The sequence below is a fragment of the Bombina bombina genome, chromosome 2 (assembly GCF_027579735.1).
Source record: "Bombina bombina isolate aBomBom1 chromosome 2, aBomBom1.pri, whole genome shotgun sequence".
NCBI classification, from domain to species: domain Eukaryota; kingdom Metazoa; phylum Chordata; class Amphibia; order Anura; family Bombinatoridae; genus Bombina; species Bombina bombina.
In genome coordinates, this window is record NC_069500.1 from 909,413,384 (window position 1) to 909,485,472 (window position 72,089).

The window sequence follows — 72,089 nt, forward strand, 5'->3', positions numbered from 1 at the left end:
TTGTGACAGATATTAAATGCAGTGCTTTCATCCTTGCTGTTCTGCATACTACAATATATGCTGACACAGTATTGTCAATTCAAAAGAAAGCATTGGTCACACACAAAAAAAGAGAACTTTGGAAACGAAATCTCATCACAACAGAATTTCTTCACAAAAATGAAAAAATGAAAATAAAACTGCAACCAAAGTAAGTTTCCAAGTGGCTCATTTGCTTGTCACATATTTTGAATATTGCCAATAAAAAACGTGTGGAAATTTGTTCTCTCTCAAAAGTTTAAAGTTATATGGAACCCAATACATTTCTTTTGTGATTCAGACAGAGCATACAATTTTAAAAAGTTTACAATTTACTTTTTTTTATCAAATTGGCTTTGTTCCTATATTTTGCCTAGGTAGGCGTCTGGAGCACAACATAACAGGACACCTTGCTGCCATCTAGTGCTCTTGATAATGTATAGCATGCTTGCAATACTGCTGCCTTATAGTTCTCCTGAGCTTATGTCTCTGCTTTTCAACAAGAGATACGAAGAGAACAAATAAAATGTGTTGCGCTCAATGCATTCCATTTTTTTTAATCCTATGGGTCTTAAAGGGATGTGAAACCCATAAATGTTCTTTTGTGATTTAGACAGGGCATACAACTTTATAAAAAAGTTTCCAATTTACTTTTATTGTCAAATTTGCTTTAATCCAATAGTATTCTTTTATGAAGAGATATCTATATAGGTGTCAGGAGCACTGCGTGGCAGGAAAAAGTGCTGCCATTTAGTGCTCTTGAAAATAAATAACATTCTTGTAAAACTGCTGCCATATAGAGCTCCAGTTCAGATACATGCATGCTCCTGAGATTACATCCCTGCTTTCCAGAAAAAGATAATAGAAAGTTGTTTAAACTATCTGAATCATGAAAATGCAAGAATAATAATAATAATTAAAAAAAAAAAAAGGACATAACAGGTGCCAGATCAGTGTTCTGAGAAAAACTTGGTTCTTGACATTTTTTCAGGTTTCTATAAAAGTTTCTAAAACAGCCAATTTAAAACAATTAAAGGATTTTTGTGTCTTCATTGTGCAAACATATCTAACAATTTGTACAATCCAGAATAATTTACAAATACTATAATTAAAGAAGAAACACACAAAAATAAAAAAGAATAGTAGTAAAGGTTCCTTTAAAGGGACACGAACCACTAAGTAAATTTCATGCACCTCCCACTAATTGTGGCTGCCATAATATTGGAACCTACTTCTAGGTTACACTGCAGTTGCTGCACATTCGCAAACACACGTCAGGACTGGTATGCAGTGAAAGCTAACTTCAACCTGGCAGCACCCATGACTAGAAGAAGGCAGAGTAAAACCTTAAATCTATGCTTATAATCCTATTTAGTTAAAAATATGCAAATATAGCTTGGTAGCCTGGTGGTGTTGCCGGGGTGGAGGGGGAGCAGGGTCACCCCCAGCATAATGGTTGCCCCTATCATCTGGAAAAAATTGTTATGTTTCGGACCGATTCGAATTCGGATACATTCGAATGTATTTGTTTTGGCTTCATTCGGATTCGAATAATTTCAGATGTATTCGTTTTGGATTTGGTTTGTAAATTTGGAAGTTCGGTATGTGTTACACAAATGGAATTATTTCACTGTTCTATCTCACTAAATTAAATTTGTATACTGAATTGTGATGATAAATTTCATTTTTATATTGAATTGTGATTAGTCCATGGCAATTCGAATGTAACGAATAAATCCGAACTAATTCGCATTTATTCGCTACAAATGCATTCAGATTAGTTTAGTTTCGTTGCTAGGGTAATTTGGAAATTCTAAACGATTCGAATCTCCGAATTTGACGAATTTGTCCGAATTTCGATTCGGAACAAAACAAAACGCACATATCTAGAGATCATCCCTCCTAGTACAGTTTTCTTATACCCAGGCACAACTACACCCGTCCCCACCAATAATGTCCTTGATCCTGCCCATGACATACCAGCCCCTGCACATCTTGTTGCAGTCCCAACCACAAAACACTTGTGAGCCTCTGGTGGGTCAGGAACTATTGGGAGTTATATAGGTACCCCCCTTTTATGTGGTGTCTAGAGATGTGGTAGTTTACATTAGAGATACAAATTGTCAGTGACATCATACCCAAAAACATTCCTTTATTATTCAGATAGAGCATGAAATTTTAAACAACTTTCTAATTTACTTCTATTATCCAATTGCCTTTGTTCTCTTGCTGTCTTTTGTTGAAAAGCAATGTTGTAAGCTCAGAAGTGTGCACATGTCTGGCTCACTATACGGCAGCAGTTTTGCAAGAATGTTATCCATTTGCAAGAGCCCTAGATAGCAGCACTATTCTCTGCCATGTTGTGCTGCAGATACCTACCTAGGTATCTCTTTTAAAAATGGTAGCTAAGCAATTTGATAAAGGAAGTAAATTGAAAACTTTTGAAATGGTATAATCTGTCTGAATCACACAAATTGTGGATTTTATACCCCTTTAATGTATAATGTATATAAAAGTGTTAAATACAGTGCAGAATAATTGCCATTTAGGAATGAAAATAGCTTCATAAAAATACTTAAAGGGACAGTCAACACCCGAATTTTTACTGTTTAAAAAGATAGATAATCCCTTTATTACCCATTCCCTAGTTTTGCATAACCAACCCAGTTATATTAATACATTTTTTACCTCTTTGATTAACTTGTATCTAAGCATCTTAGATACAAGTTAATCAGCCCCCTGATCACATGACATTTTATTTATTATCTATTGACTTTTATTGTCTGCCATAATCCACGGGCGTGATCACAATGTTATTGATATGGCTCACATGAATTAGCTCTCCCCTGTTGTGAAAAGCAAATAAAAAAGCATGTGATAAGAGGCGGCCTTCAAGGGCTTAGAAATGATCATATGAGCCTTCCTAGGTTTAGCTTTCAACTAAGAATACCAAGAGAACAAAGCAAAATTGGTGATAAAAGTAAATTGGAAAGTTGTTTAAAATTACATGCCCTAATTGAAACATGAAAGTTTTTTTGGGACTTGGCTGTCCCTTTTATTATTAGGGGACATCACTGCAGGGCACATCTTCAGTCCCTCACCTTACGCTGTTAGAAATCAGTAGAATTATATAGCAGAAATCAAAAGAACTGAGTGGCAGGTTTCTACATAATGCTTTGACCTCCTTGAGTTAAAATGCTGACAATTTTTTTTTCTTTTTGCTGATGTAACGTAAGCTTGCATACAATAGACAATTGATTAGTTGTGCAATTTTATACGTGATGACAGGAAGGGGAAAAAACCCTGTTTTTTTTTAAAAAAAAAAATTCGGTAATTTTGAAAAAAGGAAGATTGTTTGCAAGAGAGATTAAGGAAGTCTGATAAACAACAAAGAACGCTTGGTAGAAAAGCATAACAATATTTATACAAAATACTTAAACGGACATTATAGTAATAAAATTAAATGTCCTAATTTGTGAGCATGTAATTTTATTACTAGCAATGCCAAGTGTTTAAACACACTGTTAAAGTACCCTAGAGCAGGTTTCTTCAAACTTTTTTTTTTTCCCAAGACCCAGTTTAATGATACCACATACATTTGCAACCCAATTTATATTCTTGGGGGTCGATCCGATATAAATCGTCGCCCGCAAAAGCCGGCGACGCCAATATTTACGCTGATTTGGTATCCTATATACGGCGTAACTTAGAAGTTACGCGCGTATATTTCTGCCGTCGCCCGTAGTTTTTTGGGCCATAGGCAGGTATACCAAACCAGCGCAGTTTGGTATCCAATATGCAGCGTAAGGACTTACGTGGCGAAAATGGAGAAAACTTACTCCATTTTCACCTCGCCACAAAAAGCAGCCGTAAGAAGCCTTACGCTGACTATTGGAGCCCCGTAACTCCCTAAACTAACTAGAAAATAAACCTAACACCTAACGCATGCGCAATGTCTATCTACCTGTCAACCGCGATCCCCCCCCCCCGAAATCCCTAATAAAGTTATTAACCCCTAAACCGCCGCTCCCGGACCCCGCCGCCATCTACATAAACTAACCCCCTACTGTGAGCCCCTAAAACCGCCGCCATCTACCTTATCTATCCCCTAATCTGACCCCTTACACCGCCGCCACCTATATAAAAATTATTAACCCCTAATCTAATCCCCCTATACCGCCGCCAGCTATATTAATATTATTAACCCCTAATGTAAGCCCCTTACACCGCCGCCATCTCTATTAAAATGATTAACCCCTAATTTAATCTACCTACCCCGCCGCCAGCTATATTATCTATATTAACCCTAAGTATATTATAGTTAATATAGTTATTACATTATATATATTAACTATATTAACCCTAATTATATTAGGGTTAATATAGTTACTATAGTATTTATATTAACTATATTAACTCTATCTAACCCTAACACCCCTAACTAAATTTATATTAAATTAATCTAATTCATTTTTAAACTAAAATATTCCTATTTAAATCTAAATACTTACCTATAAAATAAACCCTAAGATAGCTACAATATAATTAATAATTACATTGTAGCTATGTTAGGGTTAATATTTATTTTACAGGTAAATTGTTAATTATTTTAACTAGGTATAATAGATATTAAATAGTTATTAACTATTTAATATCTACCTAGTTAAAATAATTACCCAATTACCTGTAAAATAAATCCTAACCTAAGTTACAAATACACCTACACTATCAATAAATTAAATAAACTACTAACATCTATCTAAAAATACAATTAAATTAACTAAACTAAATTACAAAAAAAACAAACACTAAATTACAAAAAATAAAAAAAAGATTACAAGATTTTTAAGCTAATTACACCTATTCTAAGCCCCCTAATAAAATAATAAACCCCCAAAATAAAAAAAAATCCCTGCCCTATTCTAAATTAAACAAATTTCAAAGCTCTTTACCTTACCAGCCCTTAAAAGGGCCTTTTGTGGGGCATGCCCCAAAGAATTCAGCTCTTTTGCATACAACAAATACAATCCCCCCCCCCCCCCATTACAACCCACCACCCACATACCCCTATTCTAAAACCACCCAAACCCCCCTTAAAAAAGCCTAACACTACCCCCCTGAAGATCTCCCTACCTTGTCTTCACCACACCGGGCCGAACTCCTGATCCGATCCGGGCGATGTCTTCCTCCAAGCGGCAAAGAAGAATTCTTCCTCCGGCGATGTCTTCCTCCAAGCGGCAAAGAAGAATTCTTCCTCCGGTGACGTCTTCCTCCAAGCGGCAGCAAAGTCTTCATTCTTCCGGCGGCATCTTCAATCTTCTTTCTTCGCTCCGCCGCCGCGGAGCATCCATCCCGGCCGACTGCTGTACTACGAATGAGGTACCTTTAAATGACGTCATCCAAGATGGCGTCCGCCGAATTCCGATTGGCTGATAGGATTCTATCAGCCAATCGGAATTAAGTTAGAAAAATCTGATTGGCTGATTGAATCAGCCAATCAGATTCAAGTTCAATCCGATTGGCTGATCCAATCAGCCAATCAGATTGAGCTTGCATTCTATTGGCTGTTCCGATCAGCCAATAGAATGCGAGCTCAATCTGATTGGCTGTTCGGATCAGCCAATCGGATTGAACTTGAATCTGATTGGCTGATTCAATCAGCCAATCAGATTTTTCTAACTTAATTCCGATTGGCTGATAGAAAACTATATTAACTATAATATACTTAGGGTTAATATAGATAATATAGCTGGCGGCGGGGTAGGTAGATTAAATTAGGGGTTAATCATTTTAATAGAGATGGCGGCGGTGTAAGGGGCTTACATTAGGGGTTAATAATATGCGCCGCAAACTGCGATCTATATCGGATCGCGCCCTTGTTCTGTAAGTTGATAAAGTAATTTGCAAGATACCAGCAACTTTTGGCCAAGTGACTAAAATGTCTGCGTACTTTAATCCTGATTGTAGTCTAATGTGAAAGTGTTGCAAAAGGTAATAACACACACACTCTCATACAACAAACACACCACACACACTCTCACACACACACTCTCATACAACACACACCACACACACTCTCATACAACAAACACACCACACACACTCTCACACACACACTCTCATACAACACACACCACACACACACACTCTCATACAACAAACACACCACACACACTCTCACACACACAGTCTCATACAACACACACTCTCATACAACAAACACACCACACACACTCTCACACACACACTCTCATACAACACACACTCTCATACAACAAACACACCACACACACTCTCACACAACACACACATCACACACACTCTCATACAACAAACACACCACACACACTCTCACACAACACACACAACACACACACTCTCACACAACACACACAATCTCATACAACACACACACTCTCATACAACACACACCACACACTCTCATACAACACACATCACACACACACACACACACCCTCTCATACAACAAACACACTGTCATACAACACACACACACATCCCACACACTCTCATACAAAACACAACACACACACTCTCATACAACAAAGACACCACACATACTCTCACACAGCACACACACACCACACACTCTCATACAACAAACACACCACTCACTCTCTCACACAACAAACACACACTCTTACACAACAAACACAACTCACACACATCACACACACTCTCATACAACACACACATCACACACTGTCATACAACAAACACACCACACACTGTCATACAACAAACACACCACACACTCTGTCATACAACAAACACATTACACAGACTGTCATACAACAAACACATCACACAGACTGTCATACAACACACACATCACACAGACTGTCATATAACACACACATCACACACACTCCCATACAACACACACGTCACACACACTCCCATACAACACACACTCCCATACAGCACCCACATCACACACACTCCCATACAGCACCCACGTCACACACACTCCCATACAACACACACATCACACACATTGTCATACAACACACACATCACACACACTGTCATACAACAGAAAGAAAGATATGCACAGGGGCAGACTGAGACCAACCAGGGTCCCCGGACAAAAGTGTGGCAGGGCCCCCCACACCATTTCTGTGACACCAACCTTTTCCTTTGCCCCTCCTCCACACTATTGCCCCTCCTCCACACTATTGCCCCTTCCAATATTGCCCATCCCATCTACAGTAAGACAGAGGCGGGGAGACAGATTGACAAAGGGGGGAGATAGAGAGACAGAGGGGTTAGACAGAGAGACCAGGGGGGGGGAGACAGATTGACAGAGGGGGGAGACAGAGAGACCGAGGGGGGAGAAAGAGAGACAGAGGGGGGAGACAGAGAGACAGAGGGGGGTAGACAGAGAGACAGAGGGGGGCAGACAGAGAGACAGAGGGGGGCAGACAGAGAGACGGGGGGAGACAGAGAGACAGAGGGGGAGACAGAGGGGGAGATAGAGAGACAGAGGGGGAGATAGATAGATGGGGATAGAGAGACGGGGGGATAGAGAGACAGAGGGGGAGATAGAGAGACAGAGGGGGAGGACAGAAAGACAGAGGGGGAGGACAGTGAGACAGAGGGAGGGGGAGGACAGTGAGACAGAGGGAGGGGGAGGACAGTGAGACAGAGGGAGGGGGAGACAGTGAGACAGAGGGAGGGGGAGACAAAGAGACAGAGGGGGGAGACAGAGAGACAAAGGGGGGAGACAGAGAGACTGAGGGTGGAAACAGAGAGACAGAGGGGGAGTCAGAGGGGGAGACAGAGAGACTGAGGGTGGAGACAGAGGGGAGACAGAGAGACAGAGGGTGGAGACAGAGAGACAGAGGGTGGAGACAGAGAGTGGAGACAGAGAGACATGGGGGGAGACAGAGAGACATAGGGGTAGACAGAGAGACAGAGGGGGGAGACAGAGGGTGGAGACAGAGAGACAGAGGGTGGAGACAGAGAGACATAGGGGGGACAGAGAGACATAGGGGGAGACAGAGAGACAGAGGGGGAGACAGAAGGGGGAGACAGAGAGACAGTGGGGGGAGACAGAGAAACAGAAGGGGGAAATAGAGATACAGAGGGGGGAATAGAGATACAGAGGGGGGAAGACAGTGAGACAGAGGGGGGCAGTGAGACAGAGGGGGCAGTGAGACAGAGGGAGGGGGAGACAATGAGACAGAGGGAGGGGCAGATAGTGAGACAGAGGGGGGAAGAGAGAGACAAAGGGGAATGAGAGAGACAGAGGGGGGAAGAGAGAGACAGAGGGGGGAAGACAGAGACAGAGGGGGGAAGACAGAGACAGAGGGGAGAAGAGAGAGACAGAGTGGAGAAGAGAGAGATAGAGGGGAGAAGAGAGAGACAGAGGGGAGAAGAGAGAGACAGAGGGGAGAAGAGAGAGACAGAGGGGAGAAGAGAGAGACAGAGGGGAGAAGAGAGAGACAGAGGGGAGAAGAGAGAGACAGAGGGGAGAAGAGAGGGACAGGGGAGAAGAGAGAGACATAAGGGGAAGAGAGAGACAGAGTGGTGTTGGTGATAAACTCACCCTGGACTGAATAACTTCTTCAGACCAAGACAGGTTAAAAAGCGTTTGTTTATTGATTACACACTGCAGTATGGAGAGAAACAATACAAAGTTTTCTCTGAGGAGGTCAGTCCCCTTCCCAGGTATTTATACATTTCACATCTAGGCTATTTACAGTTTATGATTGTCTAGCTAAAGAAAAGCAAGGGTTTTAACAAATATGGTTACAACATAAGTAAATAACAGTTCTGCACGTCAGAATTGTAGGTTTTACTGTGTTTGACCAATAAAAATGTCAAGTGCCCTGTCCCTTTAATTTCAATAAAACATTTCCCCTGCTGATTTTATTAGTCGCTAATCTTTAACACATAGATTCTGCAATTATCACTCCAAGGCAGGTATACACTTTCTTGTTCCCCTCCAGACACATTAAGGAAAACTTTCCCTAGTTTACACAGTAAGTCTTTCCTAATGACATTATTGAACAGTTTTGGAACATGTCATTCTGTTTCAGGACCTACAGTTACACTCAAAGGTTCTGATATGTGCTTATTCCCAACTCCAATAATCATTAAAGCTTTTGGCTATATTTACAAAGGGCTATGTACTTTGTCTATCAAGAACTGACAGTCAGTCAGAGACTGCATTCTCCCCTCCTCCCTTTTCTTATAGCACTGAAGCTCCTATGTTTTTACTGTCTGACTGCTCAAAGTCTTATCTGTGTCACATTTTTTCTATAGTTAAAACATTATATTCCACTTGAAAAATTAAGCAAAAGAAGTTAACCAACCATATACAAACATCTTCATTAAGATTATACCTGGTTTAATTGTATTGATCCACTAAATATTATTTGAACTAAATATTGTCATAATTTGCATAATTATTGCAGCTGGCCAGTTCTGCAAATCAATACAAGACAATATGTATATATATATATATATATATATATATATATATATATATATATATATATATATATATATATATATATATATATATAAATAAAAATTGCGGCATATAATTTACCATCAATAATTCTGTGTAATTTCAGTAGAGAACACAATAAACCTTATACACACAAAAGTTCTAAATACAACATTTACCTTTAACTACACATTGTACACTATTGCTCTGACAAAATCATACAACAGAGACACATTGAACACTGACAATCAACCACTAATTAAAACTTCAAAAATATTCACTCCTAAGGTAGAAAACCCACCATGCAAACTTCTAATATCTCCTTACATACCTCCAGCACCTCTTCAATATTTATACACATTTTCATGAGCATTACATTCTGAACCATCTAACAAAGAAATACATTTCCTCTCAATTATTCCTATTTTTACAAAATTGTGTAATATACAATTACTTTGTCTATGGGTACTCGCTGATAACAAACACTAAAACATGATTTACCCTACTTAAAATGTCACTTAAGGAATATAAAGCACAGTTCTTAAGTTATTACTTAATCTTAAATCATTAAAACACAAACTTTTCTAACACATACTTTTACCAGTTCATCTATCAGTATTCCTATACCCCTCTTACATGCAGCTCTTGTGTCTGTGTTTTTTGTGCTGCTGGAGTGACAAACAATCTTTGCTCATGTGTCCTACCTTTCCACGTTTTAAACATTTTATTCTTTTACCCCTTGCACTCTTTTTCTTATTTTTTTGCTCTTTTTCTTCACTTACTGGGAGATTTAATTTTAAGTTTTTCATTTCTTTTTTTGATAATTATCCTCTAGCGAAGCCCTTAATTTTGAGTTAGTCGGGATCATTTAGTATGATACATATTACAAAAAGGACCATGGTGTTGATTCATATATTCTGCTGGGGAATTCTTTGGCCATTTAAGATTAGTGGAACAGCCTTTAGAGGAACTATGTCCCATTCTAAATTGATTTTTTTACTTTTTACTATTTTTTATTTTTTTTAATGTCACTTGGTATTTTTACTTACGATTAACGCAAATTCTAAAAAAAAACTAAAACAACAAAACCAACAAACAGAACAAAAGAGAATTGTATTGTATCAGGGGAACCTCCACCCCAACCTGGCAACACTACAACACGTGTTTGCCCTCAAAGGAACATTATACACTGATTTTTTCTTTGCATAAATGTTTTGTAGATGATCTATTTATATAGCCCATAAAGTTGTTTTTTTTTTAAAATGTATAGTTTCTTTCATGTAATTAGCAAGAGTCCATGAGCTAGTGACGTATGGGATATACATTCCTACTAGGAGGGGCAAAGTTTCCCAAACCTCAAAATGCCTATAAATACACCCCTCACCACACCCACAATTCAGTTTTACAAACTTTGCCTCCTATGGAGGTGGTGAAGTAAGTTTGTGCTAGATTCTACGTTGATATGCGCTCCGCAGCAAGTTGGAGCCCGGTTTTCCTCTCAGCGTGCAGTGAATGTCAGAGGGATGTGAGGAGAGTATTGCCTATTTGAATGCAGTGATCTCCTTCTACGGGGTCTATTTCATAGGTTCTCTGTTATCGGTCGTAGAGATTCATCTCTTACCTCCCTTTTCAGATCGACGATATACTCTTATATATACCATTACCTCTGCTGATTCTCGTTTCAGTACTGGTTTGGCTTTCTGCTACATGTAGATGAGTGTCCTGGGGTAAGTAAGTCTTATTTTCTGTGACACTCTAAGCTATGGTTGGGCGCTTTTTTATAAAGTTCTAAATATATGTATTCAAACATTTATTTGCCTTGACTCAGGATGTTCAACATTCCTTATTTTCAGACAGTCAGTTTCATATTTGGGATAATGCATTTGAATCAATCATTTTTTCTTACCTTAAAAAATTTGACTTTTTCCCTGTGGGCTGTTAGGCTCGCGGGGGCTGAAAATGCTTCATTTTATTGCGTCATTCTTGGCGTAGACTTTTTTGGCGCAAAAATTCTTTTCCGTTTCCGGCGTCATACGTGTCGCCGGAAGTTGCGTCATTTTTTGACGTTCTTTTGCGCCAAAAATGTCAGCGTTCCGGATGTGGCGTCATTTTTGGCGCCAAAAGCATTTAGGCGCCAAATACTGTGGGCGTCTTATTTGGCGCTAAAAAAATATGGGCGTCACTTTTGTCTCCACATTATTTAAGTCTCATTTTTCATTGCTTCTGGTTGCTAGAAGCTTGTTCTTTGGCATTTTTTCCCATTCCTGAAACTGTCATTTAAGGAATTTGATCAATTTTGCTTTATATGTTGTTTTTTCTCTTACATATTGCAAGATGTCTCATGTTGCATCTGAGTCAGAAGATACTTCAGGAAAATCGCTGCCTGGTGCTGGAACTACCAAAGCTAAGTGTATCTGCTGTAAACTTTTGGTAGCTGTTCCTCCAACTGTTGTTTGTATTAAATGTCATGACAAACTTGTTAATGCAGAAAATATTTCCTTTAGTAAAATACCATTACCTGTTGCAGTTCCATCAACATCTAATGTTCAGAGTGTTCCTGATAACATAAGAGATTTTGTTTCTGAATCTATTAAGAAGGCTATGTCTGTTATTCCTCCTTCTAGTAAACATAAAAAGTCTTTTAAAACTTCTCTTTATCCAGATGAATTTTTAAATGAACATCATCATTCTGATTCTAATGATTCTTCTGGTTCAGAGGATTCTGTTTCAGAGGTTGATGCTGATAAATCTTCATATTTATTTAAAATGGAATTTATTCGTTCTTTACTTAAAGAAGTCCTAATTGCATTAGAAATTGAGGATTCTGGTCCTCTTGATACTAAATCTAAACGTTTAGACAAGGTCTTTAAATCTCCTGTAGTTATTCCAGAAGTTTTTCCTGTTCCTGGTGCTATTTCTGAAGTAATTTCCAGGGAATGGAATAATTTGGGAAATTCATTTACTCCTTCTAAACGTTTTAAGCAATTATATCCTGTGCCGTCTGACAGATTAGAGTTTTGGGACAAAATCCCTAAAGTTGATGGGGCTATCTCTACCCTTGCTAAACATACTACTATTCCTACGGCAGATGGTACTTCCTTTAAGGATCCTTTAGATAGGAAAATTGAATCCTTTCTAAGAAAAGCTTATTTGTGTTCAGGTAATCTTCTTAGACCTGCTATATCTTTGGCGGATGTTGCTGCAGCTTCAACTTTTTGGTTGGAAACTTTAGCGCAACAAGTAACAGATCATGATTCTCATAACATTATTATTCTTCTTCAACATGCTAATAATTTTATCTGTGATGCCATTTTTGATATTATCAGAGTTGATGTCAGGTTTATGTCTCTAGCTATTTTAGCTAGAAGAGCTTTATGGCTTAAAACTTGGAATGCTGATATGTCTTCTAAATCGACTCTACTTTCCCTTTCTTTCCAGGGTAATAAATTATTTGGTTCTCAGTTGGATTCTATTATCTCAACTGTTACTGGTGGGAAAGGAACTTTTTTACCACAGGATAAAAAATCTAAGGGTAAAAACAGGGCTAATAATCGTTTTCGTTCCTTTCGTTTCAACAAAGAACAAAAGCCTGATCCTACATCCTCAGGAGCAGTTTCAGTTTGGAAACCATCTCCAGTCTGGAATAAATCCAAGCCTTTTAGAAAAGCAAAGCCAGCTTCTAAGTCCACATGAAGGTGCGGCCCTCATTCCAGCTCAGCTGGTAGGGGGCAGATTACGTTTTTTCAAAGAAATTTGGATCAATTCTGTTCACAATCTTTGGATTCAGAACATTATTTCAGAAGGGTACAGAATTGGTTTCAAGATAAGACCTCCTGCAAAGAGATTTTTTCTTTCCCGTGTCCCAGTAAACCCAGCGAAAGCTCAAGCATTTCTGAAATGTGTTTCAGATCTAGAGTTGGCTGGAGTAATTATGCCAGTTTCAGTTCTGGAACAGGAGCTGGGGTTTTATTCGAATCTCTTCATTGTACCAAAGAAGGAGAATTCCTTCAGACCAGTTCTGGATCTAAAAATATTGAATCGTTATGTAAGGATACCAACATTCAAAATGGTAACTGTAAGGACTATCCTGCCTTTTGTTCAGCAAGGGCATTATATGTCTACAATATATTTACAGGATGCATATCTGCATATTCCGATTCATCCAGCTCACTATCAGTTTCTGAGATTCTCTTTCCTAGACAAGCATTACCAGTTTGTGGCTCTGCCGTTTGGCCTAGCAACAGCTCCAAGAATTTTTACAAAGGTTCTCGGTGCCCTTCTATCTGTAATCAGAGAACAGGGTATTGTGGTATTTCCTTATTTGGACGATATCTTGGTACTTGCTCAGTCTTCACATTTAGCAGAATTTCATACGAATCGACTTTTGTTGTTTCTTCAAAATCATGGTTGGAGGATCAATTCACTAAAAAGTTCATTGATTCCTCAGACAAGGGTAACCTTTTTGGGTTTCCAGATAGATTCAGTGTCCATGACTCTGTCTTTGACAGACAAGAGACGTCTAAAATTGATTTCAGCTTGTCGAAACCTTCAGTCACAATCATTCCCTTCGGTAGCCTTATGCATGGAAATTCTAGGTCTTATGACTGCTGCATCGGACGCGATCCCCTTTGCTCGTTTTCACATGCGACCTCTTCAGCTCTGTATGCTGAACCAATGGTGCAGGGATTACACAAAGATATCTCAATTAATATCTTTAAAACCGATTGTACGACACTCTCTGACGTGGTGGACAGATCACCATCGTTTAGTTCAGGGGGCTTCTTTTGTTCTTCCGACCTGGACTGTAATTTCAACAGATGCAAGTCTTACAGGTTGGGGAGCTGTGTGGGGGTCTCTGACAGCACAAGGGGTTTGGGAATCTCAGGAGGTGAGATTACCGATCAATATTTTGGAACTCCGTGCAATTTTCAGAGCTCTTCAGTCTTGGCCTCTTCTGAAGAGAGAATCGTTCATTTGTTTTCAGACAGACAATGTCACAACTGTGGCATACATCAATCATCAAGGAGGGACTCACAGTCCTCTGGCTATGAAAGAAGTATCTCGAATTCTGGTTTGGGCGGAATCCAGCTCCTGTCTAATCTCTGCGGTTCATATTCCAGGTATAGACAATTGGGAAGCGGATTATCTCAGTCGCCAAACGTTGCATCCGGGCGAATGGTCTCTTCACCCAGAGGTATTTCTTCAGATTGTTCAAATGTGGGAACTTCCAGAAATAGATCTGATGGCTTCTCATCTAAACAAGAAACTTCCCAGGTATCTGTCCAGATCCCGGGATCCTCAGGCGGAGGCAGTGGATGCATTATCACTTCCTTGGAAGTATCATCCTGCCTATATCTTTCCGCCTCTAGTTCTTCTTCCAAGAGTAATCTCCAAGATTCTGAAGGAATGCTCGTTTGTTCTGCTGGTAGCTCCAGCATGGCCTCACAGGTTTTGGTATGCGGATCTTGTCCGGATGGCCTCTTGCCAACCGTGGACTCTTCCGTTAAGACCAGACCTTCTGTCGCAAGGTCCTTTTTTCCATCAGGATCTCAAATCCTTCAATTTAAAGGTATGGAGATTGAACGCTTGATTCTTGGTCAAAGAGGTTTCTCTGACTCTGTGATTAATACTATGTTACAGGCTCGTAAATCTGTATCTAGAGAGATATATTATAGAGTCTGGAAGACTTATATTTCTTGGTGTCTTTCTCATCATTTTTCCTGGCATTCTTTTAGAATTCCGAGAATTTTACAGTTTCTTCAGGATGGTTTAGATAAAGGTTTGTCCGCAAGTTCCTTGAAAGGTCAAGTCTCTGCTCTTTCTGTTCTTTTTCACAGAAAGATTGCTAATCTTCCTGATATTCATTGTTTTGTACAAGCCTTGGTTCGTATAAAACCTGTCATTAAGTCAATTTCTCCTCCTTGGAGTTTGAATTTGGTTTTGGGGGCTCTTCAAGCTCCTCCGTTTGAACCTATGCATTCATTGGACATTAAATTACTTTCTTGGAAAGTTTTGTTCCTTTTGGCCATCTCTGAATTGTCTGCTCTTTCTTGTGAGTCTCCTTTTCTGATTTTTCATCAGGATAAGGCGGTGTTGCGAACTTCTTTTAAATTTTTACCTAAGGTTGTGAATCCCAACAACATTAGTAGAGAAATTGTAGTTCCTTCATTATGCCCTAATCCTAAGAATTCTAAGGAGAAATCATTGCATTCTTTGGATGTTGTTAGAGCTTTGAAATATTATGTTGAAGCTACTAAGACTTTCCGAAAGACTTCTGCCATTTCTTTGGCATCTTGGTTGAAATCTTTAATTCATCATGCCTATGTTGAGTCGGGTAAAACTCCGCATCAGAGGATTACAGCTCATTCTACTAGGTCAGTTTCTACTTCCTGGGCGTTTAGGAATGAAGCTTCGGTTGATCAGATTTGCAAAGTAGCAACTTGGTCTTCTTTGCATACTTTTACTAAATTCTACCATTTGATGTGTTTTCTTCTTCTGAAGCAGTTTTTGGTAGAAAAGTACTTCAGGCAGCTGTTTCAGTTTGAATCTTCTGCTTATGTTTTCATTTAAACTTTATTTTGGGTGTGGATTATTTTCAGCAGGAATTGGCTGTCTTTATTTTATCCCTCCCTCTCTAGTGACTCTTGCGTGGAAAGATCCACATCTTGGGTAGTCATTATCCCATACGTCACTAGCTCATGGACTCTTGCTAATTACATGAAAGAAAACATAATTTATGTAAGAACTTACCTGATAAATTCATTTATTTCATATTAGCAAGAGTCCATGAGGCCCACCCTTTTTTGTGGTGGTTATGATTTTTTTGTATAAAGCACAATTATTCCAATTCCTTATTTTTTATGCTTTCGCACTTTTTTCTTATCACCCCACTTCTTGGCTATTCGTTAAACTGATTTGTGGGTGTGGTGAGGGGTGTATTTATAGGTATTTTGAGGTTTGGGAAACTTTGCCCCTCCTGGTAGGAATGTATATCCCATACGTCACTAGCTCATGGACTCTTGCTAATATGAAAGAAATTAATTTATCAGGTAAGTTCTTACATAAATTATGTTTTTGCTTATTTTCAAATAACACTGCTCTGACTTTCAGACTCCTAACCAAGCCCCACAGTTTTATGAGAATACCATCAGTTACCTACTCCAGAGTTTGGCGGCCAAAGGGGTGTGATAAACTCACCCTGGACTGAATAACTTCTTCAGACCAAGACAGGTTAAAAAGCGTTTGTTTATTGATTACACACTGCAGTATGGAGAGAAACAATACAAAGTTTTCTCTGAGGAGGTCAGTCCCCTTCCCAGGTATTTATACATTTCACATCTAGGCTATTTACAGTTTATGATTGGCTAGCTAAAGAAAAGCAAGGGTTTTAACAAATATGGTTACAACATAAGTAAATAACAGTTCTGCACGTCAGAATTGTAGGTTTTACTGTGTTTGACCAATAAAAATGTCAAGTGCCCTGTCCCTTTAATTTCAATAAAACATTTCCCCTGCTGATTTTATTAGTCGCTAATCTTTAACACATAGATTCTGCAATTATCACTCCAAGGCAGGTATACACTTTCTTGTTCCCCTCCAGACACATTAAGGAAAACTTTCCCTAGTTTACACAGTAAGTCTTTCCTAATGACATTATTGAACAGTTTTGGAACATGTCATTCTGTTTCAGGACCTACAGTTACACTCAAAGGTTCTGATATGTGCTTATTCCCAACTCCAATAATCATTAAAGCTTTTGGCTATATTTACAAAGGGCTATGTACTTTGTCTATCAAGAACTGACAGTCAGTCAGAGACTGCATTCTCCCCTTCTCCCTTTTCTTATAGCACTGAAGCTCAAAGTCTTATCTGTGTCACATTTTTTCTAAAACATTTTATTCCTCTTGAAAAATTAAGCAAAAGAAGTTAACCAACCATATACAAACATCTTCATTAAGATTATACCTGGTTTAATTGTATTGATCCACTAAATATTATTTGAACTAAATATTGTCATAATTTGCATAATTATTGCAGCTGGCCAGTTCTGCAAATCAATACAAGACAATATGTATATATATATATATATATATGAAAATTTGCGGCATATAATTTACCATCAATAATTCTGTGTAATTTCAGTAGAGAACACAATAAACCTTATACACACAAAAGTTCTAAATACAACATTTACCTTTAACTACACATTGTACACTATTGCTCTGACAAAATCATACAACAGAGACACATTGAACACTGACAATCAACCACTAATTAAAACTTCAAAAATATTCACTCCTAAGGTAGAAAACCCACCATGCAAACTTCTAATATCTCCTTACATACCTCCAGCACCTCTTCAATATTTATACACATTTTCATGAGCATTACATTCTGAACCATCTAACAAAGAAATACATTTCCTCTCAATTATTCCTATTTTTACAAAATTGTGTAATATACAATTACTTTGTCTATGGGTACTCGCTGATAACAAACACTAAAACATGATTTACCCTACTTAAAATGTCACTTAAGGAATATAAAGCACAGTTCTTAAGTTATTACTTAATCTTAAATCATTAAAACACAAACTTTTCTAACACATACTTTTACCAGTTCATCTATCAGTATTCCTATACCCCTCTTACATGCAGCTCTTGTGTCTGTGTTTTTTGTGCTGCTGGAGTGACAAACAATCTTTGCTCATGTGTCCTACCTTTCCACGTTTGAAACATTTTATTCTTTTACCCCTTGCACTCTTTTTCTTATTTTTTTGCTCTTTTTCTTCCCTTACTGGGAGATTTAATTTTAAGTTTTTCATTTCTTTTTTTGATAATTATCCTCTAGCGAAGCCCTTAATTTTGAGTTAGTCGGGATCATTTAGTATGATACATATTACAAAAAGGACCATGGTGTTGATTCATATATTCTGCTGGGGAATACTTTGGCCATTTAAAATTAGTGGAACAGCCTTTAGAGGAACTATGTCCCATTCTAAATTGATTTTTTACTTTTTACTATTTTTTTTTTTATTTTAATGTCACTTGGGTTTTTTACTTACGATTAACGCAAATTCTAAAAAAAAAATAAAACAACAAAACCAACAAACAGAACAAAAGAGAATTGTATTGTATCAGGGGAACCTCCACCCCAACCTGGCAACACTACACCCCGTGTTTGCCCTCAAAGGAACATTATACACTCATTTTTTCATGCATAAATGTTTTGTAGATGATCTATTTATATAGCCCATAAGGTTGTTTTTTTTAAATGTATAGTTTTGCTTATTTTCAAATAACACTGCTCTGACTTTCAGACTCCTAACCAAGCCCCACAGTTTTATGAGAATACCATCAGTTACCTACTCCAGCTTGCTCCTGTTTATGTCCTTTTCAACAGAGCAAACCGAGACCTTCTAAATAAGTTTTCAAACAGTTCTATACTGGATTCCCATATCAGTATCTGTGCATTTCACTCTCCATAGTAGTGTCTATCACATGCAGTTATATGAAAATTAGTGTATACTGTCCCCTTAAATGACTGCTGCAGTCTTACATCTACCCAGGATAGCCCCTTCCTAAGATTAACAATATTTTCTTCACTGGGAATACTATCAGTGCTCATACAAGAAATAAAGCTGTCTAATCAGGACTTATCCAAGAGGTTTTCCTAAACAAATAATCAGATAACAGGTAACTATGTGTCCTCTTAGGGTGTCTGCCAGGTCACAGTTTTGGATATAGGTTTGTCACAGTTCCCCTTGCATTCAAACACTGACTGGTTAATGTCTGGTGGGACTTGCAGTCAGGTTGGGGCGGCTAAAACTGTAAACCCAGTTTCCTAATCCCAGTTGCCTTTAAATAGACACCCTCCTAGGTCACAAGTTTTAACTTTTTTACAAAAACAATTTACACAATACAACACATAACATTAATAAATCATTAAACAAAGCCTCTTAGGATAGTGTCACCCAGAACGCCAAACAGCTCTGACCCCTTACCCAGAGACACTCAATTACAGTTACACTAAAAACAAAAATGTTCTTAAAAATTCAGAAGACCGGTCTTAATTGAGTGTCCCTGGAGCAGAAAGTCTTTGCCACTTGGACTGCTGTCTGAGATTTTGCCACCCCGCCGACTACGCCATGTGTTGGTGATAAACTCACCCTGGACTGAATAACTTCTTCAGACCAAGACAGGTTAAAAAGAGTTTGTTTATTGATTACACACTGCAGTATGGAGAGAAACAATACAAAGTTTTCTCTGAGGGGGTCAGTCCCCTTCCCAGGTATTTATACATTTCACATCTAGGCTATTTACAGTGTATGATTGGCTAGCTAAAGAAATGCAAGGGTTTTAACAAATATGGTTACAACATAAGTAAATAACGGTTCTACACATCAGAATTGTAGGTTTTACTGTGTTTGACCATATATCAAGAAAGAAAGGCAAAGGTTTGGCCTATCAAGATAACTTAAAGGACTTAAATGTTTACTGATACTAGCTGGAATGCAAGAAATTAAAGAAGGATAGAAAAAGATTAGATTTAGAAAAAATAAACAGACACACTCAGAACTAGCTATATATTATAGCCCCATTAAACCAGATTGGCCTCTCCTGACTAATAATGCCCGCATACAAATTAACCCATTCAGACCTCACAAGGCACTGCAAAAAACGGAGACAGATATTGCTTATTATTTTCAACAGTGGTGATGCAGGCAGAAGCACAGGCCAGGACACAGTGTGCAATTTGGGACAGCTCTTCAGACTCTTTTCTTCCCCCATTCACTACCACAGAGCCTCCGCTTCCACTGCGGTCTTGGTCTAACCCCTGGCTTTAACTACCCCCACCCGGGGGCCAAGCAGGACAGAGACAGTACAGCTTCCTTCCTACTATTCCCTCTGCTGGCATGGTCCCTACTCATCCTGACCTCTCACTCTCAGTGAGACCGGGTGAGAAGAGACCATGCAGGCAGAGGGAACAGCAAAGGTAGGGTCAGGGCCCGGTAACTAGCCGCGGGGCAGAGTGAAAACTCTTTACCTCTTCCTGCTCCCTCCTTCTGAGTCTAGCTTAAGCGTCCAGTCTCCTACTGACACTTGCTGCAAGTTGGTGATGCTGCCCAAAGACGCGGTGCATATACATGCAGCAGCACATCACTGGTGTTTGGGGTCCGGTGGGCCTCCTGATACTATTGGACCTCTGATTTTCACCCCATGATGGTGTTCCGGTCCACTGTCCAAATGTTGTAGGTGCTGGCGGCTGCTATTGCCAGGCCAGACTTCCTGGCTCCCGCTCCTTCCACTTACTTAGCCAGCCCTCCACCGCACAAATGTGAGAGAGAGCTCCCCCCTAGGCCTCTCCTCTCCAAAGCACTAGCCCAAAACTGAATCCAGAATGCAGCCAAGCCCAATATAAAAATAATACATTTTAATATTTGTAAAAAAAATCTTAATTCTGCTGCTGCATGATGATGCATGCCTGCAGTGGTGGAGGGCTGGGGCGACCCAGTAAACACGGTGTTGCGACCCAGTAATGGGTTGTGACCTGTGGTTTGAAGAACCCTGCTCTAGAGCACAGTTACACAGCTGGTTCATGTGACTAGCACTGCTGATTGGATCAGTGGCTGTTTCTGGTCATGACCCATCAATGCTCTGGAGTAATTTAACTGTGTGTTTAACCCTTCGACTCAGCTTAAACACATAGATAGTGTTAATATTGACATGCTCTAAGGAATTAGAACATTTCATTTTATCAGTATAATAATATTTCTTTCATGTAATTAGCAAAAGTCCATGAGCTAGTGACGTATGGGATATACATTCCTACCAGGAGGGGCAAAGTTTCCCAAACCTTAAAATGCCTATAAATACACCCCTCACCACACCCACAATTCAGTTTTACAAACATTGCCTCCCGTGGAGGTGGTGAAGTAAGTTTGTGCTAGATTCTACGTTGATATGCGCTTTTCAACAGGTTGAAGCCCGGTTTTCCTCTCAGAGTGCAGCGAATGTCAGAGGGATGTGAAGAGAGTATTGCCAATTTGAATACAATGGTCTACCTCTACGGGATCTATTTCATAGGTTTTCTGTTATCGGTCGTAGAAATTTCTTCTCCTACCTCCCTTTTCAGATCGACGATATACTCTTATATACCATTACCTCTACTGATTCTCATTTCAGTACTGGTTTGGCTTTCTACTATATGTAGATGAGTGTCCTGGGGTATGTAAGTCTTATTTTTTTGTGACACTCTAAGCTATGGTTGGGCACTTTATATGTAAAGTTCTAAATATATGTCTATAAACTTATATTTGCCTTGATCCAGGATAATCAGTATTCCTTTTCAATACAGACTGTAACGCATGCGTATTCAGACATTTTTTTGCGCCAAAAAAATGTGGGCGTCTTTTTTACTCACATTATTTAAACATCTCTTTTTCACTGCTTCTGGTTCCTAGAAGCTTATTATTTTGCATTCTTTCCCATTCCTGAAACTGCCATTTAAGGAATTTGATAATTTTGTTTTATATGTTGTTTTTTCTATTACATATTGCAAGATGTCACAACCTGACCCTGGATCTCAATCCCCTAGTGGACAGATGCTGCCTGATGCTGGTTCTACCAAAGTTAAGTGCATATGTTGTAAACTTGTGGTAACTGTTCCTCCAGCTGTAGTTTGTGTAAGTTGTCATGATAAACTTTCCAATGCAGAGTGTGTCTCCATTAGTAATAATCCTTTACCTGTTGTTGTTCCTTCAACATCTATTGTTCAGGATGTTCCTGTTAATGTTAAAGAATTTGTTTCTAATTCTATTAGGAAGGCTCTGTCTGTTATTCCTCCTTCCAGTAAACGTAAAAGGTCTTTTAAAACTTCTCACTTTTCAGTTGAATTTTTAGGTGACCGCCATCATTCTGACTTATCTGTTTTGGATGAGGTTTTTTCTGGTTCAGAAGATTCTACCCCAGATATTGATACTGATAAATCTTCATATTTATTTAAAATGGATTTTATCCGTTCATTACTTAAAGAAGTTTTGATTGCATTAGATATGGAGGAGTCCAGTCCTCTTGATACTAAAACTGCTAAACGTTTAAATTCGGTTTATAAACCTCATGTGTTAATTCCTGAAGTTTTTCCAGTTCCTGATGCTATCTCAGATGTGATTGCTAGGGAATGGGATAGTCTGGGTACTTCTTTTACTCCTTCTCCAAGGTTTAAGAAATTGTACCCTGTGCCATCTGATAGATTGGAGTTTTGGGATAAAATCCCTAAAGTCGATGGGGCTATCTCTACTCTTGCAAAACGTACTGCTATTCCTACGGCAGATAGCACTTCGTTTAAAGATCCTTTAGATAGGAAAATTGAATCTTTTTTAAAAAAAGCTTATTTATGTTCAGGTAATCTACTTAGACCTGCTATCTCTTTGGCTGATGTTGCTGCAGCTTCAACTTTCTGGTTGGAGGCTTTAGCGCAACAAGTGACAGACCATAATGCATATAGCATTGTTAAACTTCTTCAACATGCTAATAACTTTGTCTGTGATGCCATTTTTTATATCATTAGAGTTGATGTCCGGTATATGTCTTTAGCTATTTTAGCTAGAAGAGCTTTATGGCTTAAATCTTGGAATGTAGATATGACTTCTAAGTCAACTTTGCTTACTCTCTCTTTCCAAGGTAATAAGTTGTTTGGTTCTCAGTTGGATTCAATAATTTCAACTGTTACTGGGGGGAAGGGAGCCTTTTTACCCCTGGGCAAAAAAGCTAAAGGCAATTATAGGGCTGCTAATCGTTTTCGTTCCTTTCGTCAGAGTAAGGAGCAGAAGCCCGACCCTTCCCCTAAAGGAACAGTTTCCGGTTGGAAACCTAATCCAGTCTGGAATAAATCCAAGCCTTCTAGAAAGTCAAAACCAGCTCCTAAATCCGCATGAAGGTGCGGCCCTCATTCCAGCGCAGCTGGTAGGGGGCAGGTTACGATTTTTCAAAGATGTTTGGATCAATTCGATTCACAACCTTTGGATTCAGAACATTGTTTCACAAGGGTACAGAATAGGTTTCAAGGTAAGACCGCCTGTGAGAAGATTTTTCCTCTAACGCATTCCAGTAAATCCAGTGAAGGCTCAGGCGTTTCTGAAATGTGTTTCAGACCTAGAGTTAGCTGGGGTAATTATACCAGTTCCAGTTCTGGAGCAGGGTCTGGGGTTTTATTCAAATCTATTCATTGTACCAAAGAAAGAGAATTCTTTCAGACCAGTTCTGGACCTAAAAATATTGAATCGTTATGTAAGGATACCAACATTCAAAATGGTGACTATAAGAACTATTCTGCCTTTTGTTCAGCAAGGGCATTATATGTCTACAATAGACTTACAGGATGAATACCTGCATATTCCAATTCATCCAGATCACTATCAGTTTCTGAGATTCTCTTTTCTAGACAAGCATTACCAGTTTATTGCTCTTCCATTTGGCCTAGCAACAGCGCCAAGGATCTTTTTGAAGGTTCTCGGTGCCCTTCAGGGTATTGCGGTATTTCCTTATTTGGACGATATCTTGGTACTTGCTCAGTCTTCACATTCTGCAGAATCTCATACGAATCAACTTGTGTTGTTTCTTCAAAGACATGGTTGGAGGATCAATTTACCAAAGAGTTCCTTGATTCCTCAGACAAGAGTAACCTTTTTAGGTTTCCAAATAGATTCAGTGTCCATGACTTTGTCTCTGACAAGAAAGAGACGTTTGAAATTGGTTTCAGCCTGTCGAAACCTTCAGTCTCAATTGTTCCCTTCGGTAGCATTATGCATGGAGATTCTAGGTCTCATGACTGCTACATCGGACGCGATCCCTTTTGCTCGTTTTCACATGAGACCACTCCAGCTTTGTATGCTGAACCAGTGGTGCAGGGATTATACAAGGATATCACAATTAATATCCTTAAATCCCAATGTTCGATCATCTCTAACTTGGTGGATGGATCACCATCGTTTATTTCAAGGGGCCTCTTTTGTTCGTCCAACCTGGACTGTGATCTCAACAGATGCGAGTCTATCAGGTTGGGGAGCTGTTTGGGGATCAGGGGGTTTTGGAATCTCAGGAGGCGAGATTACCAATCAACATTTTGGAACTCCGTGCGATTTTCAGCGCTCTTCAGTTCTGGCCTCTTCTGAAGAGAGAATCGTTTATTTGTTTTCAAACAGACAATGTCACAACCGTGGCATATGTCAATCATCAAGGTGGGACTCACAGTCCTCAAGCAATGAAAGAAGTATCTTGGATACTTGTATGGGCGGAATTCAGCTCCTGTCTAATTTCTGTGGTTCACATCCCAGGTGTAGACAATTGGGAAGCGGATTATCTCAGTCGCCAGACGTTACATCTGGGCGAATGGTCTCTTCATCCAGAGGTTTTTCTTCAGATTGTTCAAATCTGGGGTCTTCCAGAAATAGATCTGATGGCCTCTCATCTAAACAAGAAACTTCCCAGGTATCTGTCCAGATCCCGGGATCCTCAGGCGGAAGCAGTGGATGCGTTGTCACTTCCTTGGAATTATCATCCTGCTTATATCTTTCCGCACCTAGTTCTTCTTCCAAAAGTGATCTCCAAAATTCTAATTCAGCGTTCATTTGTACTGCTGGTGGCTCCAGCATGGCCACACAGGTTTTGGTTTGCGGATCTCGTTCGGATGGCCAGTTGCCAACCTTGGACACTTCCATTAAGGCCAGACCTTCTATCTCAAGGCCCATTTTTCCATCAGGATCTCAAATCATTAAATTTGAAAGTATGGAGATTGAACGCTTGATTCTTAGTCATAGAGGTTTCTCTGACTCAGTGATTAATACTATGTTACAGGCTCGTAAATCTGTCTCTAGAAAGATTTATTATCGAGTTTGGAAGACTTACATCTCTTGGTGTTCTCATAAATTCTCCTGGCATTCTTTCAGAATTCCTATAATTTTACAATTTCTTCAGGATGGTTTGGATAAAAGTTTGTCTGCAAGTTCTTTGAAAGGACAAATCTCTGCTCTCTCTGTTCTTTTTCACAGAAAGATTGCTAATCTTCCTGATATTCATTGTTTTGTACAGGCTTTGGTTCATATCAAACCTGTCATTAAGTCGATCTCTTCTCCTTGGAGTCTTAATTTGGTTTTGAAAGCTTTGCAGGCTCCTCCATTTCAGCCTATGCATTCTCTGGACATTAAATTACTTTCCTGGAAAGTATTGTTCCTTTTGGCTATCTCTTCTGCTAGAAGAGTTTCTGAGTTATCTGCTCTTTCTTGTGAATCTCCTTTTCTGATTTTTCATCAGGATAAGGCGGTGTTGCGGACTTCTTTTCAATTTTTACCTAAGGTTGTGAATTCTAACAACGTTAGTAGAGAAATTGTTGTTCCTTTATTGTGTCCTAATCCTAAGAATTCTAAGGAAAGATCGTTACATTCTTTGGATGTAGTTAGAGCTTTGAAATACTATGTTGAAGCTACTAAAGATTTTAGGAAGACTTCCAGTCTATTTGTTATCTTTTCTGGTTCCAAGAAAGGTCAGAAGGCTTCCGCCATTTCTTTGGCGTCTTGGTTAAAGTCTTTGATTCATCATGCTTATGTAGAGTCGGGTAAGTCCCCGCCTCAAAGGATTACGGGTCATTCTACTAGGTCAGTTTCTACTTCCTGGGCCTTTGGGAATGAAGCTTCTGTTGATCAGATTTGCAAAGCAGCAACTTGGTCTTCTTTGCATACTTTTACTAAATTCTACCATTTTGATGTGTTTTCTTCTTCTGAAGCAGTTTTTGGTAGAAAAGTACTTCAGGCAGCTGTTTCTGTTTGATTCGTCTGCTTATAATTTCAGTTTTTTTCATTATTAAGATTAAAATTTTTTGATTTGGGTTGTGGATTATTTTTTCAGCGGAATTGGCTGTCTTTATTTTATCCCTCCCTCTCTAGTGACTCTTGCGTGGAAGTTCCACATCTTGGGTATCTGCTATCCCATACGTCACTAGCTCATGGACTCTTGCTAATTACATGAAAGAAAACATAATTTATGTAAGAACTTACCTGATAAATTCATTTCTTTCATATTAGCAAGAGTCCATGAGGCCCACCCTTTTTTTGTGGTGGTTATGATTTTTTTGTATAAAGCACAATTATTCCAATTCCTTATTTTTTTGATGCTTTCGCTCCTTTATCACCCCACTTCTTGGCTATTCGTTAAACTGAATTGTGGGTGTGGTGAGGAGTGTATTTATAGGCATTTTAAGGTTTGGGAAACTTTGCCCCTCCTGGTAGGAATGTATATCCCATACGTCACTAGCTCATGGACTCTTGCTAATATGAAAGAAATTAATTTATCAGGTAAGTTCTTACATAAATTATGTTTTTTATGAAAAATACTGTGCATCTACTAAATGCACTTCTATGTTATTTCATCAATATAATAATGCTCCTTTAAGAGAAAATATAAACTATAGTGAAATTAAACATTGTCTCAATTTATTTATAGTTAAAGGGACACTGAACCCAAATTTTTTCTTTTGTGATTCAGATAGAACCTGTAATTTTAAGCAACTTTCTAATTTACTCCTATTATGAAATTTTCTTCATTCTCTTGGTATGTTTATTTGAAAAGCAAGAATGTAAGTTTAGATGCCGGCCCATTTTTGGTGAACAACGTGGGTTGTTTGTGCTGATTGGTGGATAAATTCATCCACCAATAAACAAGTACTATCCAGTGTTCTAAACCAAAAATTGTTTGACTCCTTAGCTTAGATGACTTCTTTTTCAAATCAAGATAGCAAGAGAACGAAGAAAAATGGATAATAGGAGTAAACTAGAAAGTTGCTTAAAATTGCATGCTCTATCTGAATCACGAAAGATTGTCCCTTTAAATATATTTTTACACCCCCCACTCATCTACTCTTACTCGCTGTGACGGATACCCCGGCTACCCTGACTGGGTAGCTCCGCTAACGGGTCCTGCTTCCTCCCTGCCGACTGCAGCTATGTAACTGGCAAGTGATCACAGCCTGTAGCCATCCCTGATGCCCGTCAGCACCAGTATTTAGGGTCCCACCCTGTGGCAGACTCCGGCTACCCAGACTAGGTTGCTCTGCCAGAGGGTCCTTCCTCTGCCTGGAACAGGCTACTATGTAGCCCAGGAAAGTGATTTTAGCTGGAGCCCAGCAAAATAACTAGACATACTAGCATTCAGGTGAAACAGGAATTGATTTTATTGGAAAGCACACACTCTTTTATACACAAAGCTCATCTTGATTAGACACTGGAGAATCCCACAATTTTCCCGCCATTTCCGCCCCTCCAGACAGACCGGTAGCCATAGTCCCATAGAATCCCAGGACCCATGGATGACAGTTTTGGGGTGATCCCTTTGGAGCGGCGGTACTTGTGGTGTTATTTGAAAGCTCTCTGTCCCCAGATGCCACAGTCCAAAAAGCGGCATGATTTGTTACTGGGGACCGGAGTTACAGCCCAGTAAAGATTGGGGGTAGGGGTGTCCGAAACCCCCAGTTCCCCAAGTAGGTCCCCTCCGGCAACTCCACCACCTCTTGTCCTCCCTAGGAGCTACCAATCCCCAAAAGAGTGGAGCTCTGGAATAAAGGGCTGGTGGAGCGACCAGGGTTAAAGGTAGTGGGTGTCCTGCTGTTCTGTGGCCAACCAGGAGTTCCAGGAGCCCGGCCGGCCTGAAAGGGGTTAGGCGGGTGTCCATTGTGAGGCGGCCGACTGGGAGTTCCAGGAGCCCGGCCAGCCTAGGAGGGTTTTTCTGGTCAGAGGCCAGCTCTTCTCTGACAAAGTACTGGTGACAAAACAAGCAACCAAAAGCTTTCAGAGACCATGGTTGCTCTGAGGAGCCCAAAACCGCTGAGAAACAACAGGGGTGAGGTAGTAAGGGGGTGGGGGTTAGCTTTGGGGGTCTGCTATCCATGACATCTCCCCCCCTCCAGTTTGGCAGACCCGGCTAGACCCTTAGCGGGTCAGCCTGGGGCTGTCCGACGGTGGCCCTCCAATTCTCAGTTGCTGGGGAAGGTTATCCCATTTCTCCTGGGCTTGGGGCATCCTGGGGGGTTCCTGCCTGTGTTTATTCCCTGCGCCCTAGGCGCAGGGATAGGCACACAATGCAAAGTCCCAAACAAGTTTGCCAAGGCCGGGTCCCAAACAGTTGCTCTCACACAACTTCTAGTGTCTGTAGGTTCCATGGCCACACTGCCTCCCTCTGTGACACTTGGTTGAGTACCAGCTGACCAACTCACAAACAAATCCAGTGCCGGTTTCCTGGCTGTGTTGCCACCCCAGACTGGAGGGTGAGGTTGCTCCTTGGTGGGGCAGGCAATACTCAGGTGCCCAAACTTGTGACACCAACTGCAGGGGCAGGTATCCAACAAAGCCATTGCCGGTTTCCCAGCTGTAGGTGTAAGTTGCTCCTTGGTGGGGCAGGCAAAACTCGGGTGCCCAAACTTGTGGCACCATCTGCATGAGCGGGTACCCCCCTGGCCCGCCCCCTGTGAGAAATACTCCGGGACGAGAAAAGGGTAGAGACCCTGCCAAGCTACTGAGGAGAGAGACCGTCTGTCTCTTCTCCCGAGAAGGAGATCTACCACTGGGGAGGGAGGCCGGCTACCTCCGCTCCAGGGGTTGGCTCTGCCGCTGGGGAGAGAGACCGACTGTCTCCTCTCCCTGCTCCTGACTCTGCCGCTGGGGAGAGAGAGCGACTGTCTCCTCTCCCTGCTCCTGGCTCTGCCCCTGGGGAGAGAGACTGGCTGTCTCCTCTCCCAGCAAGGGGTTCTGTGTAAGGGGAGGGAGGACGACTACCTCCGCTCCCAGGGGATGGCTCTGCCACTGGGGAGAGAGACCGACTGTCTTCTCTTGACTCCTGGCCCTGCCGCTGGGGAGAGAGACCGACTGTGTCCTATCCCAGGAAGGGGTTCTGAGTAAGGGAAGGGAGGACGACTACCTCCACTCCCAGGTGATGGCTCTACTGCTGGTGAGAGAGACCAACTGTCCCCTCTCCCTGCTCCTAGCTCTCCTGCTGGGGAGAGAGACCGACTGTCTCCTCTCCCAGGAAGGGGTTCTACGTAAGGGAAGGGAGGACGACTACCTCCGCTCCCAGGGGATGGCTCTGCTGCTGGGGAGAGAAACCGACTGTCTCCTCTCCCTGCTCCTGGCTCTGCCACTGGGGAGAGAGACTGGCTGTCTCCTCTCCCAGGAAGGGGTTCTGCTTACGGGAAGGGAGGACGACTACATCCGCTCCCAAGGGATGGCTCTGCCACTGGGGAGAGAGACCGACTGTCTCCTCTCCCTGCTCCTAGCTCTGCCACTGGGGAGAGAGACCGACTGCCTCCTCTCCTGGGAAGGGGTTCTGTGTAAGGGGAGGGAGGATGCCTACCTCCTCTCCCTGGTTTTCTGGAGCTGTTGCAGGTGCTGGGCAGAGGCCGGCGGCTCTCTGCCCTGTTGCCAGCTCTTCTGCTAGGGTGGCTCCCTGGTCCAAGACCATATGCTTTGAGCCAGGCTGCTGATCGGTATCCAGCAGCCCTGGTTCCCTTTTTCTTTGTTGCCACTCCTCCACGGTCGAGCTCCATGAATCCCAGAGGGCTGCACCCCAGATCTGTATAGCCTTGGCACGCTGCTTAACAAGATCTAGCAGCCTCTTGTATTCTCCTACTGACACTTGCTGCAAGTTGGTGATGCTGCCCAAAGACGCGGTGCATATACATGCAGCAGCACATCACTGGTGTTTGGGGTCCGGTGGGCCTCCTGATACTATTGGACCTCTGATTTTCACCCCATGATGGTGTTCCGGTCCACTGTCCAAATGTTGTAGGTGCTGGCGGCTGCTATTGCCAGGCCAGACTTCCTGGCTCCCGCTCCTTCCACTTACTTAGCCAGCCCTCCACCGCACAAATGTGAGAGAGAGATCCCCCCTAGGCCTCTCCTCTCCAAAGCACTAGCCCAAAACTGAATCCAGAATGCAGCCAAGCCCAATATAAAAATAATACATTTTAATATTTGTAAAAAAAATCTTAATTCTGCTGCTGCATGATGATGCATGCCTGCAGTGGTGGAGGGCTGGGGCGACCCAGTAAACACGGTGTTGCGACCCAGTAATGGGTCGTGACCTGTGGTTTGAAGAACCCTGCTCTAGAGCACAGTTACACAGCTGGTTCATGTGACTAGCACTGCTGATTGGATCAGTGGCTGTTTCTGGTCATGACCCATCAATGCTCTGGAGTAATTTAACTGTGTGTTTAACCCTTCGACTCAGCTTAAACACATAGATAGTGTTAATATTGACATGCTCTAAGGAATTAGAACATTTCATTTTATCAGTATAATAATATTTCTTTCATGTAATTAGCAAGAGTCCATGAGCTAGTGACGTATGGGATATACATTCCTACCAGGAGGGGCAAAGTTTCCCAAACCTTAAAATGCCTATAAATACACCCCTCACCACACCCACAATTCAGTTTTACAAACTTTGCCTCCCGTGGAGGTGGTGAAGTAAGTTTGTGCTAGATTCTACGTTGATATGCGCTTTTCAACAGGTTGAAGCCCGGTTTTCCTCTCAGAGTGCAGCGAATGTCAGAGGGATGTGAAGAGAGTGTTGCCAATTTGAATGCAATGGTCTACCTCTACGGGATCTATTTCATAGGTTCTCTGTTATCGGTCGTAGAAATTTCTTCTCCTACCTCCCTTTTCAGATCGACGATATACTCTTATATACCATTACCTCTACTGATTCTCATTTCAGTACTGGTTTGGCTTTCTACTATATGTAGATGAGTGTCCTGGGGTAAGTAAGTCTTATTTTTTTGTGACACTCTAAGCTATGGTTGGGCACTTTATATGTATAGTTCTAAATATATGTCTATAAACTTATATTTGCCTTGATCCAGGATAATCAGTATTCCTTTTCAATACAGACTGTAACGCATGCGTATTCAGACATTTTTTTGCGCCAAAAAAATGTGGGCGTCTTTTTTACTCACATTATTTAAACATCTCTTTTTCACTGCTTCTGGTTCCTAGAAGCTTATTATTTTGCATTCTTTCCCATTCCTGAAACTGCCATTTAAGGAATTTGATAATTTTGTTTTATATGTTGTTTTTCCTATTACATATTGCAAGATGTCACAACCTGACCCTGGATCTCAATCCCCTAGTGGACAGACGCTGCCTGATGCTGGTTCTACCAAAGTTAAGTGCATATGTTGTAAACTTGTGGTAACTGTTCCTCCAGCTGTAGTTTGTGTAAGTTGTCATGATAAACTTTCCAATGCAGAGTGTGTCTCCATTAGTAATAATCCTTTACCTGTTGTTGTTCCTTCAACATCTATTGTTCAGGATGTTCCTGTTAATGTTAAAGAATTTGTTTCTAATTCTATTCGGAAGGCTCTGTCTGTTATTCCTCCTTCCAGTAAACGTAAAAGGTCTTTTAAAACTTCTCACTTTTCAGTTGAATTTTTAGGTGACCGCCATCATTCTGACTTATCTGTTTTGGATGAGGTTTTTTCTGGTTCAGAAGATTCTACCCCAGATATTGATACTGATAAATCTTCATATTTATTTAAAATGGATTTTATCCGTTCATTACTTAAAGAAGTTTTGATTGCATTAGATATGGAGGAGTCCAGTCCTCTTGATACTAAAACTGCTAAACGTTTAAATTCGGTTTATAAACCTCATGTGTTAATTCCTGAAGTTTTTCCAGTTCCTGATGCTATCTCAGATGTGATTGCTAGGGAATGGGATAGTCTGGGTACTTCTTTTACTCCTTCTCCAAGGTTTAAGAAATTGTACCCTGTGCCATCTGATAGATTGGAGTTTTGGGATAAAATCCCTAAAGTCGATGGGGCTATCGCTACTCTTGCAAAACGTACTGCTATTCCTACGGCAGATAGCACTTCGTTTAAAGATCCTTTAGATAGGAAAATTGAATCTTTTTTAAAAAAAGCTTATTTATGTTCAGGTAATCTACTTAGACCTGCTATCTCTTTGGCTGATGTTGCTGCAGCTTCAACTTTCTGGTTGGAGACTTTAGCGCAACAAGTGACAGACCATAATGCATATAGCATTGTTAAACTTCTTCAACATGCTAATAACTTTGTCTGTGATGCCATTTTTTATATCATTAGAGTTGATGTCCGGTATATGTCTTTAGCTATTTTAGCTAGAAGAGCTTTATGGCTTAAATCTTGGAATGTAGATATGACTTCTAAGTCAACTTTGCTTTCTCTCTCTTTCCAAGGTAATAAGTTGTTTGGTTCTCAGTTGGATTCAATAATTTCAACTGTTACTGGGGGGAAGGGAGCCTTTTTACCCCTGGGCAAAAAAGCTAAAGGCAATTATAGGGCTGCTAATCGTTTTCGTTCCTTTCGTCAGAGTAAGGAGCAGAAGCCCGACCCTTCCCCTAAAGGAACAGTTTCCGGTTGGAAACCTAATCCAGTCTGGAATAAATCCAAGCCTTCTAGAAAGTCAAAACCAGCTCCTAAATCCGCATGAAGGTGCGGCCCTCATTCCAGCGCAGCTGGTAGGGGGCAGGTTACGATTTTTCAAAGATGTTTGGATCAATTCGATTCACAATCTTTGGATTCAGAACATTGTTTCACAAGGGTACAGAATAGGTTTCAAGGTAAGACCGCCTGTGAGAAGATTTTTCCTCTCACGCATTCCAGTAAATCCAGTGAAGGCTCAGGCGTTTCTGAAATGTGTTTCAGACCTAGAGTTAGCTGGGGTAATTATACCAGTTCCAGTTCTGGAGTAGGGTCTGGGGTTTTATTCAAATCTATTCATTGTACCAAAGAAAGAGAATTCTTTCAGACCAGTTCTGGACCTAAAAATATTGAATCGTTATGTAAGGATACCAACATTCAAAATGGTGACTATAAGAACTATTCTGCCTTTTGTTCAGCAAGGGCATTATATGTCTACAATAGACTTACAGGATGCATACCTGCATATTCCAATTCATCCAGATCACTATCAGTTTCTGAGATTCTCTTTTCTAGACAAGCATTACCAGTTTATTGCTCTTCCATTTGGCCTAGCAACAGCGCCAAGGATCTTTTTGAAGGTTCTCGGTGCCCTTCAGGGTATTGCTGTATTTCCTTATTTGGACGATATCTTGGTACTTGCTCAGTCTTCACATTCTGCAGAATCTCATACGAATCAACTTGTGTTGTTTCTTCAAAGACATGGTTGGAGGATCAATTTACCAAAGAGTTCCTTGATTCCTCAGACAAGAGTAACCTTTTTAGGTTTCCAAATAGATTCAGTGTCCATGACTTTGTCTCTGACAAGAAAGAGACGTTTGAAATTGGTTTCAGCCTGTCGAAACCTTCAGTCTCAATTGTTCCCTTCGGTAGCATTATGCATGGAGATTCTAGGTCTCATGACTGCTACATCGGACGCGATCCCTTTTGCTCGTTTTCACATGAGACCACTCCAGCTTTGTATGCTGAACCAGTGGTGCAGGGATTATACAAGGATATCACAATTAATATCCTTAAATCCCAATGTTCGATCATCTCTAACTTGGTGGATGGATCACCATCGTTTATTTCAAGGGGCCTCTTTTGTTCGTCCAACCTGGACTGTGATCTCAACAGATGCGAGTCTATCAGGTTGGGGAGCTGTTTGGGGATCTCTGACAGCGCAGGGGGTTTTGGAATCTCAGGAGGCGAGATTACCAATCAACATTTTGGAACTCCGTGCGATTTTCAGCGCTCTTCAGTTCTGGCCTCTTCTGAAGAGAGAATCGTTTATTTGTTTTCAAACAGACAATGTCACAACCGTGGCATATGTCAATCATCAAGGTGGGACTCACAGTCCTCAAGCAATGAAAGAAGTATCTCGGATACTTGTATGGGCGGAATCCAGCTCCTGTCTAATTTCTGCGGTTCACATCCCAGGTGTAGACAATTGGGAAGCGGATTATCTCAGTCGCCAGACGTTACATCCGGGCGAATGGTCTCTTCATCCAGAGGTTTTTCTTCAGATTGTTCAAATCTGGGGTCTTCCAGAAATAGATCTGATGGCCTCTCATCTAAACAAGAAACTTCCCAGGTATCTGTCCAGATCCAGGGATCCTCAGGCGGAAGCAGTGGATGCGTTGTCACTTCCTTGGAATTATCATCCTGCTTATATCTTTCCGCATCTAGTTCTTCTTCCAAAAGTGATCTCCAAAATTCTAATTCAGCGTTCATTTGTACTGCTGGTGGCTCCAGCATGGCCACACAGGTTTTGGTTTGCGGATCTCGTTCGGATGGCCAGTTGCCAACCTTGGACACTTCCATTAAGGCCAGACCTTCTATCTCAAGGCCCATTTTTCCATCAGGATCTCAAATCATTAAATTTGAAAGTATGGAGATTGAACGCTTGATTCTTAGTCATAGAGGTTTCTCTGACTCAGTGATTAATACTATGTTACAGGCTCGTAAATCTGTCTCTAGAAAGATTTATTATCGAGTTTGGAAGACTTACATCTCTTGGTGTTCTTCTCATAAATTCTCCTGGCATTCTTTCAGAATTCCTAGAATTTTACAATTTCTTCAGGATGGTTTGGATAAAAGTTTGTCTGCAAGTTCTTTGAAAGGACAAATCTCTGCTCTCTCTGTTCTTTTTCACAGAAATATTGCTAATCTTCCTGATATTCATTGTTTTGTACAGGCTTTGGTTCGTATCAAACCTGTCATTAAGTCGATCTCTCCTCCTTGGAGTCTTAATTTGGTTTTGAAAGCTTTGCAGGCTCCTCCATTTGAGCCTATGCATTCTCTGGACATTAAATTACTTTCCTGGAAAGTATTGTTCCTTTTGGCTATCTCTTCTGCTAGAAGAGTTTCTGAGTTATCTGCTCTTTCTTGTGAATCTCCTTTTCTGATTTTTCATCAGGATAAGGCGGTGTTGCGGACTTCTTTTCAATTTTTACCTAAGGTTGTGAATTCTAACAACGTTAGTAGAGAAATTGTTGTTCCTTTATTGTGTCCTAATCCTAAGAATTCTAAGGAAAGATCGTTACATTCTTTGGATGTAGTTAGACCTTTGAAATACTATGTTGAAGCTACTAAAGATTTTAGGAAGACTTCCAGTCTATTTGTTATCTTTTCTGGTTCCAAGAAAGGTCAGAAGGCTTCCGCCATTTCTTTGGCGTCTTGGTTAAAGTCTTTGATTCATCATGCTTATGTAGAGTCGGGTAAGTCCCCGCCTCAAAGGATTACGGGTCATTCTACTAGGTCAGTTTCTACTTCCTGGGCCTTTGGGAATGAAGCTTCTGTTGATCAGATTTGCAAAGCAGCAACTTGGTCTTCTTTGCATACTTTTACTAAATTCTACCATTTTGATGTGTTTTCTTCTTCTGAAGCAGTTTTTGGTAGAAAAGTACTTCAGGCAGCTGTTTCTGTTTGATTCGTCTGCTTATAATTTCAGTTTTTTTCATTATTAAGATTAAAATTTTTTGATTTGGGTTGTGGATTATTTTTTCAGCGGAATTGGCTGTCTTTATTTTATCCCTCCCTCTCTAGTGACTCTTGCGTGGAAGTTCCACATCTTGGGTATCTGCTATCCCATACGTCACTAGCTCATGGACTCTTGCTAATTACATGAAAGAAAACATAATTTATGTAAGAACTTACCTGATAATTTCATTTCTTTCATATTAGCAAGAGTCCATGAGGCCCACCCTTTTTTTGTGGTGGTTATGATTTTTTTGTATAAAGCACAATTATTCCAATTCCTTATATTTTTGATGCTTTCGCTCCTTTATCACCCCACTTCTTGGCTATTCGTTAAACTGAATTGTGGGTGTGGTGAGGAGTGTATTTATAGGCATTTTAAGGTTTGGGAAACTTTGCCCCTCCTGGTAGGAATGTATATCCCATACGTCACTAGCTCATGGACTCTTGCTAATATGAAAGAAATTAATTTATCAGGTAAGTTCTTACATAAATTATGTTTTTTATGAAAAATACTGTGCATCTACTAAATGCACTTCTATGTTATTTCATCAATATAATAATGCTCCTTTAAGAGAAAATATAAACTATAGTGAAATTAAACATTGTCTCAATTTATTTATAGTTAAAGGGAGACTGAACCCAAATTTTTTCTTTTGTGATTCAGATAGAACCTGTAATTTTAAGCAACTTTCTAATTTACTCCTATTATGAAATTTTCTTCATTCTCTTGGTATGTTTATTTGAAAAGCAAGAATGTAAGTTTAGATGCCGGCCCATTTTTGGTGAACAACCTGGGTTGTTTGTGCTGATTGGTGGATAAATTCATCCACCAATAAACAAGTACTATCCAGTGTTCTAAACCAAAAATTGTTTGACTCCTTAGCTTAGATGCCTTCTTTTTCAAATCAAGATAGCAAGAGAACGAAGAAAAATGGATAATAGGAGTAAACTAGAAAGTTGCTTAAAATTGCATGCTCTATCTGAATCACGAAAGAAAAAAATTTGGGTTCAGTGTCCCTTTAAATATATTTTTACACCCCCCACTCATCTACTCTTACTCGCTGTGACGGATACCCCGGCTACTCTGACTGGGTAGCTCCGCTAACGGGTCCTGCTTCCTCCCTGCCGACTGCAGCTATATAACTGGCAAGTGATCACAGCCTGTAGCCATCCCTGATGCCCGTCAGCACCAGTATTTAGGGTCCCACCCTGTGGCAGACTCCTGCTACCCAGACTAGGTAGCTCTGCCAGAGGGTCCTTCCTCTGCCTGGAACAGGCTACTATGTAGCCCAGGAAAGTGATTTTAGCTGGAGCCCAGCAAAATAACTAGACATACTAGCATTCAGGTGAAACAGGAATTGATTTTATTGGAAAACACACACTCTTTTATACACAAAGCTCATCTTGATTAGACACTGGAGAATCCCACAATTTTCCCGCTATTTCCGCCCCTCCAGTCAGACCGGTAGCCATAGTCCCATAGAATCCCAGGACCCATGGATGACAGTTTTGGGGTGATCCCTTTGGAGCGGCGGTACTTGTGGTGTTATTTGAAAGCTCTCTGTCCACAGATGCCACAGTCCAAAAAGCGGCATGATTTGTTACTGGGGACCGGAGTTACAGCCCAGTAAAGATTGGGGGTAGGGGTGTCCGAAACCCCCAGTTCCGCAAGTAGGTCCCCTCCGGCAACTCCACCACCTCTTGTCCTCCCTAGGAGCTACCAATCCCCAAAAGAGTGGAGCTCTGGAATAAAGGGCTGGTGGAGCGACCAGGGTTAAAGGTAGTGGGTGTCCTGCTGTTCTGTGGCCAACCAGGAGTTCCAGGAGCCCGGCCGGCCTGAAAGGGGTTAGGCGGGTGTCCATTGTGAGGCAGCCAACTGGGAGTTCCAGGAGCCCGGCCAGCCTAGGAGGGTTTTTCTGGTCAGAGGCCAGCTCTTCTCTGTCAAAGTACTGGTGACAAAACAAGCAACCAAAAGCTTCCAGAGACCATGGTTGCTCTGAGGAGCCCAAAACCGCTGAGAAACAACAGGGGTGAGGTAGTAAGGGGGTGGGGGTTAGCTTTGGTTGTCTGCTATCCATGACATCTCCCCCCCTCCAGTTTGGCAGACCCGGCTAGACCCTTAGCGGGTCAGCCTGGGGCTGTCCGACTGTGGCCCTCCAATTCTCAGTTGCTGGGGAAGGTTATCCCATCTCTCCTGGGCTTGGGGCATCCTGGGGGGTTCCTGCCTGTGTTTATTCCCTGCGCCCTAGGCGTAGGGATAGGCACACAATGCAAAGTCCCAAACAAGTTTGCCAAGGCCGGCTCCCAAACAGTTTCTCTCACACAACTTCTAGTGTCTTTAGGTTCCATGGCCACACTGCCTCCCTCTGTGACACTTGGTTGAGTACCAGCTGACCAACTCACAAACAAATCCAGTGCCGGTTTCCTGGCTGTGTTGCCACCCCAGACTGGAGGGTGAGGTTGCTCCTTGGTGGGGCAGGCAATACTCAGGTGCCCAAACTTGTGACACCAACTGCAGGGGCAGGTATCCAACAAAGCCATTGCCGGTTTTCCAGCTGTAGGTGTAAGTTGCTCCTTGGTGGGGCAGGCAAAACTCGGGTGCCCAAACTTGTGGCACCATCTGCATGAGCGGGTACCCCCCTGGCCCGCCCCCTGTGAGAAATACTCCGGGACGAGAAAAGGGTAGAGACCCTGCCAAGCTACTGAGGAGAGAGACCGTCTGTCTCTTCTCCCGAGAAGGAGATCTACCACTGGGGAGGGAGGTCGGCTACCTCCGCTCCAGGGGTTGGCTCTGCCGCTGGGGAGAGAGACCGACTGTCTCCTCTCCCTGCTCCTGACTCTGCCGCTGGGGAGAGAGAGCGACTGTCTCCTCTCCCTGCTCCTGGCTCTGCCCCTGGGGAGAGAGACTGGCTGTCTCCTCTCCCAGCAAGGGGTTCTGTGTAAGGGGAGGGAGGACGACTACCTCCGCTCCCAGGGGATGGCTCTGCCACTGGGGAGAGAGACCGACTGTCTTCTCTTGACTCCTGGCCCTGCCGCTGGGGAGAGAGACCGACTGTGTCCTATCCCAGGAAGGGGTTCTGAGTAAGGGAAGGGAGGACGACTACCTCCACTCCCAGGTGATGGCTCTACTGCTGGTGAGAGAGACCAACTGTCCCCTCTCCCTGCTCCTAGCTCTCCTGCTGGGGAGAGAGACCGACTGTCTCCTCTCCCAGGAAGGGGTTCTACGTAAGGGAAGGGAGGACGACTACCTCCGCTCCCAGGGGATGGCTCTGCCGCTGGGGAGAGAAGCCGACTGTCTCCTCTCCCTGCTCCTGGCTCTGCCACTGGGGAGAGAGACTGGCTGTCTCCTCTCCCAGGAAAGGGTTCTGCTTACGGAAAGGGAGGACGACTACATCCGCTCCCAAGGGATGGCTCTGCTACTGGGGAGAGAGACCGACTGTCTCCTCTCCCTGCTCCTAGCTCTGCCACTGGGGAGAGAGACCGACTGCCTCCTCTCCTGGGAAGGGGTTCTGTGTAAGGGGAGGGAGGATGCCTACCTCCTCTCCCTGGTTTTCTGGAGCTGTTGCAGGTGCTGGGCAGAGGCCGGCAGCTCTCTGCCCTGTTGCCAGCTCTTCTGCTAGGGTGGCTCCCTGGTCCAAGACCATATGCTTTGAGCCAGGCTGCTGATCGGTATCCAGCAGCCCTGGTTCCCTTTTTCTTTGTTGCCACTCCTCCACGGTCGAGCTCCATGAATCCCAGAGGGCTGCACCCCAGATCTGTATAGCCTTGGCACGCTGCTTAACAAGATCTAGCAGCCTCTTGTATTCCTTGACCAGTGCCTCTTCCTGGTCACTTATAAAATCCAGATCATCTAGTAGCCAGGATTCCTCCAAGAGATCCAGCAGTTCTTCTTGGAGCCCAGAGATATCCTCCAGACCCTGGTCTGTTTCGCTCCCAAACTGTGGGTCCTCTGTCCTTTTTGTACATAGTAATCCAGGGCCGCCAAAGCCAAAGCCCTCTGTGGGGGAGCCATCCTCCAGCCATGGATGCGATTGCATAGCGAGCCATCGGAGTGCCCAGTAGTACCCACATCTCTTGCTGAATCAGTCTAGGTAGAACAGATATTTATTCCTTCTTTGACTCTTTTCCCAGGAAAGGCACTCTCAAGGTCCGCTGAACCCGGAACCTCATGTCATTCGTGGGGAGGACTTTTCCATTGTCCCACTCCTGTTGAAGAGCCTCCCACCAGAGGTCCCGGCAGATCAGGTCCCTCTTTTCTAGCTCATCCTGTAGGTAAATAGGACCATCCAGCTGGGTCAGCGCCTCCTGTACTCTCCTTAGAAATTCGATTTCCATAGTTACCGGCCACTGTGACCCTTCTCCTCTATCAGCAGGAATCATGTGGAAGAAGCAGTTCCCACCACTGCCAGTCAATGTGACGGATACCCCGGCTACCCCGACTGGGTAGCTCTGCCAAATGGGTCTAGCTTCCTCCTTGCCAACTGCAGCTATGTAGCTGGCAAGTGACCACAGCCTGTAGCCACCCCTGATGCCCGTCAGCACCAGTATTTAGGGTCCCACCCTGTGGCAGACTCTGGCTACCCAGACTAGGTAGCTCTGCCAGAGGGTCCTTCCTCTGCCTGGAACAGGCTGCTATGTAGCCCAGGAAAGTGATTTTAGCTGGAGCCCACCAAAATAACTAGACATACTAGCATTCAGGTGAAACAGGAACTGATTTTATTGGAAAACACACACTCATTTATACACAAAGCTCATCTTGATTAGACACTGGACAATCCCACAATTTTCCGGCCATTTCCGCCCCTCCAGACAGACTGACGCCTCTGTAGCAGCCATAGTCCCACAGAATCCCAGGACCCATGGGTGACGGTTCGGGGTGATCATGGAGGAGCGGCGGCACTTCCAGGGTGTCATTTGAAAGCTCTCGGTCCCCAGATGCCACAGTCCAAAAAGTGACGTGACCCCTTAGTGACCAGACCATTTTTAAATTTTCTTACCGTTAGGGACCAGGGCTATTTTTACATTTCTGCTGTGTTATTGTTTAGCTGGAATTTTACTCTTACAATTTACTGTACCCACACATATTATATACTGTTTTTCTCGCTATTAAATGGACTTTCTAAAGATACCATTATTTTCATCATATCATACAATTTACTATAAAAAATGATAAAATATGATGAAAAAGATAAAAAAACACACCTTTTCTAACTTTGACACATCTACAACCACCAAAAACACCCATTCTAAATAGTTTCTAAATTTTGTCCTGAGTTTAGAAATACCCAATGTTTACATTCTTTGCGTTATTTGCAAGTTATAGGGCAATAAGTACAAGTATAACTTTGCTAATTTTCAAAATTAGCGATAGTTACATTGTAACACTGTTATCTGTCAGGAATCCCTGAAAAACCATTTACATGTATATATTTTTTTTTTAGACAACCCAAAGTATTGATCTAGGCCGATTTTTGTATATTTCATGCCACCATTTCACCTCCAAATGCTTTGGCATTGCTTTTTGGTAATTAGAAGGCCGCTAAATGCCGCTGCGCACCACACTTGTATTATGTCCAGCAGTGAAGGGGTTAGTAGGTAGCTTGTAGGGTTAATTTTAGCTTTAGTGTAGAGATCAGCCTCCCACCTGATCCCTCCCTGACCCCCCTCAAATAGCTCTCTTCCCTCCCCCACCCCCTAAAGGTCACCCCCACCTTTCTGCAAATAACCGATAATCCTCTCTCCTTCCCACTGCCGATGACCAATTCACCTTCGCGCCGCCAACCGATCCGCCTCTGCGCCGCCGGGATGAAGACTGAAGATGGTCCCCGCAATGGATGAAGATGAAGCCGCCTGGATGAACTTCTTTTGCGTTGGGATGAAGATGTTTTGCTTGACTTCAGCAATAGTAAGTACTGATTTTGGGAGTAGTGGGTTTGTTTGTTTTTAGGGCTGTTTTTTTTTTTAGGTTAGGGCTTTTTTTTCATGGGCTGAAGTTTAAGGGCAATGCCCATGCAAATGCCCTTTTCAGGGCAATGGGTAGATTCGACTTTTTTGTAGTTAGGTTTTTTTTTTATTTTAGAGGGCTGGGGGGTTGTAATGTTAAGGGGTACTTTGTTTATTTTTTTGCAAAACAGCTGTTAACTTTAGGGCAATGTCCTAAAAAAGGCCCTTTTAAGGGCTATTGGTAGTTTATTTATAGATTAGTTTTTTTTATTTTGGGGTGTTTTTTTTTTTTAAACAGGGGTATTAGAATAGGAATGTTTTTTTATTTTGGATAATTTAGTTTGTTATTTTTGTAATGTTATTTTTTTATTTTTTCTAATGTTTTTTATTTTCTGTACTGTTATGTTTTTTTAATTTTGGGTAATGTTCATTTTTTTAGTAATTTAGATTTATTATTTATATTTTTTTATTTTTAAGGTAGTTAGTATCTTTTTAATTTATTTCAGTATATTTTAATTGGGAGGTGTTAGGTTAGGGAGCTTAGCTTGTATTGTGGGGGGTTGGCGAATTAGGGGTTAATAGTTTATTTAGATTCTTTGCATTGGGAGGGGTTGGCGGATTAGGGGTTAATAGTTTATTTCGATACTTTGCATTGTAGTGGGTGCGGTTTAGGGGTTAATAGTTTATTTAGATACTTTGCCTTGTGGGGGGTTGGCTGATTAGGGATTATTAATGTATTTAGATTCTTTGCCTTGTGAGTGGTTAGCGGATTAGGGGTTAATAGTTTCTTTAGATGCTTTGCATTGTGGGGGGTTGGCGGATTAGGGGTTAGTAGTTTATTTGGATACTTTGCATTGTGAGGGGTTGGCAGATTAGGGGTTAATAGGTTAATTGGGTGTTTGCATTGTGCGAGTTGGCGGTTTAGGTGTTAGTATCTTTATTAGGTAGTTTGCATTGTAAAGGGATGGCGGTTTAGGTGTTAATCGCTTAATTAGGAAGTTTGCATTGTGGGGATTGGCGGTTTAGGGATTGGCGGTTTAGGGGTTAATATGTTTATTACGTAGTTTGCGATGTGGGGGATGGCGGATTAGGGGTTAATATGGTTATTAGGTAGTTTGGGATGTGGGGTGATGGCGGTTTAGGGGTTAATATATTTATCAGGTAGTTTGCGATGTGGGGGGATGGCGGGTTAGGGGTTGATATTGCTTATGCGTTAGGTGTTTGTTAAGGCTTCCAGGGAGTTATGCTACTTTTTTACTAAGCGCGAGGCTTGCTGCGCCTGTGAGTAAAATATTTCCATTCTACACGCGTATGTCCTTGTGCTGCATATGTGATACCGACTGGTGACGCCAGTTCTATGTAAGTTTATGGGAGTAAAACCTGCGGCATAAAATATACGCGTTTAACTTGTCTGCTGCGCTGTATATGTGATCGCTCGATTGGACTAAAAATTGGCGATGCTGGTTTTGCACCCAACGACCAATATGTGATCACGCCCAATGCGCTAGGAGAACTTACGGGCGTTGTGGGTTTCAGCAGTTGCGCTGAAACTTACGCCACATATGTAATCTCGTCCTTTATGGGATCATGAGTCAGGAACTGTTAGAAAATGTTCTTGAGAAAATGAAAAACCTTGATATTTTAAGGCTTTGTATAGAATTTTCTTTTCCTTAAAGTGTGTGGGCCAGATCGGGTTTACCGCGCCTGTTTGCATGTGTCGGATGTAGCGCATGTATTGCAACTTGAACGTAAACACGCGTCAGAGCAACCTCAGAGCTCTGGTTAACAGTTACGCTCAAATAAAAAGTTGCACAAAACACATCAAAACTACATGTAAAAGTACAGTTACACTCATAAAAAAACAGACACCTAGAATACAAGTTTTGCGTTCCGGTTTTAACGCTGAAAAATGTGCCATTTCAGCCTAAAAACCGGAATGCAGCCATTACGAGTCTTGTTGGTTTAGCTGTACCGCAAGCATTTTAGCCTGTAAAGCAACGTCAGTCCCGCACTTAAAAAAATTAAGTTTTTGCGTGGGATTTCCATAGCGCTGTTATTACAGGTTGTGCGGTGAGGCTAAAATGCTTGCGTTCCAGCCTATACCAACACAATCCGTTCCGCAATCTAAGACCAGTAGTTATGAGCAGGGCCGGTGCAAGGATTTTTGGCTACCTAGGCGAGGATATATTTTGCAGCCCCCCCAAATACATATCATCCTATTGTTGGTTTATGACGAAGTGTTAGAGATATGTGCTGAAAAACATACATATAACAATTTAATCTATAATTATAGAGAATATAATTTCCCATTGCCACATACAATCGCTGACTGTTAATCTGAAAATCTGCATAACAAATCAAACAGTGGTAGTCCTGTAAAACAAAAATATATCTATCTATATAGATATACATATATTTATAAGCATATCAGTAAGAGAGGTGTAATTCAATATAATAAAATAATTATAGTTCGTGTTAAGCAAAACAAGGCCAGAAGACATAATAACCATTGTAAAAATAAGGGAGTGCAGAGCTAGGTTTAACCCCTTAAGGACCAGCGACGTACCTTGTATGTCACTGGCCTTTTTTTGGGACTTGATTGTTTTATAGCGCGGTCTTGCCACCAGCGTTGAGACTGCTCTATTCCACAAAGCCTGCTGGAGGGAGGGCATTAATAGCGTGTTCTTGTTAGACTTATGCTATTATGTCCTGAAAAAACCCTTAACGACCAGTGACATACAGGGTACATTGTGGTCATTAAGGGGTTAAAAGTGCCTGCTTTTGATGTGTATCACTTTGGCTGTCAAAAAGACAAAGCAATTTGTTGCAAACATCTGCCTGGCGGCAAGAGGTTAAAAGAACATATTGGCTGCACCACTGGCTGCATTCTTGTAACACCATTAGCATGAGGTATCCATTGCAACCATTTAAATAAACACTAAGCTTAGGGGCTAGTAGAAACATTTGAAGGTTGGTGTAATGCTTTTCTGGGAACTTGAAAGAAGTCTTTTTTTTTTTCTTCAAGTACATACGCAGGTTCCAGGTGCCTATTTGCTTTCCCAAAGGAGTTAAGAAGACCCCAACCCAGTCCTCCCTTACATAGTATATCATAGGGAGCCAAGTTACACCATATGCATTACACCATATGCATTACACCATATGCATTACACCATATGCATTACACCATATGCATTACACCATATGCATTATACCATATGCATTACACCATATGCATTACACCATATGCATTACACCATATGCATTACACCATATGCATTACACCATATGCATTACACCATATGCATTACACCATATGCATTACACCATATGCATTATACCATATGCATTATACCATATGCATTATACCATATGCATTATACCATATGCATTACACCATATGCATTACACCATATGCATTACACCATATGCATTACACCATATGCATTACACCATATGCATTATACCATATGCATTATACCATATGCATTACACCATATGCATTATACCATATGCATTACACCATATGCATTATACCATATGCATTATAACATATGAATAAGTGGCATCTATTCTGACAACCTAGATTGCTACTGTGCAGAAAAAAAGTCAGCTTAAAGAAATTAACGCCTAGATTTAGAGTTCTGCGTTAGCCGTCCAAACCAGCGTTAGGGGGTCCTAACGCTGGTTTTGGCTGCCCGCTGGTATTTAGAGTCAGTCAGGAAAGGGTCTAACACTCACTTTCCAGCCACGACTTTTCCATACCGCAGATCCCCTTACGTCAATTGCGTATCCTATCTTTTCAATGGGATCTTTCTAATGCTGGTATTTACAGTCTTGGCTGAAATGAGCGTTAGAACTCTAACGACAAGACTCCAGCCGCAGAAAAAAGTCAGGAGTTAAGAGCTTTCTGGGCTAACGCCGGTTCCTAAAGCTCTTAACTACTGTGCTCTAAAATACACTAACACCCATAAACTACCTATGTACCCCTAAAACGAGGTCCCCCCACATCGCCGCCACTCTAATCAATTTTTTTAACCCCTAATCTGCCGACCGCACACCGCCGCAACCTACATTATCCCTATGTACCCCTAATCTGCTAATCCCCTAACATCGCCGACCCCTATATTATATTTATTAACCCCTAATCTGCCCCCACCCAACGTCGCCGCTACCTACCTACACTTATTAACCCCTAATCTGACGACCGGACCTCGCCACCACTATAATAAATGTATTAACCCCTAAACCGCCTCACTCCCGCCTAAAAAACCCTGTAATAAATAGTATTAACCCCTAATCTGCCCTCCCTAACATGGCCGACACCTAACTTCAAGTTTTAACCCCTAATCTGCCGACCGGACCTCGCCGCTACTGTAATAAATGTATTAACCCCTAAAGCTAATTCTAACCCTAACACTAACACTAACACCCCCCTAAGTTAAATATAATTTTTATCTAACGAAATAAATTAACTCTTATTAAATAAATTATTCCTATTTAAAGCTAAATACTTACCTGTAAAATAAACCCTAATATAACGAATAATTATATTGTAGCTATTTAAGGATTTATATTTATTTTCCAGGCAACTTTGTATTTATTTTAACTAGGTACAATAGCTATTAAATAGTTAATAACTATTTAATAGCTACCTAGTTAAAATAATTACAAAATTACGTGTAAAATAAATCCTAACCTAAGTTACAATTAAACCTAACACTACACTATCAATAAATTAATTAACTAAACTATCTACAATTATCTACAATTAAATCAACTAATCTAAATTACAAAAAACAAACAAACACTAAATTACAAAAAATAAAAAAAGATTACAAGAATTTTAAACTAATTACACCTACTCTAAGCCCCCTAAAAAAATAACAAAGCCCCCCAAAATAAAAAAATGCCCTACCCTATTCTAAAATAAAAAGTTATCAGCTCTTTTACCTTACCAGCCCTTAAAAGGGCCTTTTGCGGGGCATGCCCCAAAGAAAACAGCTCTTCTGCATTTAAATACACATACAATACCCCCCCAACATTACAACCCACTACCCCTAATCTAACCCACCCAAACCCCACTTAAAAAACCTAACACTAAGCCCCTGAAGATCTCCCTACCTTATCTTCACCACGCCGGGTATCACCGATCCGTCCAGAAGAGAGTCCGAAGTCTTCATCCTATCCGGCAAGAAGAGGTCCAGAAGAGGGTCCGAAGTCTTCATCCTATCCGGCAAGAAGAGGACATCCGGACCGGTAGACATCTTCATCCAGGCGGCATCTTCTATCTTCTTCCATCCGGCGCGGAGCGGGACCATCTTGAAGCAGCCGACGCGGATCCATCCTCTTCTTCCGGCGACTCCTGACGAATGAAGGTTCCTTTAAGTGACGTCATCCAAGATGGCGTCCCTCGAATTCTGATTGGCTGATAGGATTATATCAGCCAATCGGAATTAAGGTAGGAAAAATCTGATTGGCTGATTGAATCAGCCAATCAGATTCAAGTTCAATCCGATTGGCTGATCCAATCAGCCAATCAGATTGAGCTTGCATTCTATTGGCTGTTCAGATCAGGTCCGTTCGGCAGATTAGGGGTTAATAAGTGTAGGTAGGTAGCGGCGACATTGGGGTGGGGCAGATTAGGGGTTAATAAATATAATATAGGGGTCGGCGATGTTAGGGGCAGCAGATTAGGGGTACATAGGGATAATGTAGGTTGCGGCGGTGTACGGAGCGGCAGATTAGGGGTTAATAATAATATGCAGGGGTCAGCGATAGCGGGGACAGCAGATTAGGGGTTAATAAGTGTAAGGTTAGGGGTGTTTAGACTAGGGGTTCATGTTAGGGTGTTAGGTGCAGATTTAGGAAGTGTTTCCCCATAGGAAACAATGGGGCTGCGTTAGGAGCTGAACGCTGCTTTTTTGCAGGTGAAAGGGTTTTTTTCAGCTCAAACTGCCCCATTGTTTCCTATGGGGGAATCGTGCACGAGCACGTTTTTTAAGCTGGCCGCGTCCGTAAGCAACGCTGGTATTGAGAGTTGAAGTGGCGGTAAATATGCCTGTACGCTCCCTTTTTTGAGCCTAACGCAGCCCTTCAGAGAACTCTCAATACCAGCGTTGTTTACAAGGTGGGGGGTTAAAACACGCGTAGCTAACGCACCCCTTCTAACGCAAAACTCTAAATCTAGGTGTAAGTAAGGGAAATATTGTACTTCATGTATTATAATATAGGTAAGACCATTGCTAGTCATCATGCTATGTGTAAGCTGTAAACCTCTCCTATATTTATGGAAACTGTCCCAAGGGAGCCAAAGGTAGGGAGATAGCTATTAGTATATAATATTCTCTTTACAAATGGTTCCATGTAATTTGTTTAACCCCTGCTGCTGCAAAGACATAAAAAAAACAGAAGTGTAAGTGCACCTCACTGGGCCCCAGGGCAAAGTTATACTGTTGTATGACCTTGCCCTGGGGCCCAGTGAGGTGTACTTACACTTCTGTTTTTTTAATAAAAAGGCCAATATATTTAAATAAAATGAGTCATGACTGAGCCTGTATTTAATTAAATTGTGAGGTTACTAATGCAGCTGCCGGTGCGTTGACTCACCGTCCTCCTCTACTCTGTCTGAAGATTTCAGCTCTAATGCTAGACACAAATGTTCATAGGTGTGCTTTCTTTATATAAAATAAGATATATTAAATGAATCTGTAGATTCTTCAATCATACGGTAACATGCACAGTGTTAACACCAAAATACTATATGGTCTTTACTCAAAGTGGAACCGGATCTCCGTCTATTTTCTCCTAACAAGTGTATGATCAGCCTAAACAAGCTACCTAGATATATAAAATTGCAATCTAATTTGATTTATTAAAGGAAATATTTGGTTTGTTTACTGAGACAGTATTGTGAACAAAAATAAATATAAAAATAAATATATATAAAAATAAAATAAAAGACTTGCCATTAGATAACCAACTATATGTATAAACTGATGCCCGATAGTATTAAGGAGATAGGGGAATATTTCAGTACAGTCATCTAGGTAGCTAGTTTAGGCTGATCATACACTTACATACATTTTATATAAAGGACTCACCGTCCTCCTCCACTCTGTCTGAAGATTTCAGCTGCCTGGGGGTAATTCTTGCCACTTCACTTGCCAAATTAGCTCAGTGCTGCACTGCTGACGTTGACCCCTGTGTCACTCACTGTCATCTAACATGTGCAACCCCAGGCTGTGCGGCATACCAGTTCCTATGGCCTCTGTACTCTTCCCACCTCCAGACCTCTAACCTCTTCACTCCAGAAGTACCAGGCGTCACGTGGCTCATTTTCTCAGTCACGCTGGCATTCACCTCCTCTTCACAGATAGGCAGCGGCTTACCGTTAGCGCAAACCCTAAGCTGCCCTCGCCTCTCTCACACCACAGCATTCCTCACGTGGCTCACTTGACTTGACTGACAGACCAGTCAGCATATAGGCGGCCATTACTACGCACGCTGTCTGCGTCAGTCCCAAACCTATGCGCAGCAGGCAATAGCGCAACTTCAATGTGTGACTCGCTCTAAGTACTGTGCACAAAGTGCCACTGCCAGTAGTGTACTAGTGCCCACATACATGCCTAGTGCCTGAGCCCCTCTAACCCCCGCCCGTCAATGATGCATAAAGCTGCCAGTGCAACAGTGTATAAGAACTATGAGTGAGTGACAACAGTGTGCCGTTCGCGCTTCGCATGTGTGCACACATTTTTCAAAAGTCAAGCAGCTGATTTTGCAATGCCGGCAGGCAGATCCGGCGCCCCACTGCTGGAGGCGCCCTAAGGCAGCTGCCTATATTGCCTTACACTGGTGCCGGGCCTGGTTATGAGTTTTGCACAACAAAACTGTTACACAAACTCATAACTAAAATGTTACAAAGTACACTAACACCCATAAACTACCTATTAAACCCTAAACCTAGGCCCTCCCGCATCGCAAACACTAAATTAAATTTATTAACTCCTAATCTGCCGCTCCCAACATCGCTGCCACTAATACAATTTATTAACCCCAATTCCGCCGCTCCCCGACATTGCCGCCACTATAATAAAGTTATTAACCCCTATTCCCCCCCGCACCCCAACATCGCCCACACAATAATAAAGCTATTAACCCCTATTCCGCTGCTGCCCGACATCGCCGCCACTAAATAAAGTTATTAACCCTTAAACCTCTGGCCTCCCACATCACCTCCACTAAATAAACCTATTAACCCCTAAACCAACAGCCCCCACATCGCAAAAAACTAAATTAAACAATTAACCTCTAAACCTTTCGCTGGGGCCTGAGCGTTTGCAGAGTCTTCCATCTCTCTAAGCTCCCATCTCTCTAAGTGACCATCTTTAAGTGGCAGCACTGAGAATTAGACAAGAATTTCAACTGCAGAGATTGCTACTTATTTAAGCCTAACATCTACTGAATCTAACTCTGCTATTTCTCATTTACTTTCAGGTATGTCCCTTTATAACCTCACTTTTGCTGGATTTATTTCACTGTATTTAACTCCTGGTATGTCCCTTTAAAACCTCACTTTTGCTGGATTTATTTCACTGTTTTTAACTCCTGGTATGTCCCTTTAAAACCTCACTTTTGCTGGATTTATTTCACTGTTTTTAACTCCTGGTATGTCCCTTTAAAACCTCACTTTGCTGGCAGCACTGAGAATTAGAAAAGAATTGAACAAGATTTGAAGAAGATCTGAGGCAAGCTAAATTTTTCCATTCAAAAACAATCTTTTGCACTTAACATTCTGGTTTGTTTTCAGTACTGGTTTTCCTTTTAACAGTCTCATGCCTATTCCACAGACAGGCTCACATGCTCATACCTTACCCTTCTCCACATGCAGTTTATATAGGCCCCTCTCTCCTTTCTTCTCCATACCTTAGCTCTCATGAACTACTTTCTATTTTAAAATATATATCAATAAACTGCACCATATTACAGAAATACCCCCACTGCTATAAATCTCATTCTCACCTACTCTTACTTTCCATTTTGCTGCTATTAGCATCAGGCGACATCTCTCCAAATCCTGGGCCCACCCTTATTCCCACCATTACCCAATCACTCCTTATAGAAACTTTAATAAAAGCAAGACACATAACCTCATTTCCATCCAATGCATTCCATACGCACACACTCCTTTCACTTGCACACTATGGAACTCTCGCTCTGTCTGCAACAAACTTACAGCCATTCATGACCTGTTTATATCAAATGATTTCCCCCTTTTAGCAATTACTGAAACCTGGCTATCTCCTTTTGACACTGTTTCCATTGCTGCTCTCACACATGGTGGTCTTCACTTTAGCCATACCCCTAGGCCAGAAACGTGGCGGCGGTGTTGGGATCCTGCTCTCCCCCTCCTGCACTTATCAATGCCTACCTCCAATCCCATCTCTCTCCTTCTCCTCCTTTGATGTCTACTGTATTCGCCTGTTCTTCCCCCTCTCCCTCAAAGTGGCAGTCATATATCGCCCTCCTGGACGAACCTCCCATTTCCTTGACAACTTCGCCACCTGGCTTCCTCACTTTCTCTCCTCAAATATAACAACCCTAATTCTTGGGGACTTCAAACATTCCCATTGACAACCCATCTGCCCCTGCTGCCTCTAAACTTCTTTCACTCACATCCTCCTTCGGGCCTCTCATAATCCACCCTATTCCCGACTCACCGTGATGGACACTCCATCAACCTGTTTTTTTCTTACCTGCTCTATATCTGACACCACCTGTCACCCTTTTCCCATTTCAGAGCATCACCTGGTCACCTATGATATTAATGCAACAGCTAAACCCACTTCTCCATCCCGCCCCCACACCAGTAGAAATACATATGCTCTGGATCCACTCCAATTTACAAAAATCATTAAAAATCTCCTCCCTCACACTTCCACTATAACCTGCCCTGATCTTGCTAAAGCCCACTCTCTCCTCTGCATTAGACACACTTGCCCCTCCCAAGCTGCGCAAAACACCACGCCGTCAGTTACAGCCCTGGCATGCTCAGCAAAAATGCTATTTGCAAAAATGCTCCCGTACTGCTGAGCGTGTCTGGAGGAAAACTCACTCTGAACCTGATTTTATACACTATAAGTTAATGCTTCATTCATAAAATTCTGCCCTTCACTTAGCCAAGCAAACCTACTTCTCTTCTCTCATATCTACTCTCCTCAAACCCTAAACGACTCTTCTCCATCTTTAACTCTCTCCTCTACCCACCTGCTCAACTCCCCCATCTGTCTTTAGTGCTCAAGACCTGGCAGACTACTTTTTAAACAAAACACATACTATCCGAAGCAACATCCGAACACCAACCTGCAATATTCCAACAACAAGCCAGGTTACTCCCTCTGCCACTTTCTGCATCTTCCATCCAGCCACTGAGAATGAAGTTTCTTCCTTACTATCTTCCTCACGCCTCACTACCTGCCAACTCGACCCTATCCCTTCCCATCTAATACCCTCCCTGTCTTCCATCCTAACTCCTGCTCTTACTCACATCTACAACCTTTCTCTCTCTACCGGCTCATTCCCATTTTCTTTTAAACACGCAAAAGTCACTCCCATACTCAAAAAACCCTCCCTCGACCCCAATTCTCCTGAAAGCTACCGTCCCATATCACTGCTTCCACTAACGTCAAAACTCCTTGAAAAACTAGTTTACAATCGCCTAACCCACTTCCTGTCCACCAACTCTTTGCTTGACCCCCTGCAATCTGGATTCCGCCCAAAACACTCAACTGAGACTGCCCTTACCAAGGTTACTAACGATCTTCTCTGTGTTAAAAATATTGGCCACTACTCTATACTCATCTTACTTGACCTCTCAGCTGCCTTTGACACAGTTGACCACCCCCTCCTCCTACAGACCCTTAGCTCTTTTGGCCTCTGTGACACTGCTCTTTTCTGAATTCACTCCTATCTTTCTCACAGGTCTTTTTCTGTGTCATTTGCTGGTGACTCCTCCTCTCCTATGCCTCTGTCTGTTGGAGTACCTCAAGGATCTGTTCTGGGTCCTCTACTCTTCTCCATCTATACTTCTTCGCTGTGTAAACTTATCAATAGTTATGGCTTCAAATATCACCTCTATGCTGATGACACCCAGATCTACCTCTCCACCCCTGCTCACTCTCCATCTGTCCTTTCTCATGTCAGCGACTGCTTATCTGGTATTTCTTCCTGAATGGCCTCTCACCTCCTAAAGATTAACATGTCCAAGACTGAGCTCCTTCTTATCCCCCCCTCAAGCGCTACGCCCACATCTGACTTCTCTATCCCTGTTGACGGTATCACCATTTCCCCATTGCCTCAAGTCTGCTGCCTCGGAGTTACACTTGACTCAAATCTATCTTTCGTCCCCCATATCCAATCGCTTTCTACATCCTGCCACAACCAACTACGCAATATTTCCAAGATTTGCCCTTTTCTGAGCGCTGACACCACACAGCAAATAATCCACTCCCTTGTTATTTCCCGACTTGACTACTGCAATAATCTACTCAATGGCCTTCCTCTTTCCCGCCTCTCTCCTCTTCAATCCATCCTAAATGCCTCGGCCAGGCTGATCCACCTTTACCGTCGCTCTGTATCTTCTGCACCTCTCTGCGAGTCCCTTCATTGGCTCCCCATTCACAGCAGAATTAAATTCAAAATTCTCACCCTTACATACAAAGCTCTCTCACCAACGCCGCTCCCCTCTACCTATCCTCTCTAATACACAAGTATACTCCAGCCCGCCCACTAAGATCCAACAATGACCTGCTCCTTGCATCCACGACTATCACCTCCTCTCATGCTAGACTGCAGGACTTCTCTCGTGCAGCACCTACCCTCTGGAACACTCTCCCTCGTGCTGTCAGCCTTTGCCCTATTCTTTCTTCTTTTAAATGTTCCCTGAAGACTTTTCTGTTCAGAGAAGCCTACCATCCAACTCAATAATAAATTAACTTCACTTACCTAACATTTCCCTCATCTAACTCTGTATTAACATCTTTCTCAATCTTGCAGTCCTCACCTCCTGTTTCCCAACCTCGTACCCTTCTAGATTGTAAGTTCCCACGGGAATAGGGCCCTCGATCCCTCCTGTATGTGTTTGTAAATTTTGTCCTGTCTCTTACAAGTTTTGTATTGTTTTTTTATATGAATTGTATCCATGGACAGCGCTGCGGAATATGTTGGCGCTTCATAAATAAAGTATAATAATAATAATAATAATAACCTAACAACCCCCTAACTTTAAATTAAAATTACAATATCCCTATAGTTTAAACTATATATTAAACTAACATTACTATTATACAAAAATTAAAATAACTACAGATTAAATAAACTAAATTACACATTAAAAAAACCTAACATTACTAAAAAAAATTCAATCTACAATTACAAAAAATAAAAAATACTAGATTACAAAAAATAAAAAACACTAAATTACAAAAAATAACAAACACTAACTGTTGAAAAATAACAAACAAAATTATCCAAAATCAAAACAATTACACCTAATCTAATAGCCCTATAAAAATGAAAAAGCCCCTCTAAAAAAAAATAAACCCTAGCCTACAATAAACTACCAATAGCTCTTAAAAGGGCCTTTTGTAGGGCATTGCCCTAAATAAATCCGCTCTTTTCCCTGTAAAAAAAAATATACAAAGACCGCCCCAACAGTAAAACCCACCACCAAACCAACCCCCCAAAATAAAAAACCTAACTCTAACAAAAACCTAAGCTACCCATTGCCCTGCAAAGGGCATTTGTATGGGCATTGGTTGATTTGAATATATATATATATATATATATATATATATCCTCTCTGCCTGTACCATAGATTACTGCAGACAGCCGTATATCAGAGCACTGTGCAAACTAAAAACAGTAAGGGCAATCGATCATAAGTGATCAATGAAAATTAAAAACATAAATATGGAGGACATATAAATTCTATTAATGTCTAAGAAAACTATTTGTTTATTGGTGTGTATATATCACAAAAATAATAATAATTCATTATATGGGTATTGGGGGATGTATTAAAACACCACTTATAAGTAACCCAAATCCTAGATAATGTATATATATACACCCAATATATTTATGCATTCTTCATATTTCCTGGAGTATGGCAAAGAATACCAGAGGACTTAAGAACTGGAGGAAGTTAAAGTCATATTTGAGAGTCAGCAATTGTAGATGTTATTTTTAGATGTTATTTTAGATGTTATGCATTTTTAACTTAAGTATTTATTAAATGTTAAGTTTTATTTGAACCAGTGAGTGCCTTTTTTCTACGAATATACATTGGATCATTTTTTGAAGTGCACCCTGGAAGTTGCTACATTTGTATATGGAGTGCCTTTCTGAATGACTCTAACTTATCTATGTTTACTTGATTGTGCACCATACCCACCATCATATTGCTGAATCAGTTTGAACTATATAATTATCAACTGCTTGGATCATACAAAAAAAACGGATCTTTGAAAAGGTTTTAATTTTTAAATTTTTTCCCTTCACTTTACACGAATATGGAGGACTTTCCTGACATGGCAACTATACCGGATACTATCCCAGCTATCACAGACGGAGATGAGGTGAATACGGATACCTTTGTCTATACAGATGAAGATGTGAGCAGAATTCTTGTTGCAGCAGACCTGAGTGAGTTGAGGGGTGAATCCCCAATTAATGTATATAACAAATTACTTAATTTGAGAAAGAGGTTAATTGATTTCCATCAGCATTCGGTTTATCTCTCTAATTATCACAGGAATAAACAAATCCCTAGGGGCTTTAGGGTGAAGAATATCCCTACTATTGGTCGATCCAATCCTGAGTTTTGTCGCAGGTGGTGCTCTTTATTGAATAAATGCTCCTATGACCTTGTACTATTGGTTATAGAGGAAGTGACCAGACTAGAGCATAAAATGAAGATAGAGATTGAAGCTATTAAACTTAACAGTTTTGAGATCATGACCGGCGACAAGACTCAGGATTGGGTTACTAAATTGGAAACACAAGTTAAAAAATATAAGAGTGATCTTATTAGTTTTAAAAATAGGAAACTGTCATCTATTGAAAGTGATTATAGAGAGAAACGTGTGTACAGGTGGTTGTACGGTAAGGACCAGGACACATTTCGAAATAGACGTAGATACAATAGAACTAAAAATACACTTGGTACCATTGACACTAGTGGTGGGGACTCATCTGAGGGCGATACAAATGATGATAAACATGGCACACAAGCCCCAGGGTCCAGCACTCCTTCTTTTTCTGGTGTTGTGACCAGAGCATCCGCAAAACCACCACTAGGGCCAAATATGGGAAAAGACACAAGAGATCCCACATTAGACGGGGGGATACAATAAAAAAACGAAATCTAAAGAAAAAATAGACATTGTGTTTAACCTCAGTGACCGTTGTCTAACGGAGGTTGAACATAATGTGCTGAATCATGGCCTTTCTTTCATACCAACCCCAAAATATGACAAATTTAACAAGATTGTAGATGTACACAGCTTACAGAGGAAGCTAAAATTAAAAGATTTTTTTAAGAACAAAGAGACAACCATCCATGATGAATCCACTTTTAGGCCTAAATCTACATTTGAGCCAGCCACCACTCACCCAACTATCAAAGGTTACACACGCATGATTTGTCATGACTTTGACATAGATCAGGACACATCAGGTTTTTCTAATTTATCCCCTGGTGAGTTTAAGGCCATTAGGGATTTGAGTGATTATAAGTCAATTATCATAAGGCCCGCGGATAAAGGGGGAGGGATTGTCCTCATGAATTATCATGATTATCGGCAGGAGGCTAGACGTCAGCTTGCCGATGATAAGGTCTATATACATCTAAAAGGCAATCCTACGATTGCCTTTAAGAAACAAGTTGACCAGTCCCTGAGATCTGCAATGGAGGCATGTATTTTGAGTGACAAGGAATATGCTTTTTTGACTGTGGATTATCCTATAATTCCAGTACTCTACCTACTACCTAAGGTCCATAAAACACTTGCCCAACCTCCTGGTAGACCTATTGTGTCTGCCAGGGGTTCATTGTTTTCAAACATAGCTAAATACATTGATCACCACCTTCAACCAGTTGTTAAGGACACATTTGCTTATCTACAGGATTCCCCTACCCTTATCAAAATTTTGACTGCTTTTGATTCTTTACAAAAGGGTGACATCCTAGTCACCATGGACGTGGACAGCCTATACACCTCCATTCCTCATGTGGGAGGTGTGCAGGCTGTCAGATCCATGGTGGTGGGATCTCATCTGTACAATGGGCCCCCCATTGAATTCCTGTTGGAACTTCTACAAATTTGTCTTGAGAAGAACTATTTTAAATTTGAAAGAGACTTCTACTTGCAGATCTCGGGGACTGCCATGGGGTCAAACATGGCTCCCACGTACGCCAACCTCTACATGTCCTGGTATGAGCATTACATTATGCGACCCCAGGACATGGTAGAGGTGGTATACTACACGAGATATATCGATGACGTCTTTTTGATTTGGCGTGGGACCCCAGACACTTTGGTGTCTTGGGTACATGATCTAAACAGTTTGTCAGGTCCAATCAAATTCAAACTCGAATATGATATCGATAGGGTCTATTTTTTGGACCTAAACATCTTTAAGGTGACTGAGGGGGAGGTATGTAGGTTTGGTACGTCTCTTTATACCAAACCCACAGACCGCAATTCCCTGTTAGATGCACGTAGTTATCATCCCACACACCAAAAGAAAGGGATAGTAGCCTCTTAACTCACTTGGGTTCTGCGCAACAATACCGAGGCACCTAATAGAGAAACACAGTTAAATGAGATGTCAGAGAAACTGATCACACGAGGCTATGATAGAGGGATGGTTATGGACATTAAGGAAGGAGCCATAAAACGTTTTGAGGAAACTGGGATCAGAACAAAAGAGACCATTAATTCGGAGGAGAAAATCAATTTCATTACTACATTTGATCCAATGCATCAAAAGGTTGCTGGAGCAATCTCTAAACATTGGGACTTAGTCAGCTCTGATAAGTCCCTGCCATTCATGAAACAACAACATCCTAGAATGGTATATCGAAGAGCAAGAAATTTGCGGGACTTGCTGGTGAAAACGGACCCAATTAGGTGTTATGAGACAAATACTTGGTTAAAATCGAATAAAAAAGGCTGCTTTAAATGTGGCGATTGTGTCACGTGCGACAGCATGCTGAAAGGTGACACATTCCAACACCCACACACAAATAAGCGCTATAAAATCAACCACAGACTCTCATGCATGAGTACCCATGTGATTTATATGCTGATTTGCCCCTGTTCCCTTGTGTATATATAGGGAAAACGGTCACCACGTTTCGAGAGCGCATGGCTAATCATCGCTGCGCGATCAGGGAAGCCATAAAAAATGGCGACTCTGATCAGCCAGTAGCACGCCATTTCGCCCGACACAAGCATGGTGTATCAAGTCTAAAAACCATGCTGATAGACCAAGTACCACCGTTGACAAGGGGAGGTGACAGGGGCAATCGGCTTCTGAGGTTGGAGACAAGATGGATTTATACCTTGGACACTATAACACCTAGAGGGTTAAACACTATGCTAGACTTCTCACCATTTTACACTGGGAACTGATTAAATTTTCCTCCATTGGTTATAATTGTTCTATCCATCTAAAAATAACATCTAAAAATAACATCTACAATTGCTGACTCTCAAATATGACGTTAACTTTCTCCAGTTCTTAAGTCCTCTGGTATTCTTTGCCATACTCCAGGAAATATGAAGAATGCATAAATATATTGGGTGTATATATATACATTATCTAGGGTTTGGGTTACTTATAAGTGGTGTTTTAATACATCCCCCAATACCCATATAATGAATTATTATTATTTTTGTGATATATACACACCAATAAACAAATAGTTTTCTTAGACATTAATAGAATTTATATGTCCTCCATATTTATGTTTTTAATTGTCATTGATCACTTATGATCGATTGCCCTTACTGTTTTTAGTTTGCACAGTGCTCTGATATACGGCTGTCTGCAGTAATCTATGGTACAGGCAGAGAGGTCGATCTATGTGTTAGTTAAAAATGACCTGGCCTTTGTATCCCTTCAGATGGGCCTTTCCTCACTGTCTGTGACATCGTTAGACAACAAACGCTGTCACTATGGCAACCTACGTCATCACGTGATCCACGTAGATGACGCAACTTCCGGTCACATGACTTCCGGATCTGCAGCATGCGGGCCGCGGTCGCGGCTCAGCGTTATCAGAAGCCATTAGGTTATTTAAGGTGGAGGGGTAATGTACATTTTATACTGCTTTTTGTATCTTCCAAAATGTCTGTATCATTAATTTGAAAAAGGAGGTGGAATACCTCCGAAACGTTATGCATTTTTAACTTAAGTATTTATTAAATGTTAAGTTTTATTTGAACCAGTGAGTGCCTTTTTTCTACGAATATACATTGGATAATTTTTTGAAGTGCACCCTGGAAGTTGCTACATTTGTATATGGAGTGCCTTTCTGAATGACTCTAACTTATATATATATATATATATATATATATATATATATATATATATATATATATATATATAATTTCAGTAGCTCTGATCCTATTGGCTGATTTGAACAGCCAATAAGATTTAAGTAGCTCTCATCCTTTTGACTTATTTGAATTTCAAAAATCAAATCAGCCAATAGGAATGCAAGGGACGCCATTTTGAAACGGCTCCCTTGCATTGAAGATTCAGTGTACAGCGGCAACCGTACAAAGAGGACGCTCCGCGCCGGATGTCTTGAAGGATGGCCCCGCTCTGCACCGCAGGGATGAAGATAGAAGATGCCGCCTGGCTGAAGATAGAAGACGCCGCCTGGATGGATGAAGTTCTCGCCGCCTGGATGTCCGGACTTCATAAACTGTAAGTGGATAGTCGGGGGGTAGTGTTAGGTTTTTTAAACTTTTTTTGGGTGTTTTTTTTTTTAGATTAAGGTTTGGGCTATCTTAATAGAGCTAAATGCCCTTTTCAGGGCAATGAAAAAGAGCTGAATGCCCTTTTAAGGGCAAAGCCCATACAAATGCCCTTTTCAGGGCAATGAATAACTTAGGTTTTTGTTAGAGTTAGGTTTTTTATTTTGGGGGGTTGGTTGGGTGGTGGGTTTTAACCCCTTAATGACCGATGCCGTATGCCGTATGCCGTACGTCCTTAAAAAAAATACAGTTAATGCCTGAGGACGTACTGCGTACGTCGTAGGTGTTGGAAAGCAGTGGAAGCTTCCAGCTGCTTTACGGTTATTGCAGTGATGCCTCGATATCGAGGCATCCTGCAATAACCTTTCTTACCCCTCCGGTGCAGAGAAAGCCACTCTGTGGCCCTCTCTGCACCGGACATCGATGGCCGGTATCGTTGGCGGGTGGGCGGCCATTGATGGTTCCTATCAGTAAGAGGGGGCGGGAATGGGGGCGCCGGGGGCACGCATGGACACGCGCGTGCATGCACTGCGGTGGCGGGTGGGCGTGTGCACAGGGAGGGAGCTACCTAATTAACCCCATCACTGCTAGCCATAATACACGTGTGATACATAGCGGCATTTAGCGGCCTTCTAATTACCAAAAAGCAACACCAAAGCCATATATGTCTGCTATTTCTAAACAAAGGAGATCCCAGAGAAGCATTTACAACCATTTGTGCCATAATTGCACAAGCTGTTTGTAAATAATTTCAGTGAGAAACCTAAAGTTTGTGAAAAAATTTGTGAAAAAGGGAACAATTGTTTTTATTTGATCGCATTTGGCGGTGAAATGGTGGCATGAAATATACCAAAATGGGCCTAGATCAATACTTTGGGTTGTCTACTACATTACACTAAAGCTAAAATTAACCCTACAAGCTCCCTAATTAACCCCTGCACTGCTGGGCATAATACACGTGTAGTGCGCAGCAGCATTTAGCGGCCTTCTAATTACCAAAAATCAATTATATGTCTGCTATTTCTGAACAAAGGGAATCCCAGAGAAGCATTTACAACCATTTGTGCCATAATTGCACAAGCTGTTTGTAAATAATTTCAGTGAGAAACCTAAAATTGTAAAATATTTAACGTTTTCTTTTATTTGATCGCATTTGGCGTTGAAATGGTGGCATGAAATATACCAAGATGGGCCTAGATCAATACTTGGGGTTGTCTACTACACTACACTAAAGCTAAAATTAACCCTAGAAGCTCCCTACATGCTCCCTAATTAACCCCTTCACTGCTGGGCATAATACACGTATGGTGCGCAGTGGCATTTAGCGGCCTTTTAATTACCAAAAAGCAACGCCAAAGCCATATATGTCTGCTATTTCTGAACAAAGGGGATCCCAGAGAAGCATTTACAACCATTTATGCCATAATTGCACAAGTTGTTTGTAAATAATTTAAGTGAGAAACCTAATGTTTGTGAAAAAATTTGTGAAAAAGTGAACGATTTTTTATATTCGATCGCATTTGGCGGTGAAATGGTGACGTGGAATATATCAAAATGGGCCTAGATCAATACTTTGGGATGTCTTCTAAAAATATATATATATAAGGGATATTCAGGGATCCCTGACAGATATCAGTGTTCCAATGTAACTAGCGCTAATTTTGAAAAAAAGTGCTTTGGAAATAGCATAGTGCTACTTGTATTTATTGCCTTATAATTATAACTTACAAAAAAAGCAAAGAACATGTAAACATTGGGTATTTCTAAACTCAGGACAAAATTTAGAAACTATTTAGCATGGGTGTTTTTTGGTGGTTATAGATGTGTAACAGATTTTGGGGGTCAAAGTTTGAAAAAGTGTGGTTTTTTTATTCTTTCCTCATATTTTATATATTTTTTTATAGTAAATTATAAGATATGATGAAAATAATAGTATCTTTAGAAAGTCCATTTAATGGTGAAAACAATGGTATATAATATGTGTGGGTACAGTAAATGAGTAAGAGGAAAATTACAGCTAAACACAAACACCACAAAAATGTAAAAATAGCCTTGGTCCCAAACGGACAGAAAATGGAAAAGTGCTGTGGTCATTAAGGGGTTAAAGGGACATGAAACCCACATTTTTCTTTTGTGATTTAGAAAAAACATGCAATTTTAAACAACTTTCTAATTTACATCCATTATCTAGCTTGCTTCATTCTCTTGATATACATTGCTGAAAAGCATATCTAGATAGGCTCAGTAGCTGCTGATTGGTTGCTGCACATAGATGCCTCGTATGATTGGCTCACTCATGTGCATTGCTATTTATTCAACAAAGGATATCTAAAGAATGAAGCAAATTAGATAATGGAAGTAAATTGGAATGTTGTTTAATATTGTATTCTCTATCTGAATCATGAAATAAATGTTTTGGGTTTAGTGTCCCTTTAATGGCTATTGGTAGTTTATTGTAGGCTAGGGTTTTTTTATTTTGGGGGATTTTTTATTTTTTATAGGGCTATTAGATTAGGTGTAATTGTTTTTATTTTGGATAATTTCGTTTGTTATTTTTCATAATTTAGTGTTTGTTATTTTTTGTAATTTAGTATTTTTTATAATTTTAATTTTAAGTAATGTTAGTTTAATTTATAGTTTAAACGTAGGTTTTTTTAATTCCACAGGTAGGTTTTTATTTTTTTTTAAGATATTTAATATTGATATTTAATATTGTAATTTTAATTTAAAGTTAGGGGGTTGTTTAGGGGTTAATAGGTTTATTTAGTGGCAGTGATATGGGAGGCCAGAGGTTTAGGGGTTAATAACTTTATTTAGTGGCAGCGATGTTGGGGAGCGGGCGGAATTGGGGTTAATATGTTTATTATAGTGTGGGCAATGTTGGGGTGCAGGGGGAATAGGGGTTAATAACTTTATTATAGTGTCAGCAATGTCGGGGAGCGGCGGAATAGGGGTTAATAACTTTAAGTAGATGTTGGCGATGTCGGGGGAAGCAGATTAGGGGTGTTTAGACGTGGGGTTTATGTCAGGGTGTTAGGTTTAAACGTAACTTTTTTTTCCCTCATAGACATCAATGGGGTTGTGTTACGGCGATCGCTATTCCGCGCTTCAGGTGTTAGTTTTTTTTTCTAACACGCTCTCCCCATTGATGTCTATGGAGAAAGTGTGCACGTCAAAGCAGCCCTTGGATTTTGTGCAGTATGGAGCTCATCGCCACCATATCGCACACACAAGGCGGCTTTTCAAAAACTTGTAATGGCAGCGCTATGGAGGGTGAAATAACGCAACTTTTGTTGCGTTCGTTTCGCACCCTCTATAGCACAAAACTTGTAATCTAGGTGACTATCTAATAGAAATTATAAAAAAAAAAAAAGTTATAAAGGCCCAAATATATGAGATCTCAGGTGTTAGAGAAACAAAAAAGGCAGGCAAAGGGCTTTAACATATACATACTGTACATTTAAAAAGAAGAAGAGAAGAGGCGCCAAATGGTGTGTATCGTTTGAACTACAGAAGGCCAAGCCCCCAAAAGAATCTTACTTACAAGATTTCCAGCACTTGAGAAGTGCCACAAATGCCTTCTGAACTGTTTGCAGCCGTCCAGCTAGCTGTTTTTGACCAATAATGCTTCAATATTATGCTGTGCAAGACAAAAACACAAAAGTGCCACAATAGTGTGTATCAGTGAGATCACTATCAATAGCGCAAATATTGAAATGTACTCACAAGATATGGGGCACTTGAGAAGTGCCACAAAGACCTCCTGGACACTTATCAGCTGTCCAGATCACTGTATTCACCGGTAATCCTCTGGGCTAGAGTGTTCAGGTCACAATGGCTCCAAAAAAGCACCTTAGGATTCACCCTCAAATTCGTATAAATATCAATGCATAAATGGCAGATAAAGTTAAATACCAAAAATGCTGTGCTACTAGTATAATATAAAAATGTTTATTAAAAACAATTGTACACAACGCGTTTCCCGGTTACTAAGACCGCTTCCTCAGGTGTATATTAAGATACAAAGTAGCATAGTTTTATAGCCAATGTCGGCTTCTACCCCGACAAAGGGCGCATGCGTGAGCAACTTTTGGCCCGTTATCCAATCAGTATCCTTCGAAAAACCGGCTGAAAAATGATAGGTTACTATCAGGGGGCTTGGTTTGTCATGCCTTAATTTTAGCCAATTGGCCGATAATAAGTCTATACCAGATGTCCATTTGTAGGGTTTGAAAGGTATACATATACATATTATGCGTGTGATTGCCAACGTAATACTATCTATGTATTACCTGGACTAAAATAAATTACGCCCCATTATTCAATGTATTTTTCGATGTTATTATGACTGGACAACAGATGGTTGTTCATGCATTTACAGACAGTGGATATAATAGACTCTCTATGTTTCATGTATACACATATCTAAATGTTTTGATATCGATTTGTTGTACATGCATTTCCATCTAGTTGACAACATAGACTCTCCATGTCCTAGGTAACATATGCATAAACAAATCTAGATACATAAACCATAAATATATATGAAAAATAAATAATAAAAAACTAATATATATCTAATAAAAACTAATAAAAAACTAATGAAAAAAATATTATTTAAAAAAATCGTGAATATTTTCGTATACTAGACAATATATATGTCAGATCTAGCACATTTGATACCAACAACTGTTCTTGTCAATGGAGGATACCTGACTATCAAGTCAAGTATAATATATATTTTGTTGAAATCAGCTGTCAAGTTCACTATATTAAAATCAATTAAAAGCGGCCATGTCTATATTTTCATTTAAGCCATGTGGTACAAGAGTCTTGAGTTTCCAGATCCAAAATGTCTCTCTCTGTCTAAGGTGGATCAGCCTATTTCTACCCCATTTGGGAGCAATGTATTCCAAAGGAAAAATATTAAAGATATCTGTTTGTCCATCATGACAATTTATACTATGTCGTGGAACACTATGATTCATAATCCCATTTTTTATGTTTCTGTTGTGCTCCCCCCATCTTTTCTTTAGGGGTCTTGAGGACCTCCCGATATATTGAATCCCACATTGACATTCAAGAAGATATACCACATAACTAGAGTCACAAGTAAATCTGGAATTTATCTCAAATTCTTCCTTTGTGGAAAAAGATTGAAATTTTAACCTACTTCCTGATGTATAACTGCAAAGGCCACAATTTGGTCGATTGCATTTAAAAAAAAACCTTTTTCCAATGGGCCAATATTTGTTCATTACCACCTTACTCGGAGCTAATTTATTTTTTAGAGTCGGAGCTCTCTTGAAAGTGCATATGGGGACATCATCCAGAATATTTTTAAGAATACAATCATTGCGTAAAATATACCAGTGCTTACGTAAAATATGTTTAATTTTATTATGGTTACTGGTGAATTTAGTTATAAATCTCAAATTATTAGGCTTGGAAACTACATTGCAAATTTCTTCATCTCCAATATTTTTATTTTCAGTGTTTTCATTCTTTTTTTTAAAATTAAAAAACTCCTCTCTGTCTTTGGTTCTAGCTTTTCTATACCCTTCTTCTACCAGATCTCTAGGGTAACCTTTTTCTAGAAATCTCGACCTTAGAATATCAGCCTGATCATCAAAAGTGTTTAAAGATGTACAGTTTCTTCGTACCCTAGAGAATTGGTTGTAGGGTATATTCTTGACCCATGCTTTATAGTGATTACTTTTATAGTTTAAATAGCTATTTGTGTCCACTGATTTAAAAAATGTTTTTGTGGTCACTCGTCCACTATTGTCCCAGCTTAAAACTAGATCCAGAAATTCTATGGTATTTCTATTGATATTGGATGTAAATTTTAGACCCATATTGATATTGTTTAAAGATGAAATAAATTCCTGTGCAGATTCCTCTGTACCATTCCATATTAGGTTAAAATTTCAATCTTTTTCCACAAAGGAAGAATTTGAGATAAATTCCAGATTTACTTGTGACTCTAGTTATGTGGTATATCTTCTTGAATGTCAATGTGGGATTCAATATATCGGGAGGTCCTCAAGACCCCTAAAGAAAAGATGGGGGGAGCACAACAGAAACATAAAAAATGGGATTATGAATCATAGTGTTCCACGACATAGTATAAATTGTCATGATGGACAAACAGATATCTTTAATATTTTTCCTTTGGAATACATTGCTCCCAAATGGGGTAGAAATAGGCTGATCCACCTTAGACAGAGAGAGACATTTTGGATCTGGAAACTCAAGACTCTTGTACCACATGGCTTAAATGAAAATATAGACATGGCCGCTTTTAATTGATTTTAATATAGTGAACTTGACAGCTGATTTCAACAAAATATATATTATACTTGACTTGATAGTCAGGTATCCTCCATTGACAAGAACAGTTGTTGGTATCAAATGTACTAGATCTGACATATATATTGTCTAGTATACGAAAATATTCACGATTTTTTTAAATAATATTTTTTTCATTAGTTTTTTATTAGTTTTTATTAGATATATATTAGTTTTTTATTATTTATTTTTCATATATATTTATGGTTTATGTATCGAAATTTGTTTATGCATATGTTACCTAGGACATGGAGAGTCTATATTGTCAACTAGATGGAAATGCATGTACAACAAATCGATATCAAAATATTTAGATATGTGTATACATGAAACATAGAGAGTCTATTATATCCACTGTCTGTAAATGCATGAACAACCATCTGTTGTCCAGTCATAATAACATCGAAAAATACATTGAATAATGGGGCGTAATTTATTTTAGTCCAGGTAATACATAGATAGTATTACGTTGGCAATCACACGCATAATATGTATATGTATACCTTTCAAACCCTACAAATGGACATCTGGTATAGACTTATTATCGGCCAATTGGCTAAAATTAAGGCATGACAAACCAAGCCCCCTGATAGTAACCTATCATTTTTCAGCCGGTTTTTCTAAGGATACTGATTGGATAACGGGCCAAAAGTTGCTCACGCATGCGCCCTTTGTCGGGGTAGACGCCGACATTGGCTATAAAACTATGCTACTTTGTATCTTAATATACACCTGAGGAAGCGGTCTTAGTAACCGGGAAACGCGTTGTGTACAATTGTTTTTAATAAACATTTTTATATTATACTAGTAGCACGGCATTTTTGGTATTTAACTTTATCTGCCATTTATGCATTGATATTTATACGAATTTGAGGGTGAATCCTAAGGTGCTTTTTTGGAGCCATTGTGACCTGAACACTCTAGCCCAGAGGATTACCGGTGAATACAGTGATCTGGACAGCTGATAAGTGTCCAGGAGGTCTTTGTGGCACTTCTCAAGTGCCCCATATCTTGTGAGTACATTTCAATATTTGCGCTATTGATAGTGATCTCACTGATACACACTATTGTGGCACTTTTGTGTTTTTGTCTTGCACAGCATAATATTGAAGCATTATTGGTCAAAAACAGCTAGCTGGACGGCTGCAAACAGTTCAGAAGGCATTTGTGGCACTTCTCAAGTGCTGGAAATCTTGTAAGTAAGATTCTTTTGGGGGCTTGGCCTTCTGTAGTTCAAACGATACACACCATTTGGCGCCTCTTCTCTTCTTCTTTTTAACAGAACCTGTGACTGCCAACATCGATCTGGAATGAGTTTGCTGCCTGGAGATCTGTGAAATATCTCTTAGAGTGTGGACTATCTTTGTTAAAACAAAATAGGAGATGGTCGTATTATTGTATTTTATTTTTTTCTTTGAATAATATCTATCAATTTATATCAATATATATAGGTTGTCACGACGTATATATACTACATATTGCCTTGATACAAATCATAGTAATTTTTGAAGTATACACAGACATCACATTGTTACAGTGCACATCACTTCAACACTAGCAAACATTTTTATAGCTAGTATAGAGGGCGCCTCTGATTTCATTTTGAATTTTTTCACATACTGTACATACCTGTACATATGCATGTGTGTATATATATATATATATATATACAGTATAAATATATATATATATATATATATATATATATATATATATATAATAGAGAAAATAACTCATTGTGTAGTTCATTAACAAATCTAGACAGGCCAGAAGGCTTGTTTTTCCCACAGAAAACCTCTGGAATACATTCGGCTACATTACGAGTTGTGCGTTAGGGTAAAAAAGCAGCGTTAAGAGGTCCTAACGCTGCTTTTTTACGCCCGCTGATATTACGAGTCTTGAAGGTTTAGGGTCACTGCACACTTTTTTGGCCTTACCGCAAACCGACTTACATGAACTTTGTAAAGTCTATTTTCAATAGGACTTCCATAGCGCCGGTATTACGAGTCCTAACGCATTTAAAAGTCAGTAGTTAAGAGTTTTATGGTAAAACGCTGTAACATAAAACTCATAACTAAAGTGCTAAAAAGTACACTAACACCCATAAACTAACTAGTAACCCCTAAACCGAGGCCCTCCCACATCGCAAACACTATAATATATTTTTTAACCCCTAATCTGCCGCTCCAGACATCACCACAACTATAATAAACAGGTTAACCCCTAAACCGCCGCACTCCGGCCTCGCAAACATTAGTTAAATATTATTTACCCCTAATCTGCTGTCCCTAACATCACCGCCACCTACCTACATTTGTTAACCCCTAATCTGCCGCCCCCAACGTCGCCGCTACTATATTAAAATTATTAACCCCTAAACCTAAGTCTAACCCTAACACCCCCTAACTTAAATATAATTTAAATATATCTAAATAAAAATTACTGTAATTAACTAAGTTATTCCTATTTAAAAGTAAATACTTACCTATAAAATAAACCCTAAGCTAGCTACAATATAACTAATAGTTACATTGTTGCTAGCTTAGGGTTTATTTATATTTTACAGGCAAGTTTGTATTTATTTTAACCAGGTAGAATAGTTATTAAATAGTTATTAACTATTTAATAACTACCTAGCTAAAATAAATACAAAAGTACCTGTAAAATAAAACCTAACCTAAGTTACAATAGCATCTTACACTACACTATAATTAAATACACTAACTAAATTAAATACAATTACCTAAATTAAATTAAATTAGCTAAAGTACAAAAACAAACAAACACTAAATTACAGAAAATAATAAACAAATTACAGATATTTAAACTAATTACACCTAATCTAATAGCCCTATCAAAATAAAAAAGCCCCCCCCAAAATAAAAAACCTTCTAGCCTAAACTAAACTACCAATAGCCCTTAAAAGGGCCTTTTGTGGGGCATTGCCCCAAAGTAATCAGCTCTTTTACCTGTAAAAAGAAATACAAACAACCCCCCAACAGTAAAACCCACCACCCACACAACCAACCCCCAAATAAAATACTATCTAAAAAAACTAAGCTCTCCATTGCCCTGAAAAGGGCATTTGGATGGGCATTGCCCTTAAAAGGGCAGTTAGCTCTTTTGTGGCCCAAACCCTAATCTAAAAAATAAAACCCACCCAATACACCTTTAAAAAACCTAACACTAACCCCCTGAAGAACGACTTACAGTTCTGAAGACCGGACATCCATCCTCAAGGAAGCGGCAGAAGTCTTCATCCAACCGGGCTGAAGTCCTCAACGAAGCCAGGAGAAGTCTTCATCCAAGCCGGGCGAAGTGGTCCTCTAGACAGGCAGAAGTCTTCATCCAGACGGCATCTTCTATCTTCATCCATCCGACGCGGAGCGGCTCCATCTTCAAGACATCCGGCGTGGAGCATCCTCTTCAAACTACGGCTTCTTACTGAATGACGGTTCCTTTAAGTGACGTCATCCAAGATGGCGTCCCTTAGATTCTGATTGGCTGATAGAATTCTATCAGCCAATCGGAAATTAAGGTAGAAAAAATCATCAGCCAATAGGATTGAGCTTGCATTCTATTGGCTGATTGTAAACAGCCAATAGAATGCAAACTCAATCCTATTGGCTGATTGGATTTAATTTAGTTAATTTATTTAATTATAGTGGTGTAGTGTTAGGTGTTATTGTAACTTAGGTTAGGTTTTATTTTACAGGTACTTTTGTATTTTTTTTAGCTAGGTAGTTATTAAATAGTTAATAACTATTTACTAACTATTCTACCTAGTTAAAATAAATACAAACTTGCCTGTAAAATAAAAATAAACCCTTAAGCTAGCTAGAAAATAACTATTAGTTATATTGTAGCTAGCTTTGGGTTTATTTTATAGGTAAGTATTTAGTTTTAAATTGGAATAATTTAGTTAATTATAGTAATTTTATTTAGATTTATTTAAATTATATTTAAGTTAGGGGGTGATAGGGTTAGGGTTAGACTTAGGTTTAGGGGTTAATCAGTGGCGTAGCGTGGGTTGTCAGCGCCCAGGGCAAGGCAAGTATAGCGCCCCCTAACCCATTAGCACTGACCCACACAAACATACACATATGCCTACACCTATACCCACACTAACATACACATATGTATACACCTATACACGGTCACAAACATATACATATACCTATACCCACACACATGCATACACTGTGATAATCGTTCAGCAACCTATATACACTCAAGCAGACATATAGTGGAGTATAACTTCAATGTTAGAGTAGCCTTGAGTCTCAAAACTTTTTCAGGTAGGCAGTTAATGAGCATTAACAAAGGAAGCATAATCAGTTTATACACTATATACTTCTATGTGGTAATGCTTACATCTATTATATAGTAATACAGTACAAGGAAATATAATATAAACCATGGAGATTCAGCAGTTGCCAAGACTTAGACAGTTCACTCTGTAACTAAACAGTTAACCGGCAGATTCCTAGTCAATTAGCCTCTGCAGACACACAGAGCTAAAAACTTAACTTCCTTCTCACACACTGGTCTGTGTGAAACGATCTTATAGAAGCAGGATCATATTTCACAGAGCAGAGTGTGAGAGGTGAGTTTTTTTAGCACCATTGTCTCCAAAGGTTAACAGATTGCCGCGGTAACCTGTGCAGCATTGCAAGGGAAGTACAAGCTATGCTAACATCAGAAAGGAAGACAGGGCTGCTGGATTTTAGCTTGTAGCTATGCTGCTGCAGCTGTACTCATCACTGTACTTATCGAGTGAGGGAAAACCATTGCTCTTCTTACAATGAGCATTAAATGCATCTGTATTTAGTAAAAACCCAGCAAACCTTTTCTCAATGTTTAAGGGCTCACAGCTAATCAGCCTTCAGTTTCCATTTTTATAAGCGGGTACACAAATCGTGCTGGTATTATTTGTTCTTTTGGTGCATGAAAAGGGAAGAAAACTTGTACTAAAGTTCAGCTTTGTTGACAAATGAGACTTTAATAATTAAAGTCTCATTTGTCAACAAAGCTGAACTTTAGTACAAGTTTTCTTCCCTTTCCATGCACCAAAGGAACAAATAATACCAGCACGGACTACAACAGAACAATGTCAGGAGACTTATTACTGAAATACCTCTACTGAGTTCATATGATCTTAACTCACTGCATTTCAGAGGCGGGTGATGGGTCTTCCTGCGGCTGCCCCACTGCAAAAATCACCGGAAGTGCTCAGCTGTTAAACTCTTCCTGTGTGCACAGTGCAGTGAGTCTCCCTTGTCCACAACACTCCACTTACATCACACGCTGAGCCATAGGAGCCGACAGAGCGCTTACAATACACCCCCCCCCCCAGTTAATACAGTAAAATACATTTTTTTAAAACGTTTTCTCCCTTAGTGCTGCATCTGTCTGCAGTGGAGGAGGGATGATGTGAGACAGCGAGAGCGCAAATTTTGCGCCCCTAAGAATTATGCGCCCGGGGCAACCGCCCCTGTGGCCCCCCCCACGCTACGCCACTGGGGTTAATACATTTAGTATAGTGACAGCGACATTGGGGGCGGCATATTAGGGGTTAATAAGTGTAGGTAGGTTGCAGCGACATTGGGGGCAGCAGATTAGGGGTTAATAAATATAATGTAGATGGCGGCGATGTTGGAGGCAGCAGATTAGGGGTTCATAACTATAATGTAGGTGGTGACGGTGTCCGAAGCGGCAGATTAGGGGTTAAAAATATAATGCAGGTGGCGGCGATGTAGGGGGAGGCAGATTAGGGGTTAATAAGTGTATGA